Genomic DNA, 63,080 nt, shown 5'->3' on the forward strand with positions numbered 1-63,080 from the left:
TTATAGTACATTGTAAACTTTCTCCACACACACACACACACACACACACACACACACACACACACACACACACACACACACACACACACACACACACACACACACACACACACACACACACACACACACACAAGAAACTTTCTAAGTCAACACGTCAAGGGACCGACAAGAATGAGAGGAGGGGATGAATCAGCCTTGCTTGATCTGATATTTACCCTAAATGAGTCAGATATAAGGGAAGTTAAGTTGGAAGCCCCCTTGGGAATGAGTGATCACAGTGTATTGAGCTTTGAGTACCTGGTTGAGCTAGGAATTATCACCCACAAAAAAAGAACTGGGAACCAAAGGGCTGGCGTACCGCAAGGGAAACTATGAGGAAATGAATAAATTCCTATGGGATATTCATTGGGATGCAGAACTCGGAACCAAGTCCGTACAAGACATGATGGACTATGTCACCCAAAAATGTCAGAAGGCTGTAAGCAGGTTTGTCCCAGCCCGACAGGAAAAAACAGAGAAGCAAAGGAAGAATCCGTGGTTTAATAAGGAATGTATGAAAGCAAAGGAGCAAAACAAAAGGGCATGGAGGAACTTCCGTAATAACAGAACACCAGAAAGTAGAGAGAGATACCAGAGAACCAGGAACGAGTATGTCAGTGTGAGAAGAGCAGCTGAGAAAAGGTATGAAAATGACATAGCTAATAAAGCCAAGACCGAACCCAAGCTACTACCCAGTCACATATGGAGGAAGACAACAGTGAAGGAACAGGTGATGAAACTTAGGGTGGGCGAGGACAGTTACACAGAGAATGACAAAGAGGTGTGTGAAGAACTCAACAAAAGGTTCCAGGAGGTCTTTACAATAGAACAGGGAGATGTCGCGGCGCTAGAAGAGGTGGCAGCAAACCAGGTGACCTTGGATAGGTTCGAAATTACAAGAGATGAGGTCAAGAAGCACCTATTGGAGCTGGATGTGAGAAAAGCTGTTGGTCCGGATGAAATCTCGCCATGGGTATTGAAAGAGTGTGCAGGAGCACTTTGCCTACCACTCTCCATAGTGTATAGTAGGTCACTGGAAACGGGGGACCTACCAGAAATATGGAAGACTGCTAATGTAGTACCAATATACAAAAAGGGTGACAGACAAGAGGCACTGAACTACAGGCCAGTGTCCTTAACTTGTATACCATGCAAGGTGATGGAGAAGATTGTGAGAAAAAACCTAGTAACACATCTGGAGAGAAGAGACTTCGTGACAACCCATCAACATGGGTTCAGGGAGGGTAAATCTTGCCTTACAGGATTGATAGAATTCTACGATCAGGTGACAAAGATTAAACAAGAAAGAGAAGGGTGGGCGGACTGCATTTTTTTGGACTGTCGGAAAGCATTTGACACAGTACCCCATAAAAGGTTGATGCATAAGCTAGAGAAACAGGCAGGAGTAACTGGTAGGGCGCTCCAGTGGATAAGGGAGTACCTAAACAATAGGAAGCAGAGAGTTACAGTGAGGGGAGAGACCTCAGACTGGCGTGAAGTCACCAGTGGAGTCCCACAGGGCTCTGTACTTGGACCTATCCTGTTTCTGATATACGTAAATGATCTCCCAGAGGGTATAGACTCATTCCTCTCAATGTTTGCTGACGACGCCAAAATTATGAGAAGGATTAAGACAGAGGAGGACAGCTTGAGGCTTCAAGAAGACCTGGACAAGCTGCAGGAATGGTCGAACAAATGGCTGTTAGAGTTTAATCCAAGCAAATGTAATGTAATGAAGATAGGGGTAGGAAGCAGGAGACCAGATACAAGGTATCACTTGGGAGATGAAATACTTCAAGAGTCCGAGAGAGAGAAAGACCTGGGGGTTGATATCACGCCAGACCTGTCCCCTGATGCTCACATCAAGAGGATAACAGCAGCAGCATATACCAGGTTGGCTAACATAAGAACGGCCTTTAGAAACTTGTGTAAGGAATCTTTCAGAACATTATATACCACATATGTCAGACCAATCCTGGAGTATGCGGCACCAGCATGGAGTCCATATCTAGTCAAGCATAAGACTAAAATTTAAAAGGGTCAAAGGTTTGCCACCAGACTAGTACCCGAGCTGAGAGGTATGAGCTACGAGGAGAGATTACGGGAATTAAACCTCACTTCGTTGGAAGACAGAAGAGTTAGGGGGGACATGATTACCACATTCAAGATCCTCAAGGGAATTGACAGGGTTGATAAAGACAGGCTGTTTAACACAAGGGGCACACGCACTAGGGGACACAGGTGGAAACTGAGTGCCCATATGAGCCACAAAGATATTAGAAAGAACTTTTTTAGTGTCAGAGTGGTTGACAAATGGAATGCATTAGGAAGTGATGTGGTGGAGGCTGACTCCATACACAGTTTCAAGTGTAGATATGATAGAGCCCAATAGGCTCAGGAACCTGTACACCTGTTGATTGACTGTTGAGAGGCGGGACCAAAGAGCCAGAGCTCAACCCCCGCAAGCACAACTAGGTGAGTAGAACTAGGTGAGTACACACACACACACACACACACACACACACACACACACACACACACACACACACACACACACACACACACACACACACACACACACACACACACACACACACACTAGGAGGAGACGCAAAGAAAGGGGTGCTGATATTGGAGCCACAGGACCCAGCTCAGTATCTCCAGGAACCTCAGAGGGGAGTGGGAATCCCCCCACCAGCAGGTCAGCACCCCAGGGAGGATTGTTACAGAAGCCTCCCACCAACCAACCCCTCAGCCATCCCCCACCATGCAACCACCTGCACCTTCCCAGACAGTAGAGTCCCTCTTCACACCATGTCCCCCATGTTCCCTGACCCCAAACCTCCCATGTTCCTCCCATGCCCTTTTTCTCTCCCAACCCCTACCCCAGGTCCTCCCTGTTCCTGCAGCCCATGCCCTTCCCAGTTCCCCCACCCAAGCTCTCCTTCCTACCCCACCCCCCTCCTTCCCGGCCCCTCTCCCCAGGCTCCCCTCCCCTCCCCCTCAACTCCTTACCTCCTTGCCAACCCCACCCAGTCTCCCCTGCATACCCCAACCCGTGACCTCCCACCACATGTCCCTCCAGCTCCCCAGTCCCATGCCACAATTAACCCCCATCCCCAGATTCCCTCAGACGCACCACGTCAGACCCCCCTAGCCCCCCCTGTACCAGATTCTCCCAGCCCCCCCCCCCCTCACATCCCAGATCCCTCAGGTCCTCCTTCCTAGGCCCTCCCTCCCTCCCCCCAGACATCCCTTGCCCCCCAACTCCAATGGAATCAACAGAAACTGAGAATGGACAGAAGAGTCAACTTCAAGGTCATGTACTCGAACATTGATGGGATTACAATCAAGGCTAGTGAACTTAGGGAAAGAACACAAGAAGTCAACCCAGATGTAATTGGACTCACAGAAACAAAACTCTCAGGAATCATAACGAATGCGGTGTTTCCCCAGGACTAAACTGTAAAAAGGAAAGAGAGGGAAGGAATGAGAGGAAGCAGAGTGGCTCTACTGATGAGAAAGGAATGGAGTTTTGAGGAGATAGTTTTTCCGGGCTGTGAAGAGTTCAGAGACTTCATCACAGGCACCATGACGATGGGAGGACCAAGAGTAGTAGTAGCAGTGATTTATATATAACCCACCACCAAATGAAAGAAGACCCAGGCCAGAGTATGACAGAAACAACATGGCAGTTAACACTATCATTGAGAGAGGAGTCGCTGCTGCCTGTAGAAATCGATCCCATCTGCTCATAATGGGGGACTTAAATCATGGAAGGATAGACTGAGAAAACAGGGAACCACTTGGAGGTGAGGAAACATGGAGAGCGAAACTGTTGGAGGTGGCGACTAGAACATTTTTGAATCAGCATGTCAAGAGTCCCACGAGAATGAGAGGCAATGATGAACCAGCAAGACTCGACCTAGTATTCACTCTGAACGATTTAGACATAAGGGAAATCGGTCTTGAAGCCCCCGTGGGTATGAGTCATCACAGTGTACTGTTGTTTGAGTATCTGGTCGAAGAAGGGTTAATGTACTCAAGGAAGAGACCAGAAAGCAATTGGCCGGCATTCCGGAAGGGAAACTATGAGGAGATGAGAAAATTCCTAACTGATATAACATGGGAAACAGAGCTCAGGGAAAAGATGGCCCAATGTGTGATGGATCACGCAGAAGTGTAAGGAGGCAACAAACAAGTTTGTCCCGGTCCAAAAAGAAAATGAAATGAAGATGAGAAAACCATGGTTTAATCAGAGATGTAGGCTTGCTATGCAGCAAAATAAAATGGCCTGGAGAAACTATAGAAATAACAGGACACTTGAGAGCAGAGAAAGATACCAGAGTGTCAGGAATGAACATGTCAGGTTGAGAAGAGAGGCAATACGAAAATGACATAGCGAGCAAGGCAAAGACTCAACCCAAACTGCTGCATAAAGCCTCATCAGGAGAAAAACGACAGTGAAGGAGCAGGTAATGAAATTAAGGATAGGGGCAGACGGATTCACTACAAACGACAAGGAAGTGTGCGAGGAACTGAATAAATAATTCCAGGAGGTCTTCACTTTAGAGCAAGGAGAAGCTTCAGAGATAAGAGAGGGAATAGTTAACCAAGATCCCCTAGAAGAGTTTGAGATTACCAGTGGGGAAGTAAGGAAGCTTTTACTAGAGTTGGATGTGACAAAAGCTATAGGCCCGGATGGAATCTCCCCTTGGATACTTAAGGAAGGAGCAGAAGAACTGTGCCTACCACTCACCATAGTGTATAACGAATAACTGGCAACATAGGAACTGCTATGAATTTGGAAGACGGCTAATGTAGTCCCGATATACATGAAGGGGGATAGACAGGAGGCACTTAACTACAGGTCAGTATCCCTAACTTGTATACCATGCAAGCGGATGGAGAAGATTGTGCGAAAAAACTAGTGGAACATATGGAGCGAAAGAACACAGCATCAACATGGGTTCAGGGATGGCAAGTCCTGCCTCACAGGATGAATTGAATTCTACAACCAGACAACAAAAATCAGGCAAGAAAGAGAGGGGTGCGCAGACTGCATACTTTTAGATTGCCAAAGCCTTTGACGCAGTGCCACACAAGCGGCTCTTGAAAAAGCTGGAGCTGCAGGCAGGAGTGAAAGGGAAAGTACTCAATTGGATAGAGGAGTACCTAAGCAACAGGAGACAGAGTCAGTGTGAGGGGTGAGGTCTCTGATTGGCGAGACGTCACCAGTAGCCTTTGTAGAGAGGTTACCTAGAGAGTAGTAGAGAGGTTACCTCCCTGGGAGGATGACTCATGCAAGATCATCATCAATGAAATGGCAATGAAAAAATCCAACATGATACCACAAGAAATGAAGCACAAGTATCTCGAGGAAATTTATAAAGAAGCCGGAGATGAACTAGATCAAATCTACACTGACGGGTCATCTAATCCTATCAATGGCAGGGCTGGTGCAGCATACACGGTAATCAAGGATAATACCTTCCAACGCAGAAATGAAGAAAAAGCACGTATTGAGAACTATGCCTCTTCAACGCAAGCAGAGCTAACTGCCATTGTTATGGCGTTAAGGTTTCTTGAACGGAACACTAATGGTGCAGTGATTTGCACCGATTCAAAAGCAGCACTGCAAAGCCTAAGTAAAAATCAGGCAGAAAATCTTGCAATAGTCGCTGAAATCAAGAGAGCTGTGAGAGTACTTACCAATCAGGGAAGAGTCATCAAGTTTCTGTGGATCCCCTCCCATGTTGGAATATGTGGAAATGAACGAGCAGATGTGCTGGCTGCTGAAGGCGCTGAAGGAGACCATATTGAATACTTCATACCCAAGACTCAACTACAAATTAGAGGTATTATCAGGCAACATCACCGTGACAAGGTAACTGAGGAAAGGAGGATAGAAGCACAAACCAGTGAATCTGTACGATGGTACAACATGGTTGCAGCTGGCAATCCCAATCATTATGGCCGAAGAGGAGGACGACGAGGGAGAGAATCAGTAATAGCGAGAATCCGTCTTGGATACAAATATCCATGGAGATTTGGAATGGAAACAACAGTTGATCAGCGAAGTTGCAGAATCTGTGGTGAGAGTGATGGACACCGCCTTGACCACTATCTACGTGAATGTGAACACCTGAGAGACATTAGGAATATTTGTAGAATAATAAACCCCACATTGTTTGAGTTAGGAAAACACTATTTGTCAAATATTGATACTGTTCTTAAAAGATTTCCCCATTTTGCACCCGCAAGATAACGTAAGCTTTTAAGGGTTGATAAATGTTAATCTTCTTGTTTGAGGAGCTGTTCACTTCAGACAGTTAAGCAAGTCCCAGCTGTGTCTGGGTACAAGTGACAGGATGAACAACCCAGCGGGTTTTCTTCCTATTGGGGAGTGTTGTCACCAGTAGAGTCCCGCAGGGTTCAGTCCTTGGACCTATACTGTTTCTGATATATGTAAATGATCTACCAGAGGGTATAGAATCGTTCCTCTCACTGTTTGCTGCTGATTCAAAAATTATGAGGAGGATTAAAACATAGGATGATAGTAGGAGGCTTCAAGATGACCTAGACAGACTGAATGAATGGTCCAACAAATGGCTGCTAAAGTTCAACCCGAGTAAATGCAAAATAATGAAACTAGGAGGTGGAAACAGGAGGCTATATACAAGATACAGAATAAGAGATGAAGTACTTCATGAAACAGACAGAGAGAAAGAAAGGTTCATGGAGTTGATATCACACCAAACCTGTCACCTGAAGCCCACATAAAAAGAATTACATCTGCAGCATATGCGAGGCTGGCCAACATCAGAACAGCCTTCATGAACCTGTGTAAGGAATCATTCAGAATCTTGTATACCACATATGTAAGACCAATCCTGGAGTATGCGGTCCCAGCATGGAGCCTGTACCTTGTTAAGCACAAGACGAAGCTTGAAAAAGTTCAGACGTATGCCACTAGGCTAGTCCCAGAACTAAGAGGCATGAGTTACAAGGAAAGGCTGCGGGAGATGAACCTCACGACACTGGAAGACAGAAAAGTAAGGGGAGACATGATCACTACCTACAAAATTATCAAGGGAATTGACAGGGTAGATAAGGATAAACTGTTTAACATGGGTGGTACGCGAACAAGGGGACACAGGTGGAAACTGAATACCCAAATGAGCCACAGGGACGTTAGAAAGAACTTTTTCAGTGTCACAGTAGTTAACAGATGGAATGCATTAGGCAGTGATGTGGTGGAGGCTGACTCCATACACAGTTTCAAGTGTGGATATGATAGAGCCCAGTAGGCTCAGGAACCTGTACATCAGTTGATTGATTGTTAAGAGGCGGGACCAAAGAGCCAGAGCTCAGCCCCGCAAGCACAAATAAGTGAGTACACACACACACCCACACACACACACACACACACACACACACACACACACACACACACACACACACACACACACACACACACACACACACACACACACACACACACACACACACACACACACACACACACACACACACACACACACACACACACACACACACACACACACACACACACACACCCTACTGAGTATGAGCAGACTACTGAGCCCAGTAGGCTCAGGAATCTGTACACCAGTTGATTGACAGTTGAGAGGCGGGACCAAAGAGCCAAAGCTCAACCCCCGCTAGCACAACTAGGTGAGTACAACTAGGTGAGTACACACACACACACACACACACACACACACACACACACACACACACACACACACACACACACACACACACACACACACACACACCAGAGAGTAGAGAGAGATACCAGAGAACCAGAAACGAGTAGGTTAGTGTGAGAAGAGAAGCTGAGAAAAAGTATGATAATTATATAGCTAATAAAGCCAAGACCGAACCAAAGCTACTACACAGTCACATCAGGAGGAAAACAACAGTGAAGGAACAGGTGATGAAACTTAGAACAGGTGAGAACAAGTACACAGAGAATGGCAAAGAGGTGTGTGAAGAACTCAACCAGAAGTTCCAGGAGGTCTTCACAAAAGAACAAGTAGAGGTCACTGCGCTTAGAGAGGTGGCAGTAAACCAGGCGGCCTTGAAAGGGTTCGAAATTACAGGAGATGAGGTCAAGAGGCATCTGTTGGATCTGGACGTGAGAAAGGCTGTTAGCCCAGACGGAATCTCACCATGGGTATTGAAAGAGTGTGCAGGGGCACGTTGCTTGCCACTCTCCATAGTGTATAGTAGGTCACTGGAAACGGGAGACCTACCAGAAATATGGAAGACGGCTAATGTAGTCCCAATATTTAAAAAGGGTGACAGACAAGAGGCACTGAACTACAGGCCAGTGTCCTTAACTTGTATACCATGCAAGGTGATGGAGAAGATTGTGAGAAAAAACCTAGTAACACATCTGGAGAGAAGAGACTTCGTGACAACCCATCAACACGGGTTCAGGAAGGGTAAATCTTGCCTTACAGGCGTAATAGAATTCTATGATCAGGTGACAAAGATTAAGCAAGAAAGAGAAGGATGGGCAGACAATTTTTTTTTTTGGGGGGGGACTGTAGAAAAGCCTCTGACACAGTACTCCATAAAGGCTGATGCATAAGCTGGAGAAACAGGCAGGAGTAACTGGTAGGGCGCTCCAATGGATAAGGGAGTACATAAGCAATAGGAAGCAGAGAGTTACAGTGAGGGGTGAAACCTCAGATTGGCGTGAAGTCAACAGTGGAGTCCCACAGGGCTCTGTACTCTTACCTATCCTCTTTCTGATATACGTAAATGATCTCCTAGAGGGTATAGACTCATTCCTCTCAATGTTTGCTGACGACGCCAAAATTATGAGAAGGATTAAGATAGAGGAGGACAGCTTGAGACTTCAAGAAGACCTGACAAGCTGCAGGAATGGTCGAACAAATGGTTGTTAGAGTTTAACCCAAGCAAATGAAATGTAATGAAGATAAGTGTAGGGAGCAGGAGACCAGATACAAGGTATCATTTGGAAGATGAAATACTTCAAGAGTCAGCTAGAGAGAAGGACCTGGGGGTTGATATCACGCCAGGCCTGTCCCCTGAATCTCATATCAAGAGGATAACATCAGCGGCATATGTCAGGAGGCTAACATAAGAACGGCCTTTAGAAACTTGTGTAAGGAATCTTTCAGAACTTTGTATATCACAAATGTCAGACCAATCCTGGAGTATGCGGCTCCAGCATGGAGTCTATATCTAGTCAAGCATATGACTAAACTGGAAAAGGTTCAAAGGTTTCCCACCAGACTAGTATCCGAACTGAGGGGTATGATCTACGAGGAGAAACTACGGGAATTAAACCTCACGTCACTGGGAGACAGAAGAGTTAGAGGGAACATGATTACCACATACAAGATTCTCAGAGGAATTGATAGGGTAGATAAAGACAGACTATTTACCACAAGAGGCACACGCACTAGGGGACACAGATGGAAATTGAGTGCCCAAATGACCCATAGAGACGTTAGAAAGAATTTTTCAGTGTCAGAATAGTAGACAAATGGAATGCATTAGGAAGTGATGTGGTGGAGGCTGACTCCATACACAGCTTCAAGTGTAGATATGATAGAGCCCAATAGGCTCAGGAACCTGTACATTAGTTGATTGACAGTTGAGAGGCGGGACCAAAGAGTCAGAGCTCAACCCCCCCCCCCCCGCAAGCATAATTAGGTGAGTACAATTAGGTAAGTACACACACACACACACATCCAGCAGGCCGGCAATAACATAGTTTACCGGAGGGTAAACTACAGACACTCTCCTGCTTCCTGTCCGTATTGTGCGTCTCTAACCTGATTAATACAGTGTCGGGAATATTTACTCTCCTACACGAGAGAGAGAGAGAGAGCGACATGTGGCAAAGGGATATTGTGTTCAGTTTGTAAGCTTGTGTGTTCGGGTATTGTGTTCGGGTTGTGTGTTCGAGGTATTGTGTTCTCCTTGTTAGCATGTGTGTGTGTGCGTGTCTGGGAATGTTTACGCTCGTCAAACTCCAGATCTCAATACGATGTGCAACACAAAGGTTAGAAAGGGACCGTGAGGGAGCGGTGTTTCCCAGTTCTGTTAACACTGGCATGAGGCGTCGCTTTTTTTTTTTGCAGGTCGGCGTTCAATCCCCGACGATCTAAATGGTTGGGAACCATTCCGTCCCTCCGTCCTATCCCAGCTCCTTGTTCTCGCATCCCCTCTCAGTGCAATGAAATCGTAATGGCTTAGCGATTTATTCTCATAATTACTTGACCTAATGGATGCTGTTATAGTCATTTAGCTGTATACTATGGACCCGGGTGCAAGGCAACTGTTGTGGGCGGCCTACGGGGACAACTGTAAGCTCTAGTACAGGTTTCCTGCACCTAACAAAGGACATTACAACACGTGTATATACCATTACTCTGATAAATTGCCTTTATGTACAATGATGTACAATGTGCTTTGGGCATAGTTGCATATGTTGATGACACGGATTTTTCTGAGTTAAGTGATTGGTTGTGTTACTGTATGTGACTGGTAGTTCTTGTTGTCATTGTCAGAGTTATTGTAAACGATTGAGTGTTATTGTTATTGTAAGTGTTCCTCACACACACACACACACACACACACACACACACACACACACACACACACACACACACACACACACACACACACACACAGATGGTCAGGGAAATGGCTACTGGAGTTTAACACCAGTAAATGTAAAGTTATGGAAATGGGATCAGGTGACAGGAGACCAAAGGGACAGTACACAATGAAGGGGAACAGCCTACCTGTAACGATTCGAGAAAGAGACCTGGGAGTGGATGTGACGCCTAATCTAACTCCTGAGGCACATATAAATAGGATAACGACAGCAGCGTACTCTACACTGGCGAAAATTAGAACTTCATTCAGAAACCTAAATGAGGAGGCTTTTAGGGCGCTTTACACTGCCTACGTGAGACCCGTCTTAGAGTATGCCGCGCCATCATGGAGCCCCCACCTGAAGAAACACATAAAGAAACTGGAGAAGGTTCAGAGGTTTGCGACGAGGCTTGTCCCAGAGTTACGAGGGATGGGATATGAAGAGCGGCTGAAGGAACTGAACCTTACGACACTAGAGAAAAGAAGGGAGAGAGGAGATATGATAGGGACATATAAAACACTCAGGGGAATTGACAAAGTGGAAATAGATGAAATGTTCACACGTAATAATAACAGAACGAGGGGACATGGGTGGAAACTGGAAACTCAGATGAGTCACAGAGATGTTAGGAAGTTTTCTTTTAGCGTGAGAGTAGTGGAAAAATGGAATGCACTTGGGGAACAGGTTGTGGAAGCAAATACTATTCATACTTTTAAAACTAGGTATGATAGGGAAATGGGACAGGAGTCATTGCTGTAAACAACCGATAGCTGGAAAGGCGGGATCCAAGAGTCAATGCTCGATCCTGCAAGCACAAATAGGTGAGTACAAATAGGTGAGTACACAACCACTCAATAGACAGTCCTGTACGGGCTGTCTATTGAGTGGTTGACAAATGGAATGCATTAGGAAGTGATGTGGTGGAGGCTGACTCCATACACAGTTTCAAGTGTAGATATGATAGAGCCCGATAGGATCAGGAATCTGTACACCTGTTGATTGACGGTTGAGAGGCGGGACCAAAGAGCCAGAGCTCAACGCCCGCAAACACAACTAGGTGAGTACACACACACACACACACACACACACACACACACACACACACACACACACACACACACACACACACACACACACACACACATACACACACACACACACACAATGACATATTACACATATTGGACATATATAACTTTTTCGTGCACAATATGCCGCCTGACAATGACGGTGTGAGCGTGACTGCCTCATTGTCACACCCCAACAATGACCCACGGGGGAGCTGTGTGCACCACAGCCTCAACACCTAGCAAGAGTAAGTGTAGCGGTTGAACACGTCGAGCCGGGTGCTCCTCGTCACTACCTGGACCCCGCCTGTCACCCAGCCGCTGAGCCTGATAGCACTGAAGCCTCTCTCTATCTCACTCTCAGGAGGGAGATCGTATCGAAGAATGTTTCAACGACTCGGAAGTGCGAGTGCAAGGTGCACTTCTCACCTAGAGTGCAAGGTGCACTGAATCGAATGTGGGAATAAAGATACTGTATATATATATATATATATATATATATATATATATATATATATATATATATATATATATATATATATATATATATATATTTATATAGTCGGTGGGCGACGCTGCCAGGCCGTTGACCCGGGAGTCGGCTTCCTGTGCTGGTCACGCTTGTCGCCTCCACGGCCTCCTGTTGGGAAATGTTGTCTGATTTAATTGACGCGGGGATAGCCAAGTCCTAAGGTGTGTGTGTGTGTGCGTGTGTGTGTGTGTGTGTGTGTGTGTGTGTGTGTGTGTGTGTGCGTGTGTGTGTGTGTGTGTGTGTGTGTGTGTGTGTGTGTGTGTGTGTGTGTGTGTGTGTGTGTGTGTGTGTGTGTGTGTGTGTGTGTGTGTGTGTGTTTCACGCATGCCAAGTCTTAGTGTTTGTAATTCATCACAGTAAAGTGAGGTGAGGTGAATCACCTCAACAAGTGAGACGATTCGATGAAATATCTCTGCCCAAGTTGACCACCGAGTGCTGCCCGGTATTGGGTAAATAGTTTCACGACTGCCTACATTTTTGTACAGTCGGTTGTGGTCTAGCAGCTAAAGTACTTGATACGCTAAGGTGCATGGTGCTCCTGGCTTTCTGGGTTCGAATTCTTCTGGAGTGTGGTACTATAGAAAATTCGTATATATTAGTATATTTTGGTAGCAGTCTTTCTAGTAAACATATATTGTTAAATATGACCGAAAGGGTATGATTAATGCTTGTAACACGAATCTTCTCAATATTTCTTATGTTTTTCTTCACTGTCGAGGGTAGTTTAAAAATTAACACTTCGAAGTTCATTTTCACTTTTTATTTATGATCTGACGCCTAGAAGCGTTTCGCAAGAACGCTTCTTACATTTTCAAAGACAATTTTTTTACATACACAGATCGTGCTTGTATTCGTCTTTAGGTGAGATGATAGGATACAAATGTTTTTGGGTGAGGTGACAGGAAACATATCAATGGGGAAAAGACAGAACACGAAACAATGGGTATATACAATGGGTCTATAACTATGGGTATACATTTATCTTTTTGCTTCTGTGCTGGTTCGGGGTCTTGAAGTGAGTAGAATGTAATTATGTTTCAATTGTCTGTTGATTGCTGCTTTTGACTTTTTTGATGTGTAGGGCCTCGCTGATGTCGAGTCTCCTGTTATCGTTGTATCTGTCAATAATTTCTGTTGCTTGTTAAGATTTCTCTGGTGAAGGTCTGGTTGTGAGAGTAGATTATATGCTCCTTGATGGAGCCCTGTTGCTTATGCATTGTTAATCGCCTAGAAAGGGACGTTGTTGTCTTGCCAATATTCTGAGATCTTTGGGGCTGACAGTCCCCAAGTGGGCATGTGTAGGCATAGACGAAGTTGGTGTCTTTGAAGGCGCTCTGTTTGGTTTGTGGAGAGTTCTTTGGTTCTTCATGAGCAGGTTGGCCGTTTTCTTGTTTTTGTAGTAAATGGTTAATTGTATCTTCTGATTTGTGTCTGTGGGGATAACGTTCCTACCAATAATATCTTTCAGGACACTTTCCTCTGTTTTATGAGCCGTCGAGAAGAAGTTCCTGTTAAACCGTCTAATAGGAGGAACAAGTGTTGTGTTGGTTGACTCTTCAGAGGTTGCATGACGTTTCATCTTCCTTTTGATGACGTCTTCAACATAACCTCTAGAGAAGCCATTGTTGACTAGTACCTGCCTTACTCTACAGAGTTTTTCGTCGACCTGCTTCCAACCAGAGCTATGAGTGAGAGCTCGGTCGATGTAAGTATTGACAATACTTCTCTTGTACCTGTCTGGGCAGTCACTGCTGGCATTAAGGCACATTCCTATGTTCGTTTCCTTAGTGTAGACTGCACTGTGGAAGCCAAGTTCCTCTCCGTGACTGTTACATCGAGAGAGGGCAGCTTCCCATCACTCTCCATCTCGTAAGTGAAACTTAACACCTAATTTTGCTCGAATGCCTCCTTCAGCTGTTGCAGACGTCTGACATCAGGTAACTGCATAAAAATGTCATCAACGTACCTGCAGTATATGGCGGGTTTCAAGTCCATGTCAACTAAGACCTTTTACTCTATAGTACTCATGTAGAAGTTAGCAAACAGAACACCTAGGGGAGAACCCATAAGAAATAAGAAACATAAGAAATGAGAAAATTCGTGTTAGAATCTTTAATCTTACCCTTTCGGTCATATTCAACAATAAATTATATATATATATATATATATATGACAATGTCAGACCACAGAGGAAAAATGAAACAGGAATTTCCTTAAGTACTTTCGTATATTAAATACATCTTCAGAAGGTGACTGCATGACCTTCTGAAGATGTATTTAATATACGAAAGTACTTAAGGAAATTCCTGTTTCATTTTTCCTCCGTGGTCTGACATTGTCACATTCTTAATCACGTGTTTATTTTCGTGATATACACACACACATATATATATATATATATATATATATATATATATATATATATATATATATATATATATATATATATATATATATATATATATATAATAGTATATGTGTGTGTGTGTGCTGAACAGTGGCTTTCTCATTCTAATTATGCTGTAAACGACCATATTTGCATATAGATGACCAGTCCTTACATGCGGAATGCATTTTACACGGAAATACACAAAATAACCAGGAGCACTCTTTGCTTGTATGACTGTATTGGCCAGTTATTATCCTGGATCACAAGTGTTATTGGCCGAGTTTATCCCGGGGCCCAATTTCGCTGTTCATGACTTACATTTTGTTGATGTCTTCAGCAACGTTAAATTTATGCGTTTCATTAACGTTCCTGAAGCAAGTAAAATTTGCATCTATTATAGTTGGTAATTCTTCATTATTCATTAGGAACTTAGTTTTATACCCGACCAGTTTAAATAAATGTATACAGAGATGAAATGTTCACTGCATCCATGGTTCCTGCCCGCCATCTGAGGAGCTGGAGGAACTCTACAACCTGTGACAAGTAGCCTTGTTCCTTGCATGTAACCAGTGTTGTAACCCTTTTTGTGTAATGAAATTTTAAATAAAATAAAATGACAAAATATACAATATATATAAATATAAAAATATACAATATAAATATACAATACTCTCTCTCTCTCTCTCTATATATATATATATATATATATATATATATATATATATATATATATATATATAGAGAGAGAGAGAGAGAGAGAGAGAGAGAGAGAGAGAGAGAGAGAGAGAGAGAGAGAGAGAGAGAGAGAGAGAGAGAGAGAGAGAGAGAGAGAGAGAGAGAGAGAGAGAGAGAGTGAGAGTGAGTTGGAGCAATGTTAGAGTTGGTGTAATTTACATCAATTTATTAAGTACTAATGGTCATCGATGTTGCCAGATTCTCAAACGGGAGAAGAGCGAGACATTACCAAATAAGTTGTGTAACAAGTTGAACCATTCATGTTACCGAGAGAGAGAGTTGCCGCCGCCGCCAGTGGATACATAACATGCAAATTGTGTGTCGATGTTCCGTATATATTTCTGATTGTGGATTTACAATTGATATGAATTGAATATCACCAGACGTCGTTCTTCGGGCTCCATGGGTGCGATTCAAATCTCAGCTTGAGCAGCCGATATTTACCCAGTGAGATCTTGCTTAGTGTGTGATCATCATAGCTTGGTTGATAGAGCAACGGCTTCGTGTGAAAGTAAGAGAGAGGGAAGAGCAGGGTGATGGTGGGAGTGGGGGGGGGGAGAGGGGATTGGGTGAAAGAAATTCAGCCTAAGGCCAAGAGGGCTGGGAGGGGGAGCGGGAGATAAAGCCTTAAAGGGAAGAGATGGGATTCAACAATTCTCGCAGCAGGCGGCGGGTGATGTGGTGGACAGAAGCAACAGGGTGAAGGTGGAGCTAGTGAAGTGTTGGAGGTTGGTGACGGGTGGTGGTGAAGTGTTGGAGATTGGTGACGGGTGGGGGTGAAGTGTCGGAGGATGGTAAGGGGTGGGGGTGTAGTGTTGGAAGTTGGTGAGGGGGGGGGTGAAGTGCTGGAGGTTGGTGAGGGGGGGGTGAAGTGTCGAAGGATGGTGACGGGTGGGGGTGAAGTGTTGGAGGATGGTGAGGGGTGGGGGTGAAGTGTTGGAGGATGGTGACGGGTGGGGGTGAAGTGTCGGAGGATGGTGACGGGTGGGGGTGAAGTGTCGGAGGATGGTGACGGGTGGGGTGAAGTGTTGGAGGATGGTGAGGAGTGGGGGTGAAGTGTTGGAGGATGGTGACGGGTGGGGATGAAGTGTCGGAGGATGGTGACGGGTGGGGGTGAAGTGTTGGAGGATGGTGACGGGTGGGGGTGAAGTGTCGGAGGATGGTGACGGGTGGGGGTGAAGTGTTGGAGGATGGTGACGGGTGGGGGTGAAGTGTTGGAGGATGGTGACGGGTGGGGGTGAAGTGTTGGAGGATGGTGACGGGTGGGGGTGAAGTGTCGGAGGATGGTGACGGGTGGGGGTGAAGTGTTGGAGGATGGTGACGGGTGGGGGTGAAGTGTCGGAGGATGGTGACGGGTGGGGGTGAAGTGTTGGAGGTTGGTGACGGGTGGGGGTGAAGTGTTGGAGGATGGTGACGGGTGGGGGTGAAGTGTCGGAGGATGGTGACGGGTGGGGGTGAAGTGTTGGAGGTTGGTGACGGGTGGGGGTGAAGTGTCGGAGGATGGTGACGGGTGGGGGTGAAGTGTCGGAGGATGGTGACGGGTGGGGGTGAAGTGTCGGAGGATGGTGAGGGGTGGGGGTGAAGTGTCGGAGGATGGTGACGGGTGGGGGTGAAGTGTCGGAGGATGGTGACGGGTGGGGGTGAAGTGTCGGAGGATGGTGACGGGTGGGGGTGAAGTGTCGGAGGATGGTGACGGGTGGGGGTGAAGTGTTGGAGGATGGTGACGGGTGGGGGTGAAGTGTCGGAGGATGGTGACGGGTGGGGGTGAAGTGTCGGAGGATGGTGAGGGGTGGGGGTGAAGTGCTGGAGGTTGGTGAAGGGGGGGGGTGAAGTGCTGGAGGTTGGTGAGGGGGGAGTGAAGTGCTGGAGGTTAGTGAGGGGGGTGAAGTGCTGGAGGATGGTGAGGGGGGGGGTGAAGTGTTGGAGGTTGGTGACGGGTGGTGGTGAAGTGCTTGAGAATGGTGAGGGGGGTGAAGTGCTGGAGGTTGGTGAGGGGTGGGGGTGAAGTGTTGGAGGATGGTGATGGGTGGGGGTGAAGTGTCGGAGGATGGTGACGGGTGGGGGTGTTGTGTTGGAGGATGGTGACGGGTGGGGGTGTAGTGTTGGAGGTTGGTGACGGGTGGGGGTGTAGTGCTGGAGGTTGGTGACGGGTGGTGGTGAAGTGCTTGAGAATGGTGAGGGGGTGGGGGTGTAGTGTTGGGGGTTGGTGACGGGTGGGGGTGTAGTGTTGGAGGATGGTGAGGGGTGGTGATGTAGTGCTGGAGGATGGTGAGGGGGGTGGAGGGGGAGGTGGAGGGGCGCAGAGTGTGGGAGGTGGGAGACGATAATTTATGGTGGTGAATAAAGCTGACGTTCCTTCTACACCTCATTATACTCCCTCATGAAGGTGCTGACTACCGAGGCTCTACAGCACCAACACTCTCACACTTGCTGCTCTACCTGTGTGTGTGTGTGTGTGTGTGTGTGTGTGTGTGTGTGTGTGTGTGTGTGTGTGTGTGTGTGTGTGTGTGTGTGTGTGTGTGTGTGTGTGTGTGTGTACTCACCTAATTGTGCTTGCGGGGGTTGAGCTCTGGCTCTTTGGTCCCGCCTCTCAACCGTCAATCAACTGGTGTACAGATTCCTGAACCTATTGGGCTCTATCATATCTACATTTGAAACTGTGTATGGAGTCAGCCTCCACCACATCACTTCCTAATGCATTCCATTTACTAACTACTCTGACACTGAAAAAAGTTCTTTCTAACGTCTCTGTGGCTCATTTGGGTACTCAGCTTCCACCTGTGTCCCCTTGTTCGCGTCCGTCCAGTGTTGAATAGTTCATCCTTGTTTACCCGGTCGATTCCCCTGAGGATTTTGTAGGTTGTGATCATGTCCCCCCTTACTCTTCTGTCTTCCAGTGTCGTAAGGTGCATTTCCCGCAGCCTTTCCTCATAACTCATGCCTCTTAGTTCTGGGACTAGTCTAGTAGCATACCTTTGGACTTTTTCCAGCTTCGTCTTGTGCTTGACAAGGTACGGGCTCCATGCTGGGGCCGCATACTCCAGGATTGGTCTTACATATGTGGTGTACAAGATTCTGAATGATTCCTTACACAGGTTCCTGAACGCCGTTCTGATGTTAGCCAGCCTCGCATATGCCGCAGACGTTATTCTCTTTATGTGGGCTTCAGGAGACAAGTTTGGTGTGATATCAACTCCTAGATCTTTCTCTCTGTCTGTTTCATTAAGTACTTCATCTCCTATTCTGTATCCTGTGCCTGGCCTCCTGTTTCCACTGCCTAGTTTCATTACTTTGCATTTACTCGGGTTGAACTTTAACAGCCATTTGTTAGACCATTCACTCAGTCTATCCAGGTCATCTTGTAGCCTCCTACTATCATCCTCTGTTTCAATCCTCCTCATAATTTTTGCATCGTCGGCAAACATTGAGAGGAACGAATCTATACCCTCTGGGAGATCATTTACATATACCAGAAACAGTATAGGTCCAAGGACTGACCCCTGCGGGACTCCACTTGTGACGTCTCGCCAATCTGAGACCTCACCCCTCACACAGAATCGTTGTCTCCTGTTGCTTAGGTACTCCTCTATCCACCGGAGGACCTTCCCTCTCACTCCAGCCTGCATCTCCAACTTTCGCACTAGCCTCTTGTGTGGCACTGTATCAAAGGCTTTCTGACAATCCAAAAATATGCAGTCTGCCCACCCTTCTCTCTCTTGCCTTATTTTTGTTGCCTGGTCGTAGAATTCAAGTAACCCTGTGAGGCAGGACCTGCCATCCCTGAACCCATGTTGATGCTGTGTTACAAAGTTCCTTCGCTCCAGATGCTCCACTAGTTTTTTTCGCACAATCTTCTCCATCAGCTTGCATGGTATGCAGGTTAGGGACACTGGCCTGTAGTTCAGTGCCTCCTGTCTATCCCCTTTCTTGTATATCAGGACTACGTTAGCTGCTTTCCAAATATCTGGCAGTTCCCCTGTTGCCAGTGATTTGTTATACACTATGGAGAGTGGTAGGCTCAGTTCTCTTGCTCCTTCCTTTAGAACCCAAGGGGAGATTCCATCTGGGCCTATAACCTTCGTCACGTCCAACTCTAGTAAACACTTCCTTACTTCCCCACTGGTAATCTCAAACTCTTCCAGTGGTTCCTGGTTAGCTATTCCCTCACTTACCTCTGGAATTTCTCCTTGCTCTAAGGTGAAGACCTCCTGGAATTTCTTATTCAATTCCTCACACACTTCCTTGTCATTTGTAGTGAATCCTTCCGCCCCTATCCTTAATCTCATAACCTGTTCCTTTACTGTTGTTTTTCTCCTAATGTGGCTATGCAACAATTTAGGCTGAGTCTTTGCCTTGCTTGCGATGTCATTTTCGTATTGTCTTTCTGCCTCTCTTCTCATCCTGACATATTCATTCCTGGCATTCTGGTATCTTTCTCTGCTCTCCAGTGTCCTGTTATTCCTATAGTTTCTCCATGCCCTTTTACTTTGCTGCTTAGCTAGCCTACATCTTTGATTAAACCATGGGTTTCTCATCTTCATTTCTCTGTTTTCCTTTTGGACTGGGACAAACTTGTTTGCTGCGTCCTTGCACTTCTGCGTGATGTAATCCATCATATCTTGGGCCGTCTTTCCCCTGAGCTCTGTTTCCCATGCTATATCTGTTAGGAATTTTCTTATCCCCTCATAGTTTCCCTTTCGGTATGCTAACCTTTTGGTTTCGGTATCCCTCCTCGAGTTCAATAACCCTTCTTCAATCAAGTACTCAAACACCAGTACACTGTGGTCGCTCATTCCTACTGGGTCCTCAAAACCGATTTCTCTTATGTCGGAGTCGTTCAGAGTGAAGACTAGGTCGAGTCTCGCTGGTTCGTCATTGCCTCTCATCCTTGTGGGTTCTCCGACATGCTGGGTTAAAAAGTTGCTTGTCACCACCTCCAATAGTTTGGCTCTCCACGTCTCCTCGCCTCCATGCGGTTCCTTGTTCTCCCAGTCAATCTTTCCGTGATTGAAGTCGCCCATGATGAGCAGGTGGGATCTATTTCTACAGGCAGCAGAGGCTGCCCTCTCAATTATAGTGTTAACTGCCTTGTTGTTGGTTTCATACTCTTGACTGGGTCTCCTGTCATTTGGTGGAGGGTTGTATATTACTGCTACTACTATTCTTGGTCCTCCCATTGTTATGGTGCCTGCTATGTAGTCTCTGAACTCCTCACAGCCCAGGATGGCCATCTCCTTAAAACTCCATTCCCTTCTCATGAGTAGGGCCACTCCGCCTCCTCCCCTACCTTCCCTCTCTTTCCTTATTACTGTATACTCCTGGGGAAACACGGCATTCGTTATGATTCCAGAGAGTTTTGTTTCAGTGAGTCCGATTACATCTGGGTTAACTTCTTGTGCTCTTTCCCTTAGTTCACTTGTCTTGCTTGTGATCCCATCTATGTTCGAGTACATCACCCTGAAACTGACTCTCTTCTGCTTCTTTTCTGGGGGGGACCTTTGGGATCTGGGGTGAGTGGGAGCTGGGGGGACCTGGCACGGAGGGATTGGTGGAGGAGGGAGGGCTTGGGGTGGTGGGGGAGAGGGGGAGGGTACAGGGGGTGGATAAGAGGGGGAGGGTACAGGGGGGTGGATAAGAGGGGGAGGGTACAGGGGGTGGATAAGAGGGGGAGGGTACAGGGGGTGGGTAAGAGAGGGAGGGTTGGGGAAGCATGGGGGGAGGAGAGGCTGTGGGGGATAGGGGAGATGGGGGGGCTTGGGGGGAGAGAAAAGGGTGGAGGGCTTGGGGGGCGTGGGGGAAAAGGGAGGGCTGAGGTGGGTGAGGGGAGTGGGGGAGAGGGGAAGACTTAGGTGGGGTGGGGGAGAGTGGGGGGCTTAGGGGGGAGGGGGGGAAGGGAGGGCACGGGGGTGGGAGAGACGGGAAAGCATGTGGGAGAAGGGAGGGCATGGGGGATGGGGGAGAAGGGAGGTCCTGGGGAGAGGGGTGAGGGGGAGAAGGGGGGTGAGTGGGGGGAGGGGGGTGGGTGGGGGGAGGGTGCCCTAGGTGGGTACTTAGTGGGGGGCTGACAGGGGATGGGGCAGGTTGGGTGTCTGTTGGGTAGAATGTGGGGGTGGTGCCCCAATCCCTGTGGCTGTTGCACTGTTTGAGGAGGGTTCTCCACTTCCCTCTGGGATTGTAGGGTTCTGGGTTGTGGTACTCTGATTTCCTTCTCTCTCGCTGCGCTCCTTCCTCGCGTCTGCTGTCCGTATTCTCTCTTCCCTTGTCATATCCCTCTGCAGGAATATTTTCTTGAACTTCTCTACACCTTTTAGACAACACTTCCTTGCTAGCAGTTCCTCTTTCGCGATTTCGCTCATGAAAACCACCTTTATCATTCGGTCTCTGTCCTTGTTGTACTTTCCATGCCTGAAAACCTTTTCAACATTTCGCTCGCTCCCTCCATCCTTACCTCTTTAAGGATCTCTTTAATCATGTTTTTGTCCTTGTCTCTCCGCTCCTTTGGTCTGGTCCCTGTTTGTTCTTTAATGCCTGCTACTACTACTGCTCTATTTCTCTCTATCAGCCGGCTAGTACATCTAGCTGCTTCCTGAGAGGAAGCCACTTCCATGGCAACTTCCTTAACCGCAGACCTAGCTTCAGGGCTGTGTGTGTGTGTCTGTGTGTGTGTGTGTGTGTGTCTGTGTGTGTGTGTGTGTGTGTGTGTGTGTGTGTGTGTGTGTGTGTGTGTGTGTGTGTGTGTGTGTGTGTGTGTGTCTGTGTGTGTGTGTGTGTGTGTGTGTGTGTGTGTGTGTGTGTGTGTGTGTGTCTGTGTCTGTGTCTGTGTGTGTCTGTGTGTGTGTGTGTGTGTGTGTGTGTGTGTGTGTGTGTGTGTGTGTGTGTGTGTGTGTGTGTGTGTGTGTGTGTGTCTGTGTGTGTGTGTCTGTGTGTGTGTCTGTGTGTGTGTGTGTGTGTGTGTGTGTGTGTGTGTGTGTGTGTGTGTGTGTGTGTGTGTGTGTGTGTGTGTGTGTGTGTGTGTGTGTGTGTGTGTGTGTCTGTGTGTGTGTCTGTGTGTGTGTGCGTGTGTGTGTGTGTGTGTGTGTGTGTGTGTGTGTGTGTGTGTGTGTGTGTGTGTGTGTGTGTGTGTGTGTGTGTGTGTGTGTGTGTGTGTGTGTCTGTGTCTGTGTCTGTGTGTGTGTGTGTGTGTGTGTGTGTGTGTGTGTGTGTGTGTGTGTGTGTGTGTGTGTGTGTGTGTGTGTGTGTGTGTGTCTCTCTCTCTCTCTCTCTCTCTCAATAATTTACTATCAATATCTGAAAAATAGAATCCCTGTTTTTCTGTCTGTCCGAAGTAGGAGGCCACTCACTTGGTGCTAGCCTCACCCACTTCTTCCAGAGTAACACATGAGGGGTATGGGAATGTCATAGGCCGGTCTGGGTCGGCTTCAGTGTCACTCTTCATGAAATATGGACGTCTATAACCACCCCTCTCCCTGCTATTGATATGAAACCTGACATCGTGGATATGTTATCGACAGTTTCTTGGCATTTTCTTACATGCTTCATAATGCTCAATTTACTGAGAAAGAGAGAGAGAGAGAGAGAGAGAGAGAGAGAGAGAGAGAGAGAGAGAGAGAGAGAAGGTGCGTGGGAGAAAGTTGGAGACGGGAGGGAGGAGTGGGGAGAGGACGAAATAAGGGAAAATATATAAAGGCAGGGGAGAGAGGGGAGGGGTAAGGGGAGAGAAACCCAGACACAGTTGGGGACCCCAGCTATATTTAAAAGAGAGAATGTCTATCCATGGTTGGATTACGGGGCTATTCATGCCCGTGCCACCTGGTGGGTGGCTTAATCTTCATCAATCAATCTATCATTGTTGGAACTCTCCTCCGCAGCCCTCACCACCACCACCCATGCCCGCAGTTACCACCAACAACACCCTGCCACTGGTACTTCTACACCTCGCCGACATGCTGCCGGGCAACGACGTCAACCTACACATTCGCACCATCAACCGACGGTGAGGGGGTACCAGGTGACCTCCCAGCTGCTGCCGGCCCGGCGTCCACCGTCCACAATTAAGACGCCCCACAACCAGTCCGGTAACAGGGACATCACCCACCCTGGCTGCCCCTGCCAACGAAGACATCACATCCGAAGACGACGACGGACCACCTGAACCTTCCACAACCGACACCAGGAGACTCTCCAGAACCACCACCGACGTCGACAAGAATAGCCTTGCGACCGACGACGAGGAAGATAAAAGTCCCTGCTATGTTCTTTACATTGCACCCGGCGAGTTCATTAGTAATGCACACGCCAGACGACAACTGGCCCACAAATGTAACAAGACAATCAACACGAGGATAGGCGTCAAATACCCGCACCCCAAGTATGTCGACGCCAACACCATCAACTCCTACACTGACCTCACCATACTGAAGAAAGAATAACGCAACCCAGAATTTCACCGCAAATTCCCAGACGGACAAATGCAATTCCTTGAACAGGACGACGATCCTGATGGTACCAAACTACTGTGGTTGTTCTGTCGCTTTGTCGCTTTGCACATTAAACTGCAACCTGGCGACCAAGCCTCCTGCGGGCCATGAGCTGCGAGTGACTAGGGGCCAGATTCACGAAGCAATTACGAAAGTACTAACGAACGTATTCATTTTCCTCAATCTTTGACGCCTTTGGCGCCATCTATTAAACAGTTTACAAGCACGAAAAGTTCCCAGTCAACTGTTGTTATTGTTATAAACGACCTCCTGATGCTTCGGAACTCACTAACTGTTTAATAATTGTAATAAAAGTCGCCAAAGATTGAGAAAAGATGTACAGGTTCGTAAGTGCGTGCGTAATTGCTTCGTGAATCTGGCCTCAGGAAGACTCCCATCCATCCACAGATCTCCAGTATCAGCTACTGGTACTGGTAATGGTTTTAAAAAGCCTCCACTTACAGGCTATTCATGCCAGTGCCAACTTACACACACACACACACACACACACACACACACACACACACACACACACACACACACACACACACATTATATATATATATATATATATATATATATATATATATATATATATATATATATATATATATATATATATATATATATATATATATATAATGTTGTACCTAGTAGCCAGAACGCAGTACTCGGCCTACTATGCAAGGTCCGATTTGCCTAATAAGCCAAGTTTTCCTGAATTTATATATTTTTCTATTTTTTTCTTATGAAATGATAAAGCTATCCATTTCATTATGTATGAGTTCATATTGTTTAATTTGAGATAAAACTAACGTCGAGATATAACCGAACCTAACATAACCTATCTTAGCCTAACCTAAACTAACATAACTAAGTCAATAATTGATGTTCCTAGTATAATGCAAAAATAATAATTCAAATAAACCAATTGGAAACAATTTATTGAAAATTAAGAAAACCACTCGGCCTACTAGGCAAATCGGGCCCTGCATAGTAGGCCGAGAAGTGCGTTCTGGCTACTAGGTACGACATATATATATATATATATATATATATATATATATATATATATATATATATATATATATATATATATATATATATATATATATATATATATATATATAATACAAAAGTATGTTGGAATATGTATATGTATTTATACAGTTGATTTCATCTAAATATAAATTAAAATATAAAATACGTAGTCGGCAAATTTATGCATTGTTACGATAAGAGAAGCAATAAAAACAAAATTAATTCAGCACTCCCCCCCCCCCGCCCCCCGGCTCCAGTATTCACGTGTTCCCCATCATTATAAATTAGCCAGGTGACCTCAGCATTTGATGCTTCCCAGGCAAACATTCACCCGTGCTTCAGTAGGTGGGGGTAGTGTACCGTGCTTCAGTAGGTGGGGGTAGTGTACCGTGCTTCAGTAGGTGGGGGTAGTGTACCGTGCTTCAGTAGGTGGGGGTAGTGTACCGTGTTTCAGTAGGTGGGGTAGTGTACCGTACTTCAGTAGGTGGGGGTAGTGTACCGTGCTTCAGTAGGTAGGGTAGTGTACCGTGCTTCAGTAGGTGGGGTAGTGTTCCGTGCTTCAGTAGGTGGGGTAGTGTTCCGTGCTTCAGTAGGTGGGGTAGTGAGTAGTAGGGATGACACGCCAGCGGCTCCTTTTTTTTTTCAGGCCGGAGGACCCCTGTGAGGATGACACGCCAGCGGCTCCTTTTTTTTCAGGCCGGAGGACCCCTGTGAGGATGACACGCCAGCGGCTCCTTTTTTTTTTCAGGCCGGAGGACCCCTGTGGACTGTAAGCGCCACAGGCAATTTTTTTTTTTTTCTGGAAATTCGTGTGTAGCGCTTTAGGGTTTTCAGGTGAATTTGGGGAGTCACAGATTTGGAATTAGGGAATTCTTATAATGAAAAATAATGTCATATGAGTTTGTTAAAGTTCTTATGAGAAAAATAATTTCCAAGACATAGAAGTTTGTTAAGGCCTTATGGGACAAATTCAAGTAATGTATGTAGCTCTTTAGGGCTTCCAGGAGAACTCTACGGACATGTTTTACATGTTTTCAACTTACAAAATCCGTCTGTGTAAGCCATAGTTTTCATGTAAATTTAGAAATTCGTGTTTGTGAGCCAGGGTTTTCAGGGTTTCGTACATCACACCCCCCTCCCTCCCCCCTTACCTCGCAATCTCTCGCGTCACCTTTATTTACTTTACGCCCGGCCAGCCAGTCGGCTCGTATCTTATCTTATCTTCTCCATAATATCTGGACCGTCCCTCCTCTCTCTCTCTCTCTCTCCTTTCATTCAGTTCAGTTCAACTATTTTCCAACATCGTATGTTTGCTCCTTTTCATTAAGCAAGTCAGTTTTACACAAATAAATCATGTTAGTAAGCATGTTCTAGCTCACGTTCCCCCACCTTAGTCCCCTGTCGTATAATGAATACTATCATTCCAATCCCTCTAAAATTTAAAAATAATCATATTTCAAATGTAGTTCAATACAGTAATTTAGTTACCAAGCTCCAGCGCTTGTCCTCCGCCTTAGCTCTCTCTCGTATCTTCGTTAGTAACAGTCCAATTTCCCTGAAATTTTTACCCTCTGTATTTCAGGCTCCGTAAATAAGATCAAAAAGTTATCGAGCTCCAGCGCTTGTCCCCCACCTTAGTTCGTTTATACAAGATCGTTAGTAACAGTCCAATTTCCCTGAAATTTTTACCCTCTGTATTTCAGACACCGTAAATAAAATCAAGTCAGTTATCGAGCTCCAGCTCTCGTCCCCACCTTAGTTCTCCTTCGTATCTTTGTAAATAACCCATCAATTTCCCTGAAATTTTTACCCTCTGTATTTCAGACATAGTAAATATGAAGTAAACAATTATAAAACTCTAGCTCTTGTCCTCTGTCCAAGTTCACTCCGGTAAATTCAGTACTCTCAGTCCAAATCCCCCTGAGATTTAAACACCCAACTACATTTTCAGACATAGTAAATAAAACCCGGTTCAGTTATCAAGTTTCAACTCTTGTGCCCCAGCTTAGTTCATTTTGTACAAGTTCTTTATTTCCAACTAAATCATCCTAAGATTTAAGATCACCTTATTTTCTAACGTAGTAAAATTAATCAGGGCATTAACCAAGCTCCATTCCCTCAGCCTTAGATCATCAGACATAAATATTTTCGATCAAGTCCGTCTCCAGCTTAACTCTTACCCTTTCCCTCCCTTACCTTCTCATCCCCAACGTACCCAAACCTTCAATAATCGTACTGTATTTGCATATTTTCTCTATATTCAGCTGTGTTCTTCGTATTCTCATCCGTGTTCACTCCATGTTCTTCAAATGTTCACAGTCCCATTCAGTTCATATTTTCACAAGTATCTCCATTTTTTCTGTAATCTTTCTCTTAGTCTCATTATGTTCTCTACAAATTCTAGTCATATTTTCTATGTTTTCATATGTTCTCTGTATAACTTTTATACTCAATATTCATGCTAACTTCCATATTTTGTGTTCTTTGTCAATATTCATGTTCCTCTACAAGTTCATGTTCCTCACAAGATCACTTCGTTTTTCACCTTCACTTACATGTTTTCTACATTCTTTTGTCATATTCTCCATGTTCTTCACAAGTCCATTGTTCATTCTTTGTAATCCCTATTCTCCTTATCATGTTTTCATGTTCTCTGTAAGTTCATATTCCCAGCATGTTCACTGTATTCATCAACTTTTCTTACATGTGTTCTTTGCCATGTTCCCCATATGTTCTCTGGGTTTTTCCCCTTACATGTTATTTAACGTTCCTTAACTAAAAAAATCTTTCGCCAATCAACTAAAAACATAGTCACTTTCGTCATTTCTCAACTAAACCTATTATCCAGTCAACTAAAAATAGTCAGAAATAGCCTCGTTCAACACTGTTCTTAACTAAAACAACCTTTCTCTTAGCTGAAAATTGTCAAAGGAAACTTCTTTCAGCACTTTCTTAACAGCCGCTATGTTTCATCAGGAAAAAATTGTCAAAGGAAACTTTCCAAAACTGTTCGTAACTAGCTTTTATCCATCGTCAATCAACTAAATAATAACTTTCATCATTTCTTAACTAAACTTATTCCCCAGTCATCAGAAAATAGCCGTGTTCTTCATGTTTCATTGTCATTTCATAACTAAAATTATCCATCAATCAACAGAAAAAGTCATATTCATCATTTCGTAACAGCCATTATGTTTTCGTCAAGAAAGAAAATATAGTCAAACATATCTATCATCGTCGTTCTTAACTGACATTTATACTTTGTGGAGCACTAAAAAATAGTCAAATGTAACTTTTTCAACACTTTCGTAACTAAAATTATATGTCGCTAAGTAAGAAAAATTGTCAAAGGAATCTTTCCAGCACTGTTCTTAACTAAACTTATTCCCCAGTCATCAGAAAATAACCGTGTTCTTCATGTTTCATTGTCATTTCATAACTAAAATTATCCATCAATCAACAGAAAAAGCCATGTTCATCATGTTTTGTCTTTTTGCTTAACTAAAATTATGTTTTGTCAAGTAAGAAAAAATAACCAAAGATATCTTTCATCGCTGTTCTTAACTGACATTATACTTTGGGGATCACAAAAAATAGTCTCCCTCGTCATGTTTTGTCTTTTTCCTTAACTAAAGTATTCATCAGTCAACTAAAAAAATAGTTGCTTCATCATGTTTCCTTGTCATTTCTTAACTGAAATATCACTTCTCTCATTTAAAATAGTCATGTGTAGCCTCTTTCCAACACTGTTCTTAACTAAAGTAACCTTTCACTTCGCTAAAATAGTCATATTCGTCATTGTTCCTAACTAAAATTATATGTCGTTAAGTAAGAAATATAGTCAAAGACTCTCTTCGAGACATCAAGGACTTACTCAAAGACATCAAAGTTGCACTCAAAGACATCCTTTGAGACATCAAAGACATCCTTTAAGACTTCAATGGGACTCTTCGAGATATCAAAAGACACTCTCAAACACTCAAAAATTTACTTGCATCCTCAAAGTTATTCTCAGAGGCATAAAAGTCATTCTCAGAGCTATCAAATTATTCTCGATGTCATCAAAAAGTATTTTCTCGTTCATCAAAGTTAATCTCAGAGTTAACAAAGGTAATCTCTAACTCACTCTCGTACATCAAAGTTGTTTCAAAGACATCAAAGTTAATCTCAGAGTTATCCAAAGATATTCTCATGTCCACAAAAGTTATTCTGAGTTATAAGTCTATCAAAGTTAATCTCAAACATCTCCGTTCATAAAAGTTATTCTCTAAGAGCTATCAAAAGTTATTCTCAGTCATCAAAGTTATTCCAAGAGACGTCAAAGTTAATCCAAGACATCATCTTTCATCAAAGATATTCTCTCTAAGCCATCAATGTTCTTCTCTAAGACATAAAAGTTATTCTCTATGTCATCAAAAAGTTATTCTCTGAGCTAACAAAATACTACTCATGTTCTCAAAGACATTCTCCAATTCATCAAAGTTGTTTCAAAGACATCAAAGTTAATCTCAGAGTTATCAAAAGTTATTCTCAGTCATGATATGTTATTCTCTAACTCACTTCCATTCATCAAAGACATTCTCTAAGCCCTCAAAGTTATTCTCTAAGACAACAAAGTCATTCCCAGAGTCATCAAAAAGTTATTCTTCGAAACATAAAATTTGCTCTGTAAGATATCTTCGTTCATCAAACTTATTCTCAGAGATATCTAAAGTTATTCTCAGAACAATCAAAAGTTATTCTAAGACAACAAAGTTATTCTCAGAGCTACCCAAAGCTATTCTCAGAGTCACCTTCGTTCGTCAGAGAAACTTTCAAAACATCTTTGTTCATCAAACTTGTTTTCAAAGTCATCAAAAGTTAATCTAAGACATCTTCTTTCATCAAAGTTATTTTCAGAGACATCTAAAGTTATTCTCAGAGCTATCAAACTTGTTCTCAGAGTCATCAAATGTTATTCTCGAAGTCATCAAAGATATTTTCAGAGACATCTAAAGTTAATTTCTATGTTATAAAAGTTATTCTCAGAGACATCTAAAGTTAATCTTGCTCATCAAAGTTGTTCTCTAAGACATAAAAGTTATTCTCAGAGTCATCAAAGTGATCTCTAATTCACCTTCGTTCACCCAAAGTTGTTCTCTAAGACACCTTCGTTCATCAAAGAAACTCTCCTTCTTCCATCATGTTATTCTTTAAGACATCTTCAGTCATAAAATTTCTCTCCAAAATATAACTAGTTCAGCTTTTCATACCAAACCTGCATTTCTGTTAAAACATATTTTCTTAGTTGCTTTACCCTAAAACTGTTCTCTGAACTACACTGTTCAAACCTACGTAACCTATCCTCTCCACCCAATGTTACTTAGTTAACGTAACGTTCCTAAACCTAACTTTACCTATCCTAACATAACTTACCTTACCTTACCTATCTTACCTAACTTTACCTATCTTACCTAACTTAACCTGCGTAACCTAACTTTACCTATGTTACCTTACCTTACCTATCTTACCTAACTTTACCTATGTTACCTTACCTTACCTTACCTATCTTACCTAACTTAACCTGCATAACCTAACTTTACCTATGTTACCTTACCTTACCTATCTTACCTAACTTTACCTATGTTACCTTACCTTACCTTACCTATCTTACCTAACTTAACCTGCATAACCTAACTTTACCTATGTTACCTTACCTTACCTATCTTACCTAACCTAACCTAACTTTACCTATGTTACCTTACCTTACCTTACCTTACCTATCTTACCTAACCTAACCTAACTTTACCTATGTTACCTAACTTAACCTTCATAACCTAACTTTACCTATCCTAACATAACTTACCTTACCTTCCCTATCTTACCTAACTTTACCTATCCTAACATAACTTACCTTACCTACCTTACCTAACTTAACCTGCTTAACCTAATTTACCTTACTTTACCTAACTTATATAACTTATCTTACCTATCCTAACGTAACCTAACTTGCTGTACCTAACTTAATCTTACATTCCCAAACTGATGTATCCTAACTTATCTAGTCAAACCAGACATGATCTAACTTACATAAGTATTCCTTCTTGTCTTTTGTGTTTCGTCAATCATTGTCTCATATTCATTTACTCATTTCATTAGTTAATTTCTCAAATGGCCACTTATGCATTTCAAGTGCTATTTGTTAGAGATTGGATATTTAAGCATTTCAAAGAATTTTTGTTATATATGGGCATTTACTCATTTCAAGGGATAATTTCTCAAATGGACGTTTTTGCATTTCAAGTGTTATTTGTTTAAGATTTGGTGTTTAACCATTTCAAAGGTTTTTGTTATATATGGGAACTTACTCATTTCAAGGGATAATTTCTCAAATGGACGTTTTTGCATTTCAAGTGTTATTTGTTTAAGATTTGGTGTTTAACCATTTCAAAGGTTTTTGTTATATATGGGAACTTACTCGTTTCAAGGGCCAATTTCTCAAATGGTCATTTTTGCAGATCAAGGGTTATTTGTTAAAGTTCATCAAGTTGCTCATAAGTTGTATTTATTATGTTTGTTATCATTTATTCTTATTCCCCAACCCCTTAACCTAACCTCTTGTAATCGTAGTGTATTTGATAGGTTCTATCTTATGTTCTTATTCCCCAACCCTTTAACCTAACCTTTCAGATGTAGTTTTGTTTCTCCTTTTGTATATTTTTACCCAAACCTTCTTTCCTTCTTTTACTTTGATTCTCCTACTCCTTCTAACCCTCCTTTTCTATCTCCCTTATTCTCTCTCTTCCTCCCCCTCTCACTCATTTGCTCAAATGCTCTCTTCTCTCTCAAATTCAAGTCTTAATGCTCCCATTCTCACACCCTCACTCTCATTCACTTAGTTTTTCTTTTTCTCAAATTCAAGTCTTAGTGCTCCCATGCCCACACTCTCTCACATTCTCTCTTCTTTGGTCCCATTTTCTTCCGCCCCCTCTCTCTTACTCCTTGCTCTTCTTTCATGCTCTCACTCCCTTGAGCTCTTGTTTCTCAATTTGAAGTCTTAGTAGATCTGATTCTTTACTATTGTAATTTTTATTATTACTAAGATAAAGAATGAACTTATATGTGAAAACAAAGTAAAAGAAGGAAAGAAGGTTTGGGTAAAAATATACAAAAGGAGAAACAAAACTACATCTGAAAGGTTAGGTTAAAGGGTTGGGGAATAAGAACATAAGATAGAACCTATCAAATACACTACGATTACAAGAGGTTAGGTTAAGGGGTTGGGGAATAAGAATAAATGATAACAAACATAATAAATACAACTTATGAGCAACTTGATGAACTTTAACAAATAACCCTTGATCTGCAAAAATGACCATTTGAGAAATTGGCCCTTGAAACGAGTAAGTTCCCATATATAACAAAAACCTTTGAAATGGTTAAACACCAAATCTTAAACAAATAACACTTGAAATGCAAAAACGTCCATTTGAGAAATTATCCCTTGAAATGAGTAAGTTCCCATATATAACAAAAACCTTTGAAATGGTTAAACACCAAATCTTAAACAAATAACACTTGAAATGCAAAAACGTCCATTTGAGAAATTATCCCTTGAAATGAGTAAATGCCCATATATAACAAAAATTCTTTGAAATGCTTAAATATCCAATCTCTAACAAATAGCACTTGAAATGCATAAGTGGCCATTTGAGAAATTAACTAATGAAATGAGTAAATGAATATGAGACAATGATTGACGAAACACAAAAGACAAGAAGGAATACTTATGTAAGTTAGATCATGTCTGGTTTGACTAGATAAGTTAGGATACATCAGTTTGGGAATGTAAGATTAAGTTAGGTACAGCAAGTTAGGTTACGTTAGGATAGGTAAGATAAGTTATATAAGTTAGGTAAAGTAAGGTAAATTAGGTTAAGCAGGTTAAGTTAGGTAAGGTAGGTAAGGTAAGTTATGTTAGGATAGGTAAAGTTAGGTAAGATAGGGAAGGTAAGGTAAGTTATGTTAGGATAGGTAAAGTTAGGTTATGAAGGTTAAGTTAGGTAACATAGGTAAAGTTAGGTTAGGTTAGGTAAGATAGGTAAGGTAAGGTAAGGTAAGGTAACATAGGTAAAGTTAGGTTAGGTTAGGTAAGATAGGTAAGGTAAGGTAACATAGGTAAAGTTAGGTTATGCAGGTTAAGTTAGGTAAGATAGGTAAGGTAAGGTAAGGTAACATAGGTAAAGTTAGGTAAGATAGGTAAGGTAAGGTAACATAGGTAAAGTTAGGTTATGCAGGTTAAGTTAGGTAAGATAGGTAAGGTAAGGTAAGGTAACATAGGTAAAGTTAGGTAAGATAGGTAAGGTAAGGTAACATAGGTAAAGTTAGGTTACGCAGGTTAAGTTAGGTAAGATAGGTAAAGTTAGGTAAGATAGGTAAGGTAAGGTAAGTTATGTTAGGATAGGTAAAGTTAGGTTTAGGAACGTTACGTTAACTAAGTAACATTGGGTGGAGAGGATAGGTTACGTAGGTTTGAACAGTGTAGTTCAGAGAACAGTTTTAGGGTAAAGCAACTAAGAAAATATGTTTTAACAGAAATGCAGGTTTGGTATGAAAAGCTGAACTAGTTATATTTTGGAGAGAAATTTTATGACTGAAGATGTCTTAAAGAATAACATGATGGAAGAAGGAGAGTTTCTTTGATGAACGAAGGTGTCTTAGAGAACAACTTTGGGTGAACGAAGGTGAATTAGAGATCACTTTGATGACTCTGAGAATAACTTTTATGTCTTAGAGAACAACTTTGATGAGCAAGATTAACTTTAGATGTCTCTGAGAATAACTTTTATAACATAGAAATTAACTTTAGATGTCTCTGAAAATATCTTTGATGACTTCGAGAATAACATTTGATGACTCTGAGAACAAGTTTGATAGCTCTGAGAATAACTTTAGATGTCTCTGAAAATAACTTTGATGAAAGAAGATGTCTTAGATTAACTTTTGATGACTTTGAAAACAAGTTTGATGAACAAAGATGTTTTGAAAGTTTCTCTGACGAACGAAGGTGACTCTGAGAATAGCTTTGGGTAGCTCTGAGAATAACTTTGTTGTCTTAGAATAACTTTTGATTGTTCTGAGAATAACTTTAGATATCTCTGAGAATAAGTTTGATGAACGAAGATATCTTACAGAGCAAATTTTATGTTTCGAAGAATAACTTTTTGATGACTCTGGGAATGACTTTGTTGTCTTAGAGAATAACTTTGAGGGCTTAGAGAATGTCTTTGATGAATGGAAGTGAGTTAGAGAATAACATATCATGACTGAGAATAACTTTTGATAACTCTGAGATTAACTTTGATGTCTTTGAAACAACTTTGATGAATTGGAGAATGTCTTTGAGAACATGAGTAGTATTTTGTTAGCTCAGAGAATAACTTTTTGATGACATAGAGAATAACTTTTATGTCTTAGAGAAGAACATTGATGGCTTAGAGAGAATATCTTTGATGAAAGATGATGTCTTGGATTAACTTTGACGTCTCTTGGAATAACTTTGATGACTGAGAATAACTTTTGATAGCTCTTAGAGAATAACTTTTATGAACGGAGATGTTTGAGATTAACTTTGATAGACTTATAACTCAGAATAACTTTTGTGGACATGAGAATATCTTTGGATAACTCTGAGATTAACTTTGATGTCTTTGAAACAACTTTGATGTACGAGAGTGAGTTAGAGATTACCTTTGTTAACTCTGAGATTAACTTTGATGAACGAGAAAATACTTTTTGATGACATCGAGAATAATTTGATAGCTCTGAGAATGACTTTTATGCCTCTGAGAATAACTTTGAGGATGCAAGTAAATTTTTGAGTGTTTGAGAGTGTCTTTTGATATCTCGAAGAGTCCCATTGAAGTCTTAAAGGATGTCTTTGATGTCTCAAAGGATGTCTTTGAGTGCAACTTTGATGTCTTTGAGTAAGTCCTTGATGTCTCGAAGAGAGTCTTTGACTATATTTCTTACTTAACGACATATAATTTTAGTTAGGAACAATGACGAATATGACTATTTTAGCGAAGTGAAAGGTTACTTTAGTTAAGAACAGTGTTGGAAAGAGGCTACACATGACTATTTTAAATGAGAGAAGTGATATTTCAGTTAAGAAATGACAAGGAAACATGATGAAGCAACTATTTTTTTAGTTGACTGATGAATACTTTAGTTAAGGAAAAAGACAAAACATGACGAGGGAGACTATTTTTTGTGATCCCCAAAGTATAATGTCAGTTAAGAACAGCGATGAAAGATATCTTTGGTTATTTTTTCTTACTTGACAAAACATAATTTTAGTTAAGCAAAAAGACAAAACATGATGAACATGGCTTTTTCTGTTGATTGATGGATAATTTTAGTTATGAAATGACAATGAAACATGAAGAACACGGTTATTTTCTGATGACTGGGGAATAAGTTTAGTTAAGAACAGTGCTGGAAAGATTCCTTTGACAATTTTTCTTACTTAGCGACATATAATTTTAGTTACGAAAGTGTTGAAAAAGTTACATTTGACTATTTTTTAGTGCTCCACAAAGTATAAATGTCAGTTAAGAACGACGATGATAGATATGTTTGACTATATTTTCTTTCTTGACGAAAACATAATGGCTGTTACGAAATGATGAATATGACTTTTTCTGTTGATTGATGGATAATTTTAGTTATGAAATGACAATGAAACATGAAGAACACGGCTATTTTCTGATGACTGGGGAATAAGTTTAGTTAAGAAATGATGAAAGTTATTATTTAGTTGATTGACGATGGATAAAAGCTAGTTACGAACAGTTTTGGAAAGTTTCCTTTGACAATTTTTTCCTGATGAAACATAGCGGCTGTTAAGAAAGTGCTGAAAGAAGTTTCCTTTGACAATTTTCAGCTAAGAGAAAGGTTGTTTTAGTTAAGAACAGTGTTGAACGAGGCTATTTCTGACTATTTTTAGTTGACTGGATAATAGGTTTAGTTGAGAAATGACGAAAGTGACTATGTTTTTAGTTGATTGGCGAAAGATTTTTTTAGTTAAGGAACGTTAAATAACATGTAAGGGGAAAAACCCAGAGAACATATGGGGAACATGGCAAAGAACACATGTAAGAAAAGTTGATGAATACAGTGAACATGCTGGGAATATGAGCTTACAGAGAACATGAAAACATGATAAGGAGAATAGGGATTACAAAGAATGAACAATGGACTTGTGAAGAACATGGAGAATATGACAAAAGAATGTAGAAAACATGTAAGTGAAGGTGAAAAACGAAGTGATCTTGTGAGGAACATGAACTTGTAGAGGAACATGAATATTGACAAAGAACACAAAATATGGAAGTTAGCATGAATATTGAGTATAAAAGTTATACAGAGAACATATGAAAACATAGAAAATATGACTAGAATTTGTAGAGAACATAATGAGACTAAGAGAAAGATTACAGAAAAAATGGAGATACTTGTGAAAATATGAACTGAATGGGACTGTGAACATTTGAAGAACATGGAGTGAACACGGATGAGAATACGAAGAACACAGCTGAATATAGAGAAAATATGCAAATACAGTACGATTATTGAAGGTTTGGGTACGTTGGGGATGAGAAGGTAAGGGAGGGAAAGGGTAAGAGTTAAGCTGGAGACGGACTTGATCGAAAATATTTATGTCTGATGATCTAAGGCTGAGGGAATGGAGCTTGGTTAATGCCCTGATTAATTTTACTACGTTAGAAAATAAGGTGATCTTAAATCTTAGGATGATTTAGTTGGAAATAAAGAACTTGTACAAAATGAACTAAGCTGGGGCACAAGAGTTGAAACTTGATAACTGAACTGGGTTTTATTTACTATGTCTGAAAATGTAGTTGGGTGTTTAAATCTCAGGGGGATTTGGACTGAGAGTACTGAATTTACCGGAGTGAACTTGGACAGAGGACAAGAGCTAGAGTTTTATAATTGTTTACTTCATATTTACTATGTCTGAAATACAGAGGGTAAAAATTTCAGGGAAATTGATGGGTTATTTACAAAGATACGAAGGAGAACTAAGGTGGGGACGAGAGCTGGAGCTCGATAACTGACTTGATTTTATTTACGGTGTCTGAAATACAGAGGGTAAAAATTTCAGGGAAATTGGACTGTTACTAACGATCTTGTATAAACGAACTAAGGTGGGGGACAAGCGCTGGAGCTCGATAACTTTTTGATCTTATTTACGGAGCCTGAAATACAGAGGGTAAAAATTTCAGGGAAATTGGACTGTTACTAACGAAGATACGAGAGAGAGCTAAGGCGGAGGACAAGCGCTGGAGCTTGGTAACTAAATTACTGTATTGAACTACATTTGAAATATGATTATTTTTAAATTTTAGAGGGATTGGAATGATAGTATTCATTATACGACAGGGGACTAAGGTGGGGGAACGTGAGCTAGAACATGCTTACTAACATGATTTATTTGTGTAAAACTGACTTGCTTAATGAAAAGGAGCAAACATACGATGTTGGAAAATAGTTGAACTGAACTGAATGAAAGGAGAGAGAGAGAGAGAGAGGAGGGACGGTCCAGATATTATGGAGAAGATAAGATAAGATACGAGCCGACTGGCTGGCCGGGCGTAAAGTAAATAAAGGTGACGCGAGAGATTGCGAGGTAAGGGGGGAGGGAGGGGGGTGTGATGTACGAAACCCTGAAAACCCTGGCTCACAAACACGAATTTCTAAATTTACATGAAAACTATGGCTTACACAGACGGATTTTGTAAGTTGAAAACATGTAAAACATGTCCGTAGAGTTCTCCTGGAAGCCCTAAAGAGCTACATACATTACTTGAATTTGTCCCATAAGGCCTTAACAAACTTCTATGTCTTGGAAATTATTTTTCTCATAAGAACTTTAACAAACTCATATGACATTATTTTTCATTATAAGAATTCCCTAATTCCAAATCTGTGACTCCCCAAATTCACCTGAAAACCCTAAAGCGCTACACACGAATTTCCAGAAAAAAAAAAAAATTGCCTGTGGCGCTTACAGTCCACAGGGGTCCTCCGGCCTGAAAAAAAAAAGGAGCCGCTGGCGTGTCATCCTCACAGGGGTCCTCCGGCCTGAAAAAAAAGGAGCCGCTGGCGTGTCATCCTCACAGGGGTCCTCCGGCCTGAAAAAAAAAGGAGCCGCTGGCGTGTCATCCTCACAGGGGTCCTCCGGCCTGAAAAAAAAGGAGCCGCTGGCGTGTCATCCTCACAGGGGTCCTCCGGCCTGAAAAAAAAAAGGAGCCGCTGGCGTGTCATCCCTACTACTGTAGTGTACCGTGCTTCAGTAGGTGGGGTAGCGCCCCGTGCTTCAGTAGGTGGGGTAGTGCACCGTGCTTCAGTAGGTGGGGCGAGTGTTCCGTGCTTCAGTAGGTGGTAGTGCCCCTTGCTTCAATAGGTGGGGTAGTGCCCCGTGCTTCAATAGGTGGGGTAGTGCCCCGTGCTTCAATAGGTGGGGTAGTGCCCCGTGCTTCAGTAGGTAGGGTAGTGTACCGTGCTTCAGTAGGTGGGATAGTGTACCGTGCTTCAGTAGGTGGGGTAGGGTACCGTGCTTCAGTAGGTGGGGTAGTGTACCGTGCTTCAGTAGGTGGGGCAGTGTACCGTGCTTCAGTAGGTGGGGTATTGCACCGTGCTTCAGTAGGTGGGGTAGTGTACCGTGCTTCAGTAGGTGTGGTAGTGCACCGTGCTTCAGTAGGTGGGGTAGTGTACCGTGCTTCAGTAGGTAGGGTAGTGCCCCGTGCTTCAGTAGGTGGGGTAGTGTACCGTGCTTCAGTAGGTGGGGTAGTGCCCAATGCTTCAGTAGGTAGGGTAGTGTACCTTGCTTCAATAGGTGGGGTAGTGTACCTTGCTTCAGTAGGTGGAGTAGTGCCTCGTGCTTCAGTAGTTGGGGTAGTGTACCTTGTTTCAATAGGTGGGGTAGTGTACCGTGCTTCAGTAGGTGGGGTAGTGTACCTTGCTTCAATAGGTGGGGTAGTGTACCGTGCTTCAGTAGGTGGGGTAGTGTACCGTGCCTCAGTAGGTGGGGTAGTGTACCGTGTTTCAGTAGGTGGGGTAGTGCACCGTGCTTCAGTAGGTGGGATAGTGTCCCGTGCTTCAGTAGGTGGGGTAGTGTTCCGTGCTTCAGTAGGTGGGGTAGTGTTCCGTGCTTCAGTAGGTGGGGTAGTGTACCGTGTTTCAGTAGGTGGGGTAGTGCCCCGTGCTTCAGTAGGTGGGGTAGTGCACCGTGCTTCAGTAGGTGGGGCTAGTGTACCGTGCTTCAGTAGGTGGGGTAGTGCCCCTTGCTTCAATAGGTGGGGTAGTGCCCCGTGCTTCAATAGGTGGGGTAGTGCCCCGTGTTTCAGTAGGTAGGGTAGTGTACCGTGCTTCAGTAGGTGGGGTAGTGTACCGTGCTTCAGTAGGTGGGATAGTGTACCGTGCTTCAGTAGGTGGGGTAGTGTACCGTGCTTCAGTAGGTGGGGCAGTGTACCATGCTTCAGTAGGTGGGGTATTGTACCGTGCTTTAGTAGGTGGGGTAGTGTACCGTGCCTCAGTAGGTGTGGTAGTGCACCGTGCTTCAGTAGGTGGGGTAGTGTACCGTGCTTCAGTAGGTAGGGTAGTGCCCCGTGCTTCAGTAGGTGGGGTAGTGTACCGTGCGTCAGTAGGTGGGGTAGTGCCCCGTGCTTCAGTAGGTAGGGTAGTGTACCTTGCTTCAATAGGTGGGGTAGTGTACCGTGCTTCAGTAGGTGGGGTAGCGCCCCGTGCTTCAGTAGGTGGGGTAGTGCACCGTGCTTCAGTAGGTGGGGCGAGTGTTCCGTGCTTCAGTAGGTGGTAGTGCCCCTTGCTTCAATAGGTGGGGTAGTGCCCCGTGCTTCAATAGGTGGGGTAGTGCCCCGTGCTTCAGTAGGTAGGGTAGTGTACCGTGCTTCAGTAGGTGGGATAGTGTACCGTGCTTCAGTAGGTGGGGTAGGGTACCGTGCTTCAGTAGGTTGGGTAGTGTACCGTGCTTCAGTAGGTGGGGCAGTGTACCGTGCTTCAGTAGGTGGGGTATTGCACCGTGCTTCAGTAGGTGGGGTAGTGTACCGTGCTTCAGTAGGTGTGGTAGTGCACCGTGCTTCAGTAGGTGGGGTAGTGTACCGTGCTTCAGTAGGTAGGGTAGTGCCCCGTGCTTCAGTAGGTGGGGTAGTGTACCGTGCTTCAGTAGGTGGGGTAGTGCCCAATGCTTCAGTAGGTAGGGTAGTGTACCTTGCTTCAATAGGTGGGGTAGTGTACCTTGCTTCAGTAGGTGGAGTAGTGCCTCGTGCTTCAGTAGTTGGGGTAGTGTACCTTGTTTCAATAGGTGGGGTAGTGTACCGTGCTTCAGTAGGTGGGGTAGTGTACCTTGCTTCAATAGGTGGGGTAGTGTACCGTGCTTCAGTAGGTGGGGTAGTGTACCGTGCCTCAGTAGGTGGGGTAGTGTACCGTGTTTCAGTAGGTGGGGTAGTGCACCGTGCTTCAGTAGGTGGGATAGTGTCCCGTGCTTCAGTAGGTGGGGTAGTGTTCCGTGCTTCAGTAGGTGGGGTAGTGTTCCGTGCTTCAGTAGGTGGGGTAGTGTACCGTGTTTCAGTAGGTGGGGTAGTGCCCCGTGCTTCAGTAGGTGGGGTAGTGCACCGTGCTTCAGTAGGTGGGGCTAGTGTACCGTGCTTCAGTAGGTGGGGTAGTGCCCCTTGCTTCAATAGGTGGGGTAGTGCCCCGTGCTTCAATAGGTGGGGTAGTGCCCCGTGTTTCAGTAGGTAGGGTAGTGTACCGTGCTTCAGTAGGTGGGGTAGTGTACCGTGCTTCAGTAGGTGGGATAGTGTACCGTGCTTCAGTAGGTGGGGTAGTGTACCGTGCTTCAGTAGGTGGGGCAGTGTACCATGCTTCAGTAGGTGGGGTATTGTACCGTGCTTTAGTAGGTGGGGTAGTGTACCGTGCCTCAGTAGGTGTGGTAGTGCACCGTGCTTCAGTAGGTGGGGTAGTGTACCGTGCTTCAGTAGGTAGGGTAGTGCCCCGTGCTTCAGTAGGTGGGGTAGTGTACCGTGCGTCAGTAGGTGGGGTAGTGCCCCGTGCTTCAGTAGGTAGGGTAGTGTACCTTGCTTCAATAGGTGGGGTAGTGTACCGTGCTTCAGTAGGTGGGGTAGTGTACCTTGCTTCAATAGGTGGGGTAGTGTACCGTGCTTCAGTAGGTGGGGTAGTGTACCGTGCTTCAGTAGGTGGGGTAGTGTACCGTGCTTCAGTAGGTGGGGTAGTGCACCGTGCTTCAGTAGGTGGGGTAGTGTCCCGTGCTTCAGTAGGTGGGGTAGTGTAACGTACTTCAGTAGGTGGGGTAGTGTACCGTGCTTCAATAGGTGGGGTAGTGTCCCGTGCTTCAGTAGGTGGGGTAGTGTAACGTGCTTCAGTAGGTGGGGTAGTGTACCGTGCTCCAGTAGGTGGGGTAGTGTACCGTGCTTCAGTAGGTGGGGTAGTGTACCGTGTTTCAGTAGGTGGGGTAGTGTACCGTGTTTCAGTAGGTGGGGTAGTGTCCCGTGCTTCAGTAGGTGGGGTAGTGTACCGTGCTTCAGTAGGTGGGGTAGTGTACCGTGCTTCAGTAGGTGGGGCAGTGTACCGTGCTTCAGTAGGTGGGGTAGTGCCCCGTGCTTCAGTAGGTGGAGTAGTGTACCGTGCTTCAGTAGGTGGGGTAGTGCCCCGTGCTTCAGTAGGTGGGTAGTGCCCCGTGCTTCAGTAGGTGGGTAGTGTACCGTGTTTCAGTAGGTGGGGTAGTGTACAGTGCTTCAGTAGGTGGGGGTAGTGTACCGTGCTTCAGTAGGTAGGGTAGTGTACCGTGCTTCAGTAGGTGGGGGCGTGTTCCGTGCTTCAGTAGGTGGGGTAGTGTTCCGTGCTTCAGTAGGTGGGGTAGTGTACCGTGTTTCAGTAGGTGGGGTAGTGCCCCGTGCTTCAGTAGGTGGGGTAGTGCACCGTGCTTCAGTAGGTGGGGCTAGTGTACCGTGCTTCAGTAGGTGGGGTAGTGCCCCTTGCTTCAATAGGTGGGGTAGTGCCCGTGCTTCAATTGGTGGGGTAGTGCCCCGTGCGTCATGCAGTAGGTAGGGTAGTGTACCGTGCTTCAGTAGGTAGGGTAGTGTACCGTGCTTCAGTAGGTGGGGTATTGTACCGTGCTTCAGTAGGTGGGGTAGTGTACCGTGCTTCAGTAGGTGGGGTAGTGCACCGTGCTTCAGTAGGTGGGGTAGTGCACCGTGCTTCAGTAGGTGGGGTAGTGTACCGTGCTTCAGTAGGTGGGGTAGTGCCCAGTGCTTCAGTAGGTAGGGTAGTGTACCTTGCTTCAATAGGTGGGGTAGTGTACCTTGCTTCAGTAGGTGGAGTAGTGCCTCGTGCTTCAGTAGTTGGGGTAGTGTACCTTGCTTCAATAGGTGGGGTAGTGTATCGTGCTTCAGTAGGTGGGGTAGTGTACCGTGCTTCAGTAGGTGGGGTAGTGTACCGTGCTTCAGTAGGTGGGGTAGTGCACCGTGCTTCAGTAGGTGGGGTAGTGTCCCGTGCTTCAGTAGGTGGGGTAGTGTAACGTGCTTCAGTAGGTGGGGTAGTGTACCGTGCTTCAGTAGGTGGAGTAGTGTCCCGTGCTTCAGTAGGTGGGGTAGTGTAACGCGCTTCAGTAGGTGGGGGTAGTGTACCGTGCTTCAGTAGGTGGGGTAGTGTACCGTGCTTCAGTAGGTGGGGTAGTGTACCGTGTTTCAGTAGGTGGGGTAGTGTCCCGTGCTTCAGTAGGTGGGGTAGTGTACCGTGCTTCAGTAGGTGGGGTAGTGTACCGTGCTTCAGTAGGTGGGGTAGTGCCCCTTGCTTCAGTAGGTGGGGTAGTGTCCCGTGCTTCAGTAGGTGGGGTAGTGTAACGTGCTTCAGTAGGTGGGGTAATGTACCGTGCTTCAGTTGGTGGGGTAGTGTACCGTGCTTCAGTAGGTGGGGTAGTGTACCGTGCTTCAGTAGGTGGGGTAGTGCCCCGTGCTTCAGTAGGTGGAGTAGTGTACCGTGCTTCAGTAGGTGGGGTAGTGCCCCGTGCTTCAGTAAGTGGGTAGTGCCCCGTGCTTCAGTAGGTGGGTAGTGTACCGTGCTTCAGTAGGTGGTGTAGTGCCCCGTGCTTCAGTAGGTGGGGTAGTGTACCAGTGTACCGTGCTTCAGTAGGTGGGGTAGTGCCCCGTGCTTCAGTAGGTGGGGTAGTGTACCGTGTTTCAGTAGGTGGGGTAGTGTACCGTGCTTCAATAGATGGGGTAGTGTATCGTGCTTCAATAGGTGGGGTAGTGTACCGTGCTTCAGTAGGTGGGGTAGTGCCCCGTGCTTCAGTAGGTGGGATAGTGTACCGTGCTTCAGTAGATGGGGTAGTGCACCGTGCTTCAGTAGGTGGGGTAGTGTAACGTGCTTCAGTAGGTGGGGTAGTGCCCCGTGCTTCAGTAGGTGGGGGTAGTGTACCGTGCTTCAGTAGATGGGGTAGTGTATCGTGCTTCAGTAGGTGGGGTAGTGTACCGTGCTTCAGTAGGTGGGGTAGTGTACCGTGCTTCAGTAGGTGGGGTAGTGTACCGTGCTTCAGTAGGTGGAGTAGTGCCCCGTGCTTCAGTAGGTAGGGTAGTGCCCCGTGCTACAGTAGCTGGGGTAGTGTACCGTGCTTCAATAGGTGGGGTAGTATACCGTGCTTTAGTAGGTGGGGTAGTGCCCCGTGCTTCAGTAGGTGGGGTAGTGTACCATGCTTCAGTAGGTGGGGGTAGTGTGCCGTGCTTCATTAAGTAATGTTACAGGTATCGTCGTCATAGCAAACTTCTTCCGCCTATCTGGAGTCATACTACACAACATATATCTATATTTAAGACGCCCCAAAGATTGCTTTGTTAAATTTCTGAAATGGCAAGATACCTAGATTTATAAAAAAAAATAAAAATTTAATTTTTGGTTGGAAGCCTAATCATAAATTTCCAATATGGCGACCGCCGGGCTTTGCTGCATAAAGAACTCGCGCTAAGGTTCGCCAAGAGTCGAGAAGCAACGACTCTCGAATCTCTTAATGTGGAGGAGGAAGATGATTAGTTGCAGGAGAGGGAGATAGGAAATGGAGTAATGACCTGAGGTCAGGTGATCGGTGCTTCCCAGGCGGGCAGGAAGACACTGCAGTCTCAGACATCGTGTGCGAAGGTCTCGTTAAGAGATCTCCGGAAATTTGGCGAATTTTGCGTGCGCGCCGTGGCTGACAAGAGAGAGAGAAACGGCGGTGCGTACATAAAGCGACTCTATACGTCTCCTAGATGAAGAGAAATAAGCTGCTCCTGAATCTTGTGAGTTGGAATGCAGGTCGGGAGGTCGTGGTGGTCGGGGACCACCACAGCCGGCCAGCAGGGCCAAAGTGAATGGACGCTTCGCATCTTAAATCTCCTCGACCCGCACGTTGTCCTGAGGCCATACCAGCCAGAGCGACAAGGTGAGCCATGAGTTACAAGTTGACATCCTTCTGCCTTAAGGTGGTTCCGTGACCATCACACGATAGTTTGGTGGCTTATGTGGAGGTGGGGGGGGGGGGGTCAGTGGGTATTATGTGTTCGTGTGGGTGGCGAGTAATGTGTGTTCATGTGGGGATGGATTAGTATGTGTTAGCAATAGGGTAGGTTCGAATTATTCGCGCGAGGGTGGGTGTGCCTGTGTGTAGGTGGGTGTGCCTGTGTGTAGGTGGGTGTGCCTGTGTGCAGGTGGGTGTGCCTGTGTAGGTGGGTGTGCCTGTGTGTAGGTGGGTGTGCCTGTGTGTAGGTGGGTGTGCCTGTGTGTAGGTGGGTGTGCCTGTGTAGGTGGGTGTGCCTGTGTAGGTGGGTGTGGCTGTGTGTAGGTGGGTGTGGCTGTGTGTAGGTGGGTGTGCCTGTGTGTAGGTGGGTGTGCCTGTGTGTAGGTGGGTGTGCCTGTGTGTAGGTGGGTGTGCCTGTGTGTAGGTGGGTGTGGCTGTGTGTAGGTGGGTGTGCCTGTGTGTAGGTGGGTGTGCCTGTGTGTAGGTGGGTGTGCCTGTGTGTAGGTGGGTGTGCCTGTGTGTAGGTGGGTGTGCCTGTGTGTAGGTGGGTGTGCCTGTGTGTAGGTGGGTGTGCCTGTGTGTAGGTGGGTGTGCCTGTGTGTAGGTGGGTGTGCCTGTGTGTAGGTGGGTGTGCCTGTGTGTAGGTGGGTGTGGCTGTGTGTAGGTGGGTGTGCCTGTGTGTAGGTGGGTGTGCCTGTGTGTAGGTGGGTGTGCCTGTGTGTAGGTGGGTGTGCCTGTGTGTAGGTGGGTGTGGCTGTGTGTAGGTGGGTGTGCCTGTGTGTAGGTGGGTGTGCCTGTGTGTAGGTGGGTGTGCCTGTGTGTAGGTGGGTGTGCCTGTGTGTAGGTGGGTGTGCCTGTGTGTAGGTGGGTGTGGCTGTGTGTAGGTGGGTGTGCCTGTGTGTAGGTGGGTGTGGCTGTGTGTAGGTGGGTGTGCCTGTGTGTAGGTGGGTGTGCCTGTGTAGGTGGGTGTGCCTGTGTAGGTGGGTGTGCCTGTGTAATAACTGGTGCTCTACAGATCTTGTAGAGCACCAGTTATTACACAGGCACACCCACCTTGATCTTGTAATCTTGTAAGATCTTGTAATATGTTAACACTCGGGGCCGTCACACGAGGACCTAAAACAATTAATCATTATAGACTGAGAATTGTGTAGGCTACTTAAAGGAGTAAAACGTGGGAGAGTGTGAGGGAGAACGTGTGGTAGAGAGAGTTTGGGAGAGAGAGAGAGAGAGCAACATGGAAATATTATTTGCTCCAGCCTTCATATGACACACCAAATAACACTGCCACTACCCTGCCACTACCGGACAGGGGACCGGAAGAGATTCGTAGGACTTGTAAGTAGTGTAATCCTATCAGGACAGGTGTAAGGGACAACTGAATGGTGTGAGGATGGGTGTGGGTGTGGCCTGTCACTCCAATAATACTGACCACTTGGGGAACTATAAAGTACACAAGAATAAGGCGGGACACACCCAACACTTAACACCTCAAGAAGAGACGGATGGGGGAAGGAGTACTGGATAATTAAGGACACTAGGTCACAAGGGCAAAGGGGACGGTAGGCCCAATATCACGAAGACAAGGAACCATTAATACACACTCTTAATGACACTGAACATATGTGACTTTATTTGAACACAATTAAATAGACACTTTTCTAACTATATTCCCTAATAGAGGCAAAGAATAAATGAGTGATAAGGTGCTCTAGTTCAAGAGAGCCGTATACTTACTCGAATGGTGTTCCGCAATGTCCCTGAGATGATGTTCTCTCCCGGTCACCCACCCACACCTTCCTGGGCTCCTCCCACTCTACTGTCCGTGATCTCCTGCTCCCCAGCTGAACATGAGGGTTTGCATGTGATGTGGAGGGGTTAATCCCTGTAGATTATCATGGTGGCATCAACTCTGACCTCCTCGTGACTCGGTGACCGTTGACCTGCCCCGCTGGTTAACTTGTAGAGAGGTGTGAATTTTCCATCGTCTTGCGCTGCCTGTCTGGCGCCGCGCCTGTAGCCTGTTTATGTTGTTCTACTATGTACTGCTCTCTTGTTACACCTGTGTGGGTGGGTGTGCCTATGTGTAGGTGGGTGTGCCTATGTGTAGGTGGGTGTGCCTGTGTGGGTGGGTGTGCCTGTGTGTGGGTGGGTGTGCCTGTACTCGCCTAGTTGTACTCACCTAGTTGTCGCTTGCGGGGGTTGAGCTCTGGCTCTTTGGTCCCGCCTCTCAACCGTCAATCAACAGGTGTACAGGTTCCTGAGCCTATTGGGCTCTATCATATCTACACTTGAAACTGTGTATGGAGTCAGCCTCCACCACATTACTTCCAAATGTGATTCCATTTGTCAACCACTCTGACACTAAAAAAGTTCTTTCTAATATCTCTGTGGCTCATTTGGGCACTCAGTTTCCACCTGTGTCCCCTAGTGCGTGTGCCCCTTGTGTTAAATAGCATGTCTTTATCAACCCTATCGATTCCCTTGAGAATCTTGAATGTGGTGATCATGTCCCCCCTAACTCTTCTGTCTTCCAACGAAGTGAGGTTTAATTCCCGTAGTCTCTCCTCGTAGCTCTTCCCTTTCAGCTCGGGTACTAGTCTGGTGGCAAACCTTTGAACCTTTTCCAGTTTAGTCTTATGCTTGACTAGATATGGACTCCATGCTGGAGCCGCATACTCCAGGATTGGTCTGACATATGTGGTATATAATGTTCTGAAAGATTCCTTACACAAGTTTCTAAAGGCCGTTCTTATGTTAGCCAACCTGGCATATGCTGCTGATGTTATCCTCTTGATATGAGCTTCAGGGGACAGGTCTGGCGTGATATCAACCCCAGGTCTTTCTCTCTCTCTGACTCTTGAAGTATCTCATCTCCCAAATGATACCTTGTATCTGGTCTCCTGCTTCCTACCCCTATCTTCATTACATTACATTTGCTTGGGTTAAACTCTAACAGCTATTTGTTCGACCATTCCTGCAGCTTGTCCAGGTCTTCTTGAAGCCTCAAGCTGTCCTCCTCTGTCTTAATCCTTCTCATAATTTTGGCGTCGTCAGCAAACATTGAGAGGAATGAGTCTATACCCTCTGGGAGATCATTACGTATATCAGAAACAGGATAGATCCAAGCACAGAGCCCTGTGGGACTCCACTGGTGACTTCACGCCATTCTGAGGTCTCACCCCTCACTGTAACTCTCTGCTTCCTATTGCTTAGGTACTCCCTTATCCACTGGAGCGCCCTGCCTACATGTGTGTGGGTGGGTGTGCCTGTGTGTAGGTGGGTGTGCCTGTGTGTTGGTGTGTGTACTCGTCTAAATGTGCTTGCCAGGTCGAGCTAGGCTCCTCGCCCCGACATCCGTACATTCTTAGATTAACGCACTGACTCATTTCTCACGCTTTTATCACATTTACATTTAAAATGCTGAATCAAATAAGCTGGAACGACATCTGCACCTAACCTATTCCGTTTAATGACAGCTCAAACGCAGAGAACGTTCTTCCTGATGAACGTAATGAACCAAGAACTGCATATTTCATTACCGTTATTATCCGGCCTTCGTTGCCTGACAACAGTGATCTGACCATAACCATTGTTTCGTTGATTTATTAAGTAACCTCCCTAAATGTCAGCTGATGAAGAATTGCCCCTTATACATTAGTAGAAATGCTATCGTTCTTTAGTAATTAAGAAATCTGGGCTAAATTCCAACACATATTTCCAGTATCGTTAGAAATTTAATACGAGTGTGTGTGACTGGGAGGTTGTTCAGTTGTTCAGGGGACTGAAAGTTGTTCAGCCATTGATTTCTCCGTGGCTGAGAGATCATGATGAAGCTGCGATGATTGGAAAGACACTTTACTGGTCAAGGGAGGTCCTACTAGAGAGGAAACAGAAGGTCATAGTTAGAGAGCAGATGTGTGAAAGGATAAATTAAGCAATCAGATTCCCTTCATGGCTCGGTTCTAGGTCTTCTGCTGGTCCTAATCTATGGGAAAGACGTCAATGAGGGGTGTGAACTCCACCACGTCAATGAGGGGGGTGAATTCGACCACGTCAATGGGGGGGGGTGAACTCCACCACATCAATGTTTGAATATAAGAGAAAACTAATGAGGAGAGTCAAAATAAAGGGTTGGTAGAATGATGCAGGAAAATCTTGACAGACTGCTATAATGGGCAGACAAGTGGTTTCAAGAGTTTAACATCGTCAGTTGTAATGTAATGAAGATAAGAAGAGGGGTGAAGAAACAGGAATTAAACGCCATATGAGAAACAGTAAGACAAATGAGGAAGGAACAGAGACGTGAGAGGAGACACACTACCATTAGGAACACAGAAACAGAATAACATCAGCGGCATATGCTAAGCTAATAAATATGAGAGCATTTTAATGTACATCAGACCACAACTAGAAAGTGAAGTTCATGCGTGAAAACCTCATCACATGAACCACCAAAAAGGAAAACGTGATCTGAAACAATTTTGTGCAAGAAATGTGAAATCTAAGAAACAAAGGGGACATGATCCCTTCGTTTAAAATACTGAGCAAAATAAACAAGGATAGACAGCGGCACCCTTTTCTAATGGAGATAAGAGAAGAACGAGAAAAAAGACATAGCTGGAAGCTGCAAAATACAAAGGAGTCATAGTGACGAAGGCTTCATAGAGCTGGTTTCCATGGCAACCGCACTGACAGCACGAGCCTTGAAAGTCACCGGCATGAACAGTTTCAAGAGGAAATACGACAAAGGACTTGAAGGCCGAGAGAAGTACCTGTACCTGTACTTGTAACCTGTGCCTGTACCTGTACCTGTACTTGTAACCTGTACCTGTACCTGTACCTGTACTTATAACCTGTACCTGTAACCTGTACCTGTACCTGTACCTGTACCTGTAACCTGTACTTGTACCTGTAACCTGTACCTGTACCTGTAACCTGTACCTGTAACCTGTAACCTGTACCTGTACCTGTACCCTGTACCTGTACCTGTAACCTGTACCTGTAACCTGTGCCTGTACCTGTACCTGTAACCTGTACCTGTAACCTGTGCCTGTACCTGTACCTGTACTTGTAACCTGTAATTGTACTTGTAACCTGTACCTGTACTTGTAACCTGTACTTGTAACCTGTACTTGTAACCTGTACTTGTAACCTGTACTTGTAACCTGTACCTGTACCTGTAACCTGTACCTGTACCTGTACTTGGATCTATACTTGTAACCTGTACCTGTACCTGTACCTGTACTTGTAACCTGTACCTGTACCTGTACCTGTACTTGTAACCTGTACCTGTACCTGTACCTGTACCTGTACTTATAACCTGTACCTGTACCTGTAACCTGTACCTGTACCTGTAACCTGTACTTGTAACCTGTACCTGTGCTTGTAACCTGTACTTGTACTTGTAACCTGTACCTGTAACCTGTACCTGTAACCTGTACCTGTAACCTGTACAGGTTACAAGTTCCTATAACTAGGAGACGACTTGTGTGTCGTAGGTTTTGAAAGGCAAACACTGACAGATGTGCAGGAACATCATATGATCACTAGCAGTACAACATCACCTCCAACAGTACAACATCACCTCCAACAGTACAACATCACCTCCAACAGTACAACATCACCTCCAACAGTACAGCATCACCTCCAACAGTACAGCATCACCTCCAACAGTACAGCATCACCTCCAACAGTACAACATCACCTCCAACAGTACAACATCACCTCCAACGAGACAACATCACCTCCAACGAGACATCACCACCTCTAACGAGACAACATCACCTCCAACGAGACAACATCACCTCCAACGAGACAACATCACCTCCAATGAGACAACATCACCTCCAACGAGGCAACATCACCTCCAACAGTACAACATCACCTCCAACGAGACAACATCACCTCCAACAGTACAACATCACCTCCAACAGTACAACATCACCTCCAACGAGACAACATCACCTCCAACAGTACAACATCACCTCCAACAGTACAACATCACCTCCAACAGTACAACATCACCTCCAACAGTACAACATCACCTCCAACGAGGCAACATCACCTCCAACGAGACAACATCACCTCCAACGAGACATCACCCCCTCCAACGAGACAACATCACCTCCAACGAGACAACATCACCTCCAACGAGACATCACCCCCTCCAACGAGACAACATCACCTCCAACGAGACAACATCACCTCCAACGAGACAACATCACCTCCAACGAGACAACATCACCTCCAACGAGACATCACCACCTCCAACGAGACAACATCACCTCCAACAGTACAACATCACCTCCAACAGTACAACATCACCTCCAACGAGGCAACATCACCTCCAACGAGACAACATCACCTCCAACGAGACATCACCCCCTCCAACGAGACAACATCACCTCCAACGAGACAACATCACCTCCAACGAGACATCACCCCCTCCAACGAGACAACATCACCTCCAACGAGACAACATCACCTCCAACGAGACATCACCCCCTCCAACGAGACAACATCACCTCCAACGAGACAACATCACCTCCAACGAGACAACATCACCTCCAACGAGACAACATCACCTTCAACGAGACAACATCACCTCCAACGAGACATCACCACCTCCAACGAGACAACATCACCTCCAACGAGACATCACCACCTCCAACGAGACAACATCACCTCCAACGAGACAACATCACCTCCAACGAGACAACATCACCTCCAACGAGACAACATCACCTCCAACGAGACAACATCACCTCCAATGAGACAACATCACCTCCAACGAGACAACATCACCTCCAACGAGACAACATCACCTCCAATGAGACAACATCACCTCCAACGAGACAACATCACCTCCAACAGTACAGTATCGCAACCATCAGTACAACACTACCAAACAGTACAACTTCAGCAACAATACAACATCCCCGACTATACAACATCACCGACAATTCAGCATCACCAACAGTGATGCTGAATCCTTACCAGCGGTACAGGATCACAATGAAATGTGATCTTGTATGATGAAAGAATGAAAGGTCTAACATCACCACCAACAATGCAACATCGCCCTCAACAGTACAATATCACCACCAACATCGCTATATACCACAATATGTTCAACACCACGAACACATTACTACACTGCAACTCTGCAACAAACCTTGCAATTGATAAGTAAACTAAGATATATATAAATAACTTACTCGTGGGAAAATGAATTTGCTGAATTTTGCGTTTCAAAGTAATTGGCAATAACCGATCAGAGGGCGCGGAATACTCACGCTTAACGAGGCTAAAAGATTCTCGTAATTGAATGGCACCAACCTGACTCCCTTCGGAGCCTGGCTAACTGACCGGAATGAAGCGAACACGAAACATTGCGAGTTCGTTCGTTCAGTACTTCCACTGACAGGAACGTACCCTAGGCGGGGGTGGACCTTGCGGGCTGCTTCGTTCAGTAACTTCTCGCGGAGGAATTCAGTTCTGGACCTGGACTCACAAAGCAGTTACTCAAGCACTTACGAACCTGCACATCTTTTCACAATCTTTGACTGCTTAGTTTACAATTATTAAACAGTTAATGAGCTCCGAAGCACTAGGACGCTGTTTATAACAATAACAACAGTTTATTTCAGAAGTTTTCATGCTTGTAAACGGTTTAATATATGTAACCAAAGCCGTCAAAGATTGAGGAAAGATGTACACGTTCGTAAGTACTTGCGAACTGCATCGTGAATCTGGCCCCAGGATCCTTGTGAGTATTTCCGTTCAGTCACATCGTTGACGGGAGTCTTATCAAACAACCTTGAACTGAAGCACAGGAGTTTAACATTTTAAGTTATCAATCAGTCATTTAACATTTTAGCTATCAATGAATTCTTAATGGAAAAACTTTATGAACATGAAATTCGAACAGAAGATATTAATATTGCAAAAACCAGTGCAAATGGACATGCTACTTGCAGAGAAAATTAGGAATCTCACTGTTGCTTAATAGTTAAAGGTTCAACGATAAATGTATATCGACAGATAATGATGATTGGTGCAGATTGAGTGATAGTCATCGATGGTGACAAAGTGAATAAATGATGATTATATAATAATTTATGATAATGATGACTATTGTTTGTTATAATGTTTGTTTGTGACTAATGGCAGTTCTTAATGATGGTGATTAGTGTAGTTATTATTGATGATGGTTGATGCTGACACATCTGTTACTCATTTGTGTCTCTAGTTTCCATTGATGTCCATTCCATAATTTTGAACAATGCTGTTTAGCCTACCGAGTCAATATCCAGTAGGATCTTGCATGTCGTTATCACGTCCTCTCTCTCTCTCTCTCCTCCACTCTGGTGAGGTCGTTTATATACATCAACACTTTTAACACGTGTAATTACTGGTAATATTGTATTATATATTTAGTAGAAATTTAATACTGCATAATAACTTAGTTTTCGGTTATCTATTATCTTTATCCATTTTATCCTCAGTTTTGCGCCTTTCAACACATTCTTTCTGGCTTTTAATGCTTAATTTTAAGCTTTAAGGATCTTCGTTACGTCTCTTTTTTTTCTCACGGTGGAATAAAAGTACGGAACAAATTACTGAAAAATATTCAGGAAACGCAAAGCGCTGCAACAATGGGTTCCGGTTGTGTAGTGTTTTACCAGCATAAAACTTTCCTACAAAAGAATGCGGAAAGTTTATATTACAATTTGGGGGAGTTAGGAACGCAGTGCCGGTCTGTATGGTATTTTAGGTTATATTTATGTTGCTGGTGGGCCTAGGAGGAGACTCCTGCTGACGACTGCTGACTCCTGCTAGCGGGCTGAGTGAGCAGCTTTCCCGTCCCGTAGCTCATGGTATGGTAAGCCTTACCCCACTAATTTTCACTGGAATACGACCCGCCAACCGTTTAATAGCCAGGTACCCAATCACTGGTGGGTGAACGGATTCGTACAGTTAAGGATTGGCGCCTAGTCAATCCTCCCCGGCCAGGATACGAACTCAAGGCCAAATGGCTCGCGAAGCACGGGGCGAGTGTTACCACTGCGCCACGGGGGACTGCCGTATTTTCGCAGTGGGCAACTTTTTGTAACCTAATTTCTAACCTAGCATAACATAAACTCATCTAACCTAGCATAACATAAACTCATCTAACCTAGCATAACCTAAACTTATCTAACCTAGCATAACCTAAACTCATCTAACCTAGCATAACCTAAACTCATCTAACCTATCCTAAACCTCACATAAACTAACCACACCTAACCTGTCACTTCCACTCTACAATAACTGTTCTCCTTGTTCACAGAAAAGGGTTTGATTAGGATATAATACAATGTTAAAGTGCACTAAATTGCTGAATACAATATTCTGGGACCCACATATGACGGAATTTTTTGGTCAGCCTAATTTCACTGGGATTGCATACGATTGAGTGACTATTTTGACTAGGAATAAAGTAAATATTTTAAAATCTTCTACACAAAACTAGGCATTTTCTAGCAAGCCGCAGGTTGGGACTCTTAGTGACTGACTGTGGGAGACAACTTAGCAAATAGATGTGGGAGAAAACTTAGTGATTGGATGTTGGAGAGAACTTGGTGACTTAATATGGGCGAGAACTTATTGACCGAACCTGAGAGATAACTAGAACCTGAGAGAGCTGTCACAAAATAGACTAGGTGACTGAACGTGACAGACAACCTCGTGACGGGAGACAACTTAGTGACAGTGTGGGAGACATGAAGCCATCACCGGTCGGCCGAGCGGACAGCACACTGGACTTGTGATCCTGTGGTCCCGGGTTCGATCCCGGGCGCCGGCAAGAAACAATGGGCAGAGTTTCTTTCACCCTATGCTCCTGTTACCTAGCAGTAAAAATTGGTACATGGGTATCAGTCAGCTGTCACGCGCTGCTTCCTGGGTGTGGAGACCTGGTCGAGGACCGGGCCGCGGGGACACTAAAGCCTCGAAATCATCTCAAGATAACCTCAAGATCACCAGGCAAGTGCAGTAGTTGAACACGTCAAAACATCGTCATTCAGACATAAGGAAGAGTAATATCATTTACAGTTGCGTTTACAACTTGAGGATTTTTATTTACTCTACATGAAGGATGTATGATTGTCTGTTGTGGTTTAGGCCTGGCGCATTGTACTGGAACTGGATACGTTATGGTGTCCAATGTGTATGTATGTATGTATGAACATGTCTGATGTGTGTGTGTAAAGGCTTCGTACTCAGCGCTGGCCTCGATGAGGTAACGGTAGAACTTGCTCTCTCCCTTTTAAAGTAGTTGTCACAAATGCAAGAAAAATAAGAGGTTAGATATCAAGAACCTTTCGAACAAGAGACGCCATACCAATGTTAATTACAAGACACTAGTGTTCTCTAGGGTGGAATATTGCTACACAATCAAAGCTGACCTGAGGATGGTACTAAGATCCTTTATTGCTAGAATATACTCAATAATACATCTAAATTATTGGACCGATTAAAATCGTTAAATCCGTATTCTCTATGGCATAGCCGAGAGAGATGCATAATAATCTACACTTGGAAAATATTCGACCGACTGATTCCATATCAACATACGGAAATAACACCATGTGAGAGCAGGAGGCATGGCAGGATGTGCAGAATAGTTCTGTTGAAAAGCAAAGGTACAATAGGCACACTGAGAGGGAACTCTATCAACATCAAGGACCCGTGAATTCTCAACACTCCCGCTACACATAAGGGGCATAACTGGCCGGCCTCTCACAGTGTTAAAAAAAATACTTGACAAACGCCTTCAAATGATACCTGAACAACAAGGCTGTGATTCATACGTCAAGCTCCGAGCAGCCGCGTCCAAAAATCTAGTTGACCAGACACTCAACTAGGAGGCCTGGTCAGACACCGGGCCGCTGCGACATTGATCCTCGGAACCATCACAAGATAACCATAAGATAACAAGGTCAAAAGTGTTGCTTCCGTTGTTAGCGTGACCCAAGGAGCACCTCGAGGAGGTAATTATATAATTAGTACCCAATTTGCTATCGTTTTTGCCTTAACCACAACGTACAAATCTTTCCTGACAATTAAAAATAAATGAGTTAGTCCAATTTGACTGATTTTCATGTGGCTTCCGCCTCCCCATTACTGGACTTGGGAGTGAAGGCGCGTCATTTGCATTTAAATTACCAAATTATGTTGCATTTATTGCACATTGTATTGGAACCCGAAAGGTTTGGAGGTACTGTGGTCAGTCAGTCGAAGCTGCTGACACCAGGCACCTGACTGAGGAAGCTGCTGACACCGGGCACCTGACTGAGGAAGCTCTTGACACCAGGCACCTGACTGAGGAAGCTATTGACACCAGGCACCTGACTGAGGAAGCTCTTGACACCAGGCACCTGACTGAGGAAACTCTTGACACCAGGCACCTGGCTGAGGAAGCTCTTGACACCAGACACCTGGCTGAGGAAGCTCTTGACACCAGACACCTGACTGAGGAAGCTGCTGACACCGGGCACCTGACTGAGGAAGCTGCTGACACCAGGCACCTGACTGAGGAAGCTCTTGACACCAGACCCCTGACTGAGGAAGCTGCTGACACCGGGCACCTGACTGAGGAAGCTGCTGACACCAGGCACCTGACTGAGGAAGCTCTTGACACCAGGCACCTGACTGAGAAAGCTGCTGACACCAGGCACCTGACTAAGGAAGCTCTTGACACCAGGCACCTGACTGAGGAAGCTGCTGACACCAGGCACCTGACTAAGGAAGCTCTTGACACCAGGCACCTGACTGAGGAAGCTCTTGACACCAGGCACCTGACTGAGGAAGCTCTTGACACCAGGCACCTGACTGAGGAAGCTGCTGACACCAGGCACCTGACTGAGGAAACTGCTGACACCAGGCACCTGACTGAGGAAGCTCTTGACACCAGGCACCTGACTGAGAAAGCTGCTGACACCAGGCACCTGACTGAGGAAGCTCTTGACACCAGGCACCTGACTGAGGAAGCTCTTTACACCAGACACCTGACTGAGGAAGCTCTTGACACCCGGCACCTGACTGAGGAAGCTGCTGACACCGGGCACCTGACTGAGGAAGCTGCTGACACCAGGCACCTGACTGAGGAAGCTGCTGACACCGGGCACCTGACTGAGGAAGCTCTTGACACCAGGCACCTGACTGAGGAAGCTGCTGACACCAGGCACCTGACTGAGAAAGCTGCTGACACCAGGCACCTGACTGAGGAAGCTCTTGACACCAGGCACCTGACTGAGGAAGCTCTTTACACCAGACACCTGACTGAGGAAGCTCTTGACACCCGGCACCTGACTGAGAAAGCTGCTGACACCAGGCACCTGACTAAGGAAGCTCTTGACACCAGGCACCTGACTGAGGAAACTCTTGACACCAGGCACCTGACTGAGGAAGCTCTTGACACCAGGCACCTGACTGAGGAAGCTGCTGACACCGGGCACCTGACTGAGAAAGCTCTTGACACCAGGCACCTGACTGAGGAAGCTCTTGACACCAGGCACCTGACTGAGGAAGCTGCAGACACCAGGCACCTGACTGAGGAAGCTGCTGACACCGGACACCTGACTGAAGAAGCTCTTGACACCGGGCACCTGACTGAGGAAGCTCTTGACACCAGGCACCTGATTGAGGAAGCTCTTGACACCAGGCACTTGACTGAGGAAGCTCTTGACACCAGACACCTGACTGAGGAAGCTCTTGACACCAGGCACCTGACTGAGAAAGCTATTGACACCAGGCACCTGACTGAGGAAGCTCTTGACACCAGGCACTTGACTGAGGAAGCTCTTGACACCAGACACCTGACTGAGGAAGCTCTTGACACCAGGCACCTGACTGAGAAAGCTATTGACACCAGGCACCTGACTGAGGAAGCTCTTGACACCAGGCACCTGACTGAGGAAACTCTTGACACCAGGCACCTGCCTGAGGAAGCTCTTGACACCAGGCACCTGGCTGAGGAAGCTCTTGACACCAGGCACCTGACTGAGGAAGCTGCTGACATCAGGCACCTGACTGAGGAAGCTATTGACACCAGGCACCTGACTGAGGAAGCTCTTGACACCAGGCACCTGACTGAGGAAGCTCTTGACACCAGGCACCTGGCTGAGGAAGCTCTTGACACCAGGCACCTGACTGAAGTAGCTCTTGACACCAGACACCTGACTGAGGAAGCTGCTGACACCGGGCACCTGACTGAGGAAGCTGCTGACACCAGGCACCTGACTGAGGAAGCTGCTGACACCGGGCACCTGACTGAGGAAGCTCTTGACACCAGGCTCCTGACTGAGGAAGCTGCTGACACCAGGCACCTGACTGAGAAAGCTGCTGACACCAGGCACCTGACTGAGGAAGCTCTTGACACTAGGCACCTGACTGAGGAAGCTCTTTACACCAGACACCTGACTGAGGAAGCTCTTGACACCCGGCACCTGACTGAGGAAGCTGCTGACACCGGGCACCTGACTGAGAAAGCTCTTGACACCAGGCACCTGACTGAGGAGGCTCTTGACACCAGGCACCTGACTGAGGAAGCTGCAGACACCAGGCACCTGACTGAGGAAGCTGCTGACACCGGACACCTGACTGAGGAAGCTCTTGACACCGGGCACCTGACTGAGGAAGCTCTTGACACCAGGCACCTGATTGAGGAAGCTCTTGACACCTGGCACTTGACTGAGGAAGCTCTTGACACTAGACACCTGACTGAGGAAGCTCTTGACACCAGGCACCTGACTGAGAAAGCTATTGACACCAGGCACCTGACTGAGGAAGCTCTTGACACCAGGCACCTGACTTAGGAAACTCTTGACACCAGGCACCTGGCTGAGGAAGCTCTTGACACCAGGCACCTGGCTGAGGAAGCTCTTGACACCAGGCACCTGACTGAGGAAGCTGCTGACATCAGGCACCTGACCGAAGAAGCTATTGACACCAGGCACCTGACTGAGGAAGCTCTTGACACCAGGCACCTGACTGAGGAAGCTCTTGACACCAGGCACCTGGCTGAGGAAGCTCTTGACACCAGGCACCTGACTGAAGTAGCTCTTGACACCAGACACCTGACTGAGGAAGCTCTTGACACCAGACACCTGACTGAGGAAGCTCTTGACACCAGGCACCTGACTGAGGAAGCTGCTGACACCGGGCACCTGACTGAGGAAGCTCTTGACACCAGGCACCTGACTGAGAAAGCTGCTGACACCAGGCACCTGACTGAGGAAGCTCCTGACACCAGGCACCTGGATGAGGAAGCTCATGACACCAGGCATCAGACTGAGGAAGCTGCTGACACCAGGCACCTGACTGAGGAAGCTCTTGACACCAGGCACCTGACTAAGGAAGCTCTTGACACCAGACACCTGACTGAGGAAGCTCTTGACACCAGGCACCTGACTGAGGAAGCTGCTGACACCGGGCACCTGACTGAGGAAGCTGCTGACACCAGGCACCTGACTGAGGAGGCTCTTGACACCAGGCACCTGACTGAGGAAGCTGCTGACACCGGGCACCTGACTGAGAAAGCTCTTGACACCAGGCACCTGACTGAGGAGGCTCTTGACACCAGGCACCTGACTGAGGAAGCTGCTGACACCGGGCACCTGACTGAGGAAGCTCTTGACACCGGGCACCTGACTGAGGAAACTCTTGACACCAGGCACCTGGCTGAGGAAGCTCTTGACACCAGGCACCTGACTGAGGAAGCTGCTGACACCAGGCACCTGACTGAGGAAGTTGATGACACTAGGCACCTGGCTGAGGAAGCTCTTGACACCAGGCACCTGACTGAGGAAGCTGCTGACACCAGGCACCTGACTGAGGAAGTTGATGACACTAGGCACCTGGCTGAGGAAGCTCTTGGCACTAGGCACTTGACTGACGAAGCTCTTGACACCAGGCACCTGACTGAGGAAGCTGCTGACACCAGGCACCTGACTGAGGAAACATTTGACACCAGGCACCTGACTGAGGAAGCTCTTGACACCAGATACCTGACTGAGGAAGCTCTTGACACCAGGCACCTGACTGAGGAAGCTCTTGACACCAGGCACCTGACTGAGGAAGCTGCTGACACCAGGCACCTGACTGAGGAAGCTCTTGACACCAGGCACCTGACTGAAGTAGCTCTTGACACCAGACACCTGACTGAGGAAGCTCTTGACACCAGGCACCTGACTGAGGAAGCTCTTGACACCAGGCACCTGACTGAGGAAGCTGCTGACACCAGGCACCTGACTGAGGAAGCATTTGACACCAGGCACCTGACTGAGGAAGCTCTTGACACCAGGCACCTGACTGAGGAAGCTCTTGACACCAGGCACCTGACTGAGGAAGCTGCTGACACCAGGCACCTGACTGAGGAAACTGCTGACACCAGGCACCTGACTGAGGAAGCTCTTGACACCAGGCACCTGACTGAGGAAGCTCTTGACACCAGACACCTGACTGAGGAAGCTCTTGACACCAGGCACCTGACTGAGGAAGCTCTTGACACCAGGCACCTGACTGAGGAAGCTGCTTACACCAGGCACCTGACTGAGGAAGCTCTTGACACCAGGCACCTGACTGAAGTAGCTCTTGACACCAGACACCTGACTGAGGAAGCTCTTGACACCAGGCACCTGACTGAGGAAGCTCTTGACACCAGGCACCTGACTGAGGAAGCTGCTGACACCAGGCACCTGACTGAGGAAGTTGATGACACTAGGCACCTGGCTGAGGAAGCTCTTGGCACTAGGCACCTGACTGAGGAAGCTCTTGACACCAGGCACCTGACTGAGGAAGCTCTTGACACCAGGCAGCTGACTGAGGAAATTGCTGACACCAGGCACCTGACTGAGGAAGCTCTTGACACCAGGCACCTGGCTGAGGAAGCTCTTGACACCAGGCACCTGGCTGAGGAAGCTCTTGACACCAGCTATACAATATTAGACTGACGGAAACAGAATTATTTGCAACCTACACTTGTAAGGTAATACATGCACTTGCAACACAGAACAAGAAACATTAGCAATCAATCCTAGAAACAAATTCCCAAAACAGCCCACAGAGAACTGTAGGTAAACAATGATATACAACTAGTGACGGAATCAACGTATTATACAATAGCACAGTAATATTTTATACATGTGGGTCAAACATTATATTATAACAGGATAAAACAAATCACAAACTACAGTTTACGCTACGCCCATATTATGTACAAATCGTTCGGAACGTTACATAACAATGGTATGGGGCAAACAGTCCACGATCAGTATCAACTGAACAACTGAACGACAATCATCAAACTCAAAAGTACAAAACACACAAGTAAAGCAAACAATTACACAATTACCAGAACAGTGATAAACTGGCACCGTGTGACAATACCATGGGGATGTAAATTAAACATGAAATACACAAACACAAGTCATACACATGAGGCAACAAACACCTAAAAGAACACATGCAGGTGCCTGCTACACCCAGACGTGAACACAAATGCCACATCCATGCACAGAAAGCAGAAAAGGACAATGTAAAAAACAGTAGATACACTTGGGTCTCTTTACCAACATATCGTCAATGCAACATACAAATTACACAAACAAAAGTACTAAGAAAAGACAGCACAGCAAGAACCAAAAGAAACGATGAAAGAAGAGAAAAACTGAAGAACTGGAACCGTACACCAGTAGGGAAGGACTCGCGAAGACAACACGGCACAAACTACAGTAGCAAACAAGCAATGAAAATACCAACCCATGGAAGACCGTGGACCTACCTAATCTAAAATACACGCGGGCGAAGCGTCAACCTCCCCCTCAGGGAACTCTACTCCCCAGTACCCACCTCAGGCGGGGTACGAACCCCACCTGGCTCCTCCACACCTCTCCGCGTCCGCAAAGTATAACCAGCCCCACCCGTCCGCTACTGATGCTCCTCCACACTTCTCCAACGACCGCCCGAAGCACCACTCGACACAAGTTCACCACCGGAACGCACAGCCACGACACCTCCCCCACCAGGTACAGGAGAGGCAGACAAAGACCCCATCCGTCAGAGGACAGCGTGCAGTCCCCTACCCAGCGCCCTATCCGTCACCGGGACCACACCAGACCTCACCACACCACATCACTGCTAGGGTGGCCGGACATCGGACTTGGGAACTAACGGGCCATATTTAGCCCGCTACTTCTACTGGACATAACACGAGGTGGAGGCCGAGGGCCACGTTAACACTCTTCCTCGCAACACATTTCGTCACTGTCTGGCTGCCGGCGCTTCCGTTCACCACCCGCAACAGCAGTGTCCGGCAGACACACCAGGGCAGGACGGGCTGTCCTGGTGTCTGTCCGGACACACACTGCCGGAGTGTGTTCGATAGACACACTCCGTCACGTATCACCACACACCTGTTCCACACCCCAGCCTCTCCTCATTACCCAGTTGCACCTCCTACACCCCAGCCTCTCCTCATTACACAGCTGCACCTCCTACACCCCGGCCTCTCCTCATTACCCAGCTGCACCCCCTACACCCCGGCCTCTCCTCATTACACAGCTGCACCTCCTACACCCAGGCCTCTTCTCATTACCCAGCTGCACCTCCTACACCCCGGCCTCTCCTCATTACACAGCTGCACCCCCTACACCCCGGCCTCTCCTCGTTACCCAGCTGCACCTCCTACACCCAGGCCTCTCCTCATTACCCAGCTGCACCCCCTACACCCCGGCCTCTCCTCATTACACAGCTGCACCTCCTACACCCAGGCCCCTCCTCGTTACACAGCTGCACCCCCTACACCCCGGCCTCTCCTCATTACCCAGCTGCACCTCCTACACCCCGGCCTCCCCAGGCGCCAACATTTACCACAATACACTAACGACCCGAGAGGGTAACGTATTTTCTTTGGTGCCTCCTGAAATGAATTCGCAATCAAGGCTTTTATCACATACACACAAACACCGAGTGTGCCGGGGTACATGATGATGCATACCGACCTTCCATATATGTGTGGTAGATAACATATATATATATATATATATATATATATATATATATATATATATATATATATATATATATATATATATATATATATATATATATATATATATATATATATATATATATATATATATATATATATATATATATATATATATATATATATATATATATATATATATATATATATATGTATATATATATATATATATATATATATATATGTATATATATATATATATATATATATATATATATATATATATATATATATATATACATATATATATATATATATATATATATGTATATATATATATATATATATATATGTATATATATATATATATATATATATATATATATATATATATATATATATATATATATATATATATGTATATATATATATATATATATATATATATGTATATATATATATATATATATATATATATATATATATATATATATATATATATATATATATAT

At 45.3% G+C, this 63,080-nt stretch overlaps 1 protein-coding gene across 1 annotated transcript; it reads left to right on the forward strand.

Moving 5' to 3' along the window:
* Window positions 1–23,374: 23,374 nt before the first annotated feature.
* Window positions 23,375–60,532, forward strand: LOC138363464 (plectin-like). Its single transcript, XM_069322698.1, has 4 exons — window positions 23,375–23,424; window positions 50,111–51,566; window positions 55,790–58,383; window positions 58,414–60,532. Exons 1-4 carry the CDS (start codon window positions 23,375–23,377, stop codon window positions 60,530–60,532), a joined length of 6,219 nt encoding a protein of 2,072 aa, XP_069178799.1.
* Window positions 60,533–63,080: the final 2,548 nt, after the last annotated feature.

Source organism: Procambarus clarkii, chromosome 1 (genome assembly GCF_040958095.1).
Source record: "Procambarus clarkii isolate CNS0578487 chromosome 1, FALCON_Pclarkii_2.0, whole genome shotgun sequence".
In the NCBI taxonomy this organism is placed as follows: Eukaryota; Metazoa; Arthropoda; class Malacostraca; order Decapoda; family Cambaridae; genus Procambarus; species Procambarus clarkii.

What these genes read in the sequence shown, in the direction of transcription:
- LOC138363464 (XM_069322698.1), top strand. Translation starts at nt 23,375, where the DNA reads ATGCTGCCGGGCAACGACGTCAACCTACACATTCGCACCATCAACCGA. An exon ending in TCACAATGAAATGTGATCTT is followed by an intron (nt 51,567 to 55,789) that starts GTATGATGAAAG and finishes GGAACCCGAAAG; the next exon opens with GTTTGGAGGTACTGTGGTCA. An exon ending in GAGGAAGCTCTTGACACCAG is followed by an intron (nt 58,384 to 58,413) that starts GCACCTGACTTA and finishes TCTTGACACCAG; the next exon opens with GCACCTGGCTGAGGAAGCTC.